We start from the raw sequence: 72,089 nt of genomic DNA on the forward strand, positions 1-72,089 counted from the left end.
TTAGCTAAGATGTCCTCAGACATTCATATTCTAACTTTTAGAAGAATAAGCATGTTAGCCAACAATGTCCTAAAATTAAAAATATATGACATATGGTCACAAAGTCATTTCACAAATATGAAATTAAGTTTCCTTAATTTTTCTGAAAGTCAAAAGGTGGTGACTGACAATTAAGGCGGCATTGTGCAGAATGACTCCAAAACTAATCAGACCATACCTCCTCCTTCCTGCCTCCTCCCTTCCCCCTCTCTCCCAGGAGACTGAACTCGGAGTGCCACACTTCTAGCCAAATTCCCCCCCCCCCAGTCTCTTTTACTCTCTTTTGAATTTTGAGACAGTCTCACTAAATTCCCCAGGCTGATCTTGAACTTGCTTCCACAGACTACACAAGACTTGAATTTGCAGTTCTCCTGACTCTCCTGTGATGACAAGCTTTGACCTCCAGGGATACCTGTGCCTTTATTTTTAACTGTTGAGGGTTCCATCAGAATTTAAACAGAGGTACAAGGGTCATAGTTGTCCAGGAAACAGGGATGGCAGAGAGAATATGACCAGTTTTTACAGTCTACACAATCATCCACTTGGTAGTTTTCAAGCAAAGGTTTTGTGATTGTTTTTCAGGGTTTCCTTTTCTACCTCCTTCCCAGTTGCAATAATTAATTCAAACACTAAGCCATCAAAAACACAGTTTTGTAATGGTGACATCACTACCACCCCGAGAAGAACAACCAGGGCTTCTGAAGATTCCAATCCATCATGGCAACGTGTGAAGAGAGACGCTCTCTGGAAGGGTGGGAGACGATGAAGGGAGGGGAAACTGGTCGGGGTAGAATCCATGAGAAGACGAAGACAAAAGAAAACAAAAATTAAACATGAATGACGACATCACCTGGAATTTGTCATAATTTCACAGCTGTTATTGTTTTCTTTCCGGATACTTGCATACAGATGAGAAACAAAAATAAAAAACATGAAAAACCCACCTTATCCAGAAAGGGCTTAGGGCCTCAAGTCAACCATGCAAACTGAGCTACTCACTAAGAATGTGGTGACGACAGTCATGACTCTGGAGTCTGTGAAAAGGAGCTACTGTCCCAGCTTCTGACAGACTTCAAGGGATTGATAAATGATACTTCATGCTTTATTTATGCAAGATGTGGCACCTACTTGGAATAAGTCTACAAGGATATTTTAATAGGTAACAAAGTTTGCATTGTAAATTTGGACTTTTAATTAATGAATGAATTAATTTGGGCTTCCTGGAAAAGAACAAAAGCAAACTTCACTTTCTAAAGCCCAGGGACCAGCTCCTCCCTCTGCAGCCATCTGCAAGATAAACCCAGCTTCATTTCTTTATCTGTCCCCTTCTCATCCAGTGGACAGCGTAGCGGAGAGCACACTTTCAGAACTCTTAAGACGCCCACACAAAGGTGAGGGATTATGCTGTTGTTATCATAATAGATTACAGACTCTTCCTGGCAAAGGCTGTCAGAAGCCAAAGAAGGTTCCGCCTGGGGGAAGGGAGGGAAGGCATACAGAGTGGTTATTAATTCATTTAGGCTGTGTGCCAATTGAATTCTAGCTGTAGACCATTTCCTGTAATTATGATTCAGCAGTGCCAGGAACAAATATAGCTATCAAGTTCAACACTCGCACAGAGAACAAATTAGTTCATAAAATGTAGTGGATTTTATCTCCAAATTGAAATTTTGGCCTAAGCCAGCGACGGACAGTAAGTCATTTAAGTTTTTCGCAGTGGAGTAATTTCGGTTAGCTGATATTTTTCAAGGTGGGGGGAATAGCCATTAAGAGTAAGGTAAAATGATTAGGAAAAACAACATATTTCTGTATTCCATCCTAACAAGAGTCTTATTTATGATCTTAAGATGGACATTTGCTTTTAACGACTATGAATCTGCTTAATCTTGGAGACCAGTAGTCCCAGTTTAATTGGCCTAAAGAATAAGTATGCTTTACAGCCATGAGTTTTATTTTTGTTTAAGATCAGGACCCAGGATATTTTATTGTTGTTGTTGTTGTTTGAGATAGAGTCTCACTAGGTAGCCCTAGCAGTCCTGTAACTCCCAATATAGCCTTGAACTCATAGAGACCTGCCTGCCTCTGCCTCCTGATGCTGAAACTAAAGTCATGTGCCACCACACCCAGCAAGCCCCGGAATTCTTGAATTTTAGTTTTAAAAAAGTATGTAATTTTATTTCAGAAAGACCAAAGAATCACTGTTGGAGAACAATTCTGTGAATTCAAACCAGGATCCTGTTCAGACTAGAATGAGAAAAGCAGATGACAGAGGCCAGCCCATGGATTTCTGTGATAGGCATGGTAAGCACTGAAGAGTGCAGCTGAGACTTAATAAGCACTGTGGGTCAAGTTTTATGCTAAAGAAATAAATATCCACTTTGTCAAGTGTTTTCATATACTAAGAGATGTCAAAGGCTGGATATTTTTATCAATAAAATGCCTTGATTTTTTTAAAAAAAATGTAACCACAACATTTAAACTATTACATAAATTGAGCAACACAAGTTTGTGAGTTTTGTTGTTTGTTTTTGTTTTTGCTTTGTTTTTTTTCGAGGCGGAGTCTCGTGTTTCCACGCTGGCCTTGAACTCACTCTGTAGCTGTGGATTACCACTTACTTCTGATCCTTCCACCTCTGCCTCCTGGGAGCTGGGACTAAAGACGTACAACGTCATGTTAGCTTTAGATGGTGCTCTGGATCAAAACCAGGGCCTCTGTGTGCTAGTTAATACTCTAGCAGCTAAGCTCCATGGCTAGCCCGAGAAGCCACTTTGATAGCTCTATTCTATGCTAGGATTCCTTGCCGTTTATGGCGCATGGCCCTCAGTCATCAGTGGATGGAGGAGAGATGGGTGGATGAGTAAATAAATGGATGCAGGAATGACATGCTACCTCCAGAGTTTCTGACCATATCAAACTCTTAGAGCAGAGATCTTCCTACCACTTGAAGTGATTGGTAATGATCATCCTTTGTTTTAAGGAGGAAGAACTGTCCGGCAAGACCACTTGTTCACTGTGGACACATCCTTCCCTCGATGGTGACATGTTATTTTGTTTCGGGTGACATCATCTACCTCTCTTTCATGGTGCAGCTCATTGCATTTTTAAAAGACTTTTTTTCCAGGAGCTAATTGAGCTTTATCTATGTGAGTGTGCTAGAATCTGTCACTGACAGCCTGCAGAAGGCCATTTCTTCAATTGCTCGAAAGAACTAAAGAGTCAGACATGACAAACTGCAGCTCGGAACACCTGGCAGCAAGCCCATTAGCGCTGCCGTGCCAAGACGCACTAATAAATTACTTAGAGAACACAGACTCACTTTATTTCTGTCATGAAACTTGCCACCCTAAAACCAAAGGAAAAAATAAAGTGGATTTTTTTTCTTCCTCCATCATGCTTTGTCAGGGACTGTGCAAACAGAATGCATTATTTATTTTATTTTTATTTATTAACATTTTGCAAAAAATGTAATTGCTGCCAAACCCACTCTGGTCTCTAAAAAACAGCTTCCTTTTGTTTTGTATACAATTTCGAGAAACAAACCTTAGGCTCTCTTTACAGCCCTTCCTCTCTGCCAAGAAGCAACTTTCAACTCTGAGGCAACTATTGCAAATGAGAAAAACAAACTGAGCGTTCTTTCTCAATCCCATTTTTATAAACCAGTGCCTATTGCCTTAGCTTGCTGTGTTAACTTAAGAGGTAATTGACTTTTTCTGAAGGGGTGGAGCAAGAGTATCTCATTTGATCAGGATGTCCTTATCAATCATTGATTTAAGGATTAAGGATAAGATGTGAAAAGTGTCTGCTAGTATTCTGGGGATTTGCTCTATTTAGCTTGGATCAAATTCTCCCATAGGCAGAACAACCCAGATAGAATCCAAGTCTTAAACTGCTAAGTTCCTCTCAAATTACCCTTAGGTAATTTTCTGAATTGATTTTTCTACCATCCTCATCCCATTTCTCATCCTCGTTTCTGATTATGTGGCCCAGCATTGCCTCAAAGATGTTGGTATTTATCTGCATGGTCCTTGGTGGTAATGTGGCCCCTTTTCATAGTGGAACCATAGTGACCGCAGGACAAAATCCTCTGCTGGTTGGTCTAGAGTTGAGTCTTTTAAGGGACAAGAATTATTGGAAAGAGATTGGATACACAACTTAAATTACATTGCTGGTTCCAGGTGATAAGGGATGGGAAACAAATAATTAAAAGGGATTAATGCGGTTTGACTAAGCTAGTCTTGGGGCTCAACTATGAATACAATCGTCAGATACTCTGAAGTCCAATATAAACAACTTTGTACAAATGGTTTTGAGAAATGGAAGACTCATAAGAATCAGTGTATGTCCTCCAAAGATGCCTTTCACACAAAGAAGATACTCACTTGGAGGAAAAAATTCTTATAGCAATTGCAAACACAGCCTCAGTATTAATTGCCCACATACTGAAAAAAGAAAGCTAATAGAGATGCTGGGCTATAGGAAGCCTCACATGTGAAACTCCAGACCCTAGTCATTTATCACTAGTCATTTAACTGATTCGGTCTCCCTGAATCATGGGGACAGGAGGTGAATGTGCTCAGGACTTTCTAAGCTGACACATCTCTATAGAATCATGGAACTGATGTTCTTAGTCCAGAACACGACAACACAGAAATCACTGTGAGCAAGTCTGGTTTGTGAATTCTCAGTTGCCTGGGTTTGAGGCTGAGATGCAAAGGAAATGAGTAAACTTCCTTCTGGAACTCTGTTTTCAGAGCCTCGAAGTTCAGAATGTGTTCCCCTTTTTACATATCTCTGTTATGAACAACCTTTTCTGATTACTTTACTGTTTCTGCAAGGGAGACATCAATCTCCTCCCTAGGCAAAGTTATCCCATGTATTTCCAATGAAATTAAGCCATTTACTCCTTGATACCTGATTCATCTTTTTCTCTACTTGGATGTGCCTTCCCTGGAGAGTGCCAACTTAACTGTGTGGAATGCCATGAGAACATCAGAGTCTCCACGCTCCCCCAGTCATGCCAGTGCCCACAGCTCCTCTCAGCGTCACACACTGTCAATATTTCTGAAATAGTTCCCTCTAGATACCGTTATTTATACTTTTCTGCTTAATTCAACAGCTTCTTTAGCAAACAAATAACATGTGCCTTAGACTCAGGCTGCTCATTGAGACTAAGCATTAATATAAGGTTCAGGTCATCTAGCATGTATGCATGAGCTGAGCACACTCTAATCACACTAAGAAAGATAAACAATACTAACATAAATAAACGAGACCTGTGAGAAAGGGAACTGATGTTACTCTGAGCCTGTGCACTACTTTGGAGGCACAGAATAGATTCCTTCATTTCAGAATCCTCTCACAAAGAGTTACATCTTCTGAAGAAATCTGGTAACCCAACCCAGCGTGTTGTCCTCTTCACATGCCCACAGGGCCTACATCTTCAAAAAATTTAGAGTCCATACCAAAGCTTGATCCTCAGTGCACCCCTTCTATGCCCAAGTTGATAACGTAAATGGGGTACAGGTCTCAAGAAAAACATTGAATAAAATCAGTTGAGCTATCTGGGTATGGTGGCTCATGCCTATAATCCCAGCAGTGGGAAGGTTGGAACAAGACGACGGCTGTGAGCTCAAGGACAGGCTGGGCTTAGGTGGATAGTTCCAGATAAGCCTGTCTCAAAAGAAAAGCAACAAAACTGAAAAAAAATGCAGTTGGATTGTATTCACAAAATAATTAAAATAAAATGTGAAGAATATCCAAACTTTTTTGTACCTCTTTGCTTAAAATTCATATTCTCTTCTGTGAGAAACACGACAGGAAAATTTTACCTCCCTTGCTTTGAAACTTATAGGCATACAATTCTAGACTGCTACAACTGTTAAATTAGAAGATGGTTCAGAGTTGATCTTCTGTGAATTTCCTCTGGTTTCCTTTCCCCTTACAGACTGAGGCATCACTACCTGGAGTTCACTATTGTTTATTTCCATTCAGATCTATACCACACAGAAGCCACAAAAAGCATTATGGAGCATGAGTGTGTGAAGTTAGTGAGCACATTCTGTTCGTTGAGGGTGACCATGAACACCATGTAGGTCATGTTTGTCATTGTGTTCAACCACACTGTGGATTCTGGTACAGCTGAAGTTGGAAATCTACCATTCGGTGAGTGAGCAAGAGGTGTCCTGATAGGCATATAGCAAGCCCTGCATTGTGACTATTTACTTATAACTGTGTATATTATTTGATGACTATAAATTTGGTAGAAGAAATTAAGTAAGAAAACATGAATAGCAAAGGAGAGGCTCAGAACTTCTCTAAATATTCTTTACCAACTATTACATGTCATCTACACTATCCTGTTTCTCTCTGTCACTGGGTGACCAGCACGGAGACGTACCATAATTGTACATTAGATATTACATGTAGCTTTAGCTGTAATTCCACTCCATAAAATACACTGCAAATAGAAAATGATCTAGACAAATGTGCAACATTTTCAGAAGTTATTTCTGCTATGATAGTCACTTTATTCTTCCATTTTCAAAGGCTTAAGAGTGTTCACCCAGATACCTGAAATTGAGAGTGCTGTATAATGGGATGCTTAACTCTTGTAGCTTTTCACATAAGGTGATATTTGGGGAGTTTTCCTCTTACGTAACCCTTCTAGGGCTTACATAATCCTTTAAAAATGTATTCTGTTACAGTGGACTTTTGTCCTCTGCTTTTAAATATGGTATTCTCTTCCAACCTGAAAATCTAGTGATAAACTCAATATTAAGCAAGACTGTGACAAATCTGGTAGAAAGAGCATAGACTCTGAAGAGAGACACTTTTTCTAGTGGTGGCCTGTCCTTTCGCTAATTGTGTCACCTTAGGCCTGTAAATGAACTCCTCTGAAATATAATTTTTACTCCTGTGGAGTATAAATTGTAGTGACTAGTATGATTGTCCTTAAAGGATATGGGCACTCACTAAACTCTGGTACCTGTGGATATTAGTTCATGTGTGAAGACAGCATGTATTATCTTATGTGGCCAAAGATGTGATTAGATTGAGGGACAGCTTCTCTTGGGTATTGAGTAACTTGTAGATATAATGTTGTGTATCCTCACAAAAGGAAAATGGAGGAGCTGAGGACATAGCTTAGTGGTGGAGTGCTTGCATAGCAGGCCCTGGATTTCTGAGGGAGAGGGAGTGGGGGGAGATTGGGAATACATGGAGGAGAAGTCACTGTGACCTCAGAGCACAGAGTAGTGTGATGGAGACACAAGTCAAAAAACTCTTGGATTGAAGCTAAATAAGAAGGTGAACCCAAAGACAAACATATAGGCATCCTCCTGAATATTAACCTTCATCAGGCGATGAAAAGAGACAGAGACAGAGACCCACATTGGAGCGCCGGACAGAAATCTCAAGGTCCAAATCAGGAGCAGAAGGACAGAGAGCACAAGCAAGGAACTCAGGACCGTGAGGGGGTGCACTCACACATTGAGACAATGGGGATGTTCTATCGGGAACTCACCAAGGCCAGCTGGCCTGGGTCTGAAAAAGCATGGGATAAAACCGGACTCACTGAACATAGTGGACAATGAGGACTAATGAGAACTCAAGAACAATGGCAATGGGTTTTTGATCCTACTGCACGTACTGGCTTTGTGGGAGTCTAGGCAGTTTGGATGCTCACCTTACTAGACCTGGATGGAGGTGGGTGATCCTTGGACTTCCCACAGGTCAGGGAACCCTGATTGCTCTTTGAGCTGATGAGGGAGGGGGACTTGATCGGGGGAGGGGGAGGGAAATGGGAGACGGTGGCGGGGAGGAGGCAGAAATCTTTAATAAATAAATAAATTATAAAAAAAACTCTTGGATCATTCAGATGCTGGAAAAGGTGGGAAAGACATTCTGCTCTGCAGCCTCCAGAGTGACGGTAGACTAGACACTGACTTCAGACTTGACGAGAACGACATGAAAACACATTTCTGTTGTTTCAAGCTATCAAGTTTGTTGTTTGTTATTAGTTTTGTTTTGTTTTTTCGGGGGGGGGCGGCTAAAGCATAGCAGAAAATGAGCGCATGAATCATTGAACCTCACACGGTTGAGATAATCATTAGTAAGAATGAGGCTAGACGTCTGGGAAAACTGAGCACTAAGGAATAGTTTCCCTATTATCATCCTACTATTATGATTCTCACTACTGTTTCTTAACCAAGAGATACACACATAATTGACAGAGTACCAATTTATTTTCATTCTTCCGAGAGATCATCAATAAGTTTACACAACTCTCCTTCCCAACAGCCTGGTTCCTATCTGATGTCCTGTTCTCCCTACTGTGGTTACAGCAGTTATAGGTTGTTTCTGGAAACTGATTAGAAGCCAGCCTCACCTCTACCCAATTTCATATGTCATCAGACTTAGAGCACAAAGTCTGGCCCTGGAAAGCAATTCGAAATGTTCCCTATTCACATTACAAGATAAAAGCTATATTTGTGTATGTGAATGTATATGCTTGTGTGTTCCAGTGGGTTCACATATTCACATGCCTAGGGATGTTAGATGTCAACTTTGCATGTCATTTCTCAATATCCATCTATCATATTGTTTGATATAATATCTCTTCCTGGGGCTTGGGATTCCCAAATTAGGACAGGCTAGCTGGCCGGCAAGTCTCAGACATCTGCCTAGCCCCACCTCCTCAGCACTGGGATTCCAAATTCGTATCAGCACACTAGCTTTTTCTGTGTGTGCTGGAAGTTCATCCCAACTCTCTAGGTTCACATGACAGGCACTCCCTCAAAGCAGCTGTTGTTCCTAACACAAGCTGGGTTTTAAACAATGCTGAGGTAGGTTTCGGAAACAGAAAATAAAAAGAATGGCAGAAGGTCCCAGAGCACAGTCAAGACACATAAAAAGAAGGGGGAAACAAAAGAGCCCTGAAAAGGGATCTTCAATAATTGTTGTTGCAAGAAAAAAGATCTTGCAGTCATAGTTTGTAGAACCTGGCAGAAGGTCCCAAGTGACAGTCATTCACAGAGGTTTGTTTTCTCTCGTGAGAAAAGTGATGGGTGTATAAAGAGTAAATGATGGTTTTTCATTTATTTGGAAAACAAGGTGGAAAGGTTGCAGAATTGGAGGAAGCTATGCTACGGTTGTTATCATGATGAGAAATGGTGGTTTATGTTAATGGTCAAAAAGGAGTGTGACCAGATTAAAGAGACATCTCTAAATGAGAAGCCTAGGCTTCAGTGAGGAGCCAATAACAGGGTGAATGTGAACGTCTGGTCCAGGGTATATAATGATGATAAGCTAGATGGGTAACTGACACACACCTCTTACCCCAACTATTCTGGAAGCTTACAAGAGTCAAGAGTTCAAAGCCAGCATGCATAGAAGAGCAAGAATCACATTCAAAATTGCAACGACAAAAAGAATGGATGATAATGATGAAGCATTTTACCATGTGTTAACTTAAATTAACAGGGCAACGGAAGTACAGTAACAGCAGCAAATGGTAAACAACGTGGACCAGGTGGATAAATATGTTTGTCTCTTAAGAAGCCTTTCAGAGCTAGGTAGCGCAGGACTAAGTCAACATTCCATGGTGCTGGGATAACACTTCTTTGGTCTTCTTTGTCTTCCCCTAAAGTATTCTCTCCCAAAGGTCACCTAGGACCAAATCTCCTCATCCCAGGAAGGAAGGAAGTGGGTGATGCAAAGAGTGCCTTCAATTAGAGAGGGTCCCTAAAAACTGTCCTGTATACACTTATTGAAAATGATGAAAACATAGATATTGTTAGGTGAGCATCTGCGCAACCAGCGGTTATAGATCCCAGCACTGTTTCTGGAACACATGGGGGTTCCAAAATGCAGGCAACTCCTGCCTTAGCCATGGAATGTAGTAAGGGAAACAAACCCATCTCAGGAGAAAACCAATGCTGAGAAGAAGGTAGCTAGGGGGACAGTCAATGATAAATACCCGGGAGGCAGGTGGAAATGTCTCTTAAGTTTATGCTTTTAGGGTAGCAAGGATAAAGATAAAAGTTTATAATCTTTTCTTTCTGCTTCCAGTTGTTCCAAAAGAAGCCTTAGAGACTCTGAAAGTCGCCTGTTTATTCACTCCAGAGGGAAATTTGTTGGCATGGCAATAAAACCAAACTGAAATTACAGTGTTATGATTGTCAAAAAACGAGTAATTCATACGGTTTACAGGTAAGAACCATCTAGGTTTGGGCAATAGCTCTGCCACTGATGCCCATAGGCAGGTCGTATTTTACCTCTGTCAAGCTTTGGAGCCATTTCCTCATTTTGCTTCACAGATTTTGAAGCTATGAACACTCAAAATCTCTTATAGTAACTTCTTTAAAGCATACTCATAGCTCAATGTTTATGCTTTGTCAAGAATATCCTTTATTTTCATGATTCTAAAGTTTGAAGATTGAATTTGAGAATTAGATCTCACCCAAGAATCCATGGTACATGGGAAGCTTGGACATCATATCCTCTGCCCCAGGATGTCATTCATTATGATCAAGACTGTCCTCAAATTGACTTCATATTCTCAAGAGACTATTCACTGTATATTCACTAAAAAATTACATATATTCTTTCTGGGAAGGAAAATAAGCAGATCTGTAGAGCTAGCCATCCATAAGTCTAAAAAGACATCAACACCTCAAGGAGGCCCTAGGAGGAACAGACTGTGATGAAGTGGCTGAAAGGCAAATGCACATAGGACCATTTGGGGAATCCGGAGAACAGATACACTCAGCAGGGTCTCAGATATAAAACCATGGGCCTGAAACATACTTACTTATCAAATAGAACCAAAAGTTGCAGGAAAATGTATTGTACCTAAAATGAGGTAGTTCTCCTCATCAAAATTCCAATGACATTTCCACATATGTAGGAAAAAGAATCCTAAAATGCATAAGAAACCACAAATGTCAAAAAATATTCAAGGCAATTCTGAGGTACAATAACAAAGCTGGAAGCATAATACTACCTGATTTCAAAGTATGAAACAGAGTCAAACACCAGAGGATCAGCATAAAAGAGACACTTAATGCCAGTGTAATAGGGAGACTAGAAACAGATTCACCCTTCTGCAGCCAACTCGTCTTTTATAACAGTAGCAAGAATACACATTAGGAAGAAACTGTGCCTTTAATAGATGGTGTAGGGAAAGATAAGTATCTGTATGTAAAAGGATTAACTTAGAACATTACTTCATGCTAAATGTATGCATAAACTCAAATTGCTTTAGCATTCAAAAGAATACGAACTACAAAACTACTAGATGAAAACATGGTAGAAAAATCTCTGCACATGGCCTATCAGCACAGGCAATAAAGGAAAAATTACACAAATAGGGCTTCATCAAACCATAACTTTCTTCACAGCAAAGTAAACAGCTAACAGAATGAAGAGAACCTACAAAACAAGATGAAATATTTGCAAATCATGCATTTGAAGCAGGTTAATATTGAAAATATAGAGAGAGTTCAAATGAATAATTCTATGCATGGGCTAGCAAGATCCTCTGTAGTTAAGAACATTTACTGTTGGGCTGGAGAGATGGCTCAGAGGTTAAGAGCATTGCCTGTTCTTCCAAAGGTCCTGAGTTCAATTCCCAGCAACCACATGGTGGCTCACAACCATCTGTAATGGGGGCTGGTGCCCTCTTCTGGCCTGCAGGTATACATACACATAGACAGAATATTGTATACATAATAAATAAATAAACATTTTTTTAAAAAAGAACGTTTACTGTTCCTGCACAGGACCCAGGCTCCTCTCGTAGTAGTAGAGCAGAAAGGTGGTGAACACAGCTAAGGTGGCAGAAATCTGGGAAAGGGAGATGGTGGCAACGTGTAGAAAATGACATGTAAGAATGGTTAAGACATCTGTTGAACAACACCATGGCTATAATCAATGATAACATATTGTATTACTAAAATTGCTAAGGAGTAGAGCTTAAGTGGTCTCATCACTGAAGTGGGAACCGCAGCAGATGTGACTGAACATATTGCTATACACAACAAATGTATATGCTTTCTTGTGTCAACTATTTTAAATAAAATTAAATGTTTAAAAATTTTAAAAAAGGCAACCAGTCATTCACTGAAATATAAGCTACTGAAAAAAATATTTTATAAAATGGGAAAAAGGAAGTCATCCCTGATATAGTAAAGACTAGGTATGTCAATCAATGTCCTAGTTAATAATAAAGCATTTCACTAAGATCAGAAATCTTTTTAAAAAGTACTTATTATTGTCACGGTTATATGTAAATCCTAAGGATTAAAATGTATCAATAGCTTAAAAAAGCAAGACTTATCATCACTGGAAATGTGACAAGGATATACACAGGTATCTTCTTTATATAAACATAGATGATATAATTTATTTATTGTATTTATATTTTTATTTATTATAATTTGTTTGTACCTAAAAATACCAAGCATATCAAATGAAAAGCTGCCAAACTTACAAGACTTCAGTAATATAGCAAGGCCAAGTTTGAGGGGTGAGAAGAACAATGGTGTGTCTAGAATAAGAGTAGCAATGATTCAAACACATGCAGGAAAGGACATTGGCAATGGAATGACAAGCCTCCATTCTAGTACAAGAGCAACCTGCTGTTCTTGAGAATGAAGCCTGGTGAGCAGAGTGAGCATAGTGTGTCCAATCCCTGCCTATTCACACCATTTAGCCAGGCTGGGCTACCCAGCACACTAGGAAAAGCCGAAGCTCGGATCACATGTTTAAGTTTATGCTGAGGAGAGGAGCAGTGTGGAGCACTGTGGAGCACCAGCCGCCTGTGTGGGGATGTGAACTGTGTTCTCAGGAACCGCCCTGCTGTGGAGGGAACAAGTTAAGGCATCCTGGGCTCAGCCAGAGATGCACTGTCCCCCTATTGAACCTTCGTAGACCTGACGATGGCTCGCAGCACAGCCACCACGCAGGGCGTGGCTACTGCCAGGAAGGTCACACAGAAACAGAGCTTTGACCCCTCTTCATCAATAAAGGAAGCAAAGTTGTTCTGAAAGGCATTCATAGTTTGTTAAATATATTCTTTCCACTTACTAATTTACTGAAAAATATTTTTGAAATCATAAACGTATTCATTTAAAAATAAATAAATAAATCTAAGATTACCAAGAGTTTGTAAGCTAGGCTAATCAAAGACAGGAGAGACAAAGTAACACCTAGAGCGAGCCCATCACCGAACAAGTCAGGACAAGAATAGTTAAAGCCACAACAAGTTGGGGGCCCTGAGATTAAAAAGCAATAGAAGCCTGCCCCCAAAAAGAGCCCAATTTCTTTAGAGATCACTGGGCAAGGAAACGAAATGGTACAACATATAATTAAAAGAAGAAATTAAAGTAGCCTTCTGGTCCCTGTTGAACACCTTGGAATTAGTTGGAATCCAATAATTACCTATTATATGAGCAAAAGAAAAGGTAATTATATTATCAAGTTTATGTTTTAAAAATTAATTGGTTGAACCACACTGAACCTCATAGAAGAGACAGGGACAGTACATTTGAATGCATTGGCACTTCCTAAATATAACCCTAGTAGCACAGACACTGAGAGAAACAATTAATAAATGGGACCTCCTGAAAATGAGAAGCTTCTGTAAAGCAAAGGACACAGTCAACAAGACAAAACAGCAGCCTACTGAATGGGAAAAGATCTTCACCAACCCCACATCAGACAGAGGTCTGATCTCCAAAATATGCAAAGAACTCCAGGAACTTGATATCAAAAGAACAAATAATCCAACAAAAAATGGGGTACAGACCTAAACAGAGAACTCTCAACAGTTCAAAGGGCTGAAAGACACTTAAGAAAATGCTCAACATCCTTAGCCATCAGAGAAATGCAAATCAAAACAACTCTGAGATTCCATCTTAAACCTGTCAGAATGGTCAAGATCAAAAACACTGATGACAGATTATGCTGGAGAGGATGTTGGGAGTGCAAACTGGTACAGCTGCTTTGGATATCAGTGTGGCGATTTCTCAGAAAATTAGAAAACAATCTACCCCAAGAGCCTACAATACTGCTTTTTAGTATATACTCAAAAAACGCTCAATTGTACCACAAGGGCATGTTCATAGCAGCATTGTCATAGTCAGAACCTGGAAATAACCTAAATGCCCCCAGATCAAAGAATGGATAAGGAAAATTTACACAATGGAGTACTACACAGCAGTAAAAAAAAAATAATAATGACGTCTTGAAATTTGCAGGCAAATGGATGAATCTATAAAAAAAAACTATAATGAGTGAGGCAACCTAGACCAAGAAAGATAAATATATGTATTCACTCTTAAGTGGCTTTTTGACATAAAGCATAGAAAAACCAGCCTACAGTCCACAACCCCAGAGAACCTAGAGAGCAAAGAGGCCCCTAAGCCAGACATACATGGATCTACATAGGAAGGTGAAAAAGACAAGATCTCCTAAGTAAATTGGGAGTGTGGGGGTCATGGGAGAGGGTAGAAGGGGAGAGTGGAGGGAGGAAGGGGAGTATAGAAGACTCAATAGCTCAATGAAAACAATAAAAAATAAAAAAAGTTGGTTGTTACATTTGTCTCTTTTTGTTAGTGTAACAAATTACCTATGGCAGTCTGCCTTCAAATAAAGAGAAGTTTATTTTAGCATACACTTGTGAAGAGAGAACATTTAGGACCCAACAGCTGCACCCATTTGGCCTCTGGTAAGGTGGGAAGCATTCTTCTGGTGGGTAGGAGGGGCATATGCAGGAGACAGATGCAATCAACAGGAAAACAGAAAGGAACTGAGATGCCATGCTTTTGCTAGCAATTCACTCTTGTGAACAACCCGGGTAGCTACTTCATGACCTAAGGATTTCCCATGAAGGTCTGTCGTGTAAATATCCCATCACCTTTTAGCAGAGCCATAGTTGGGTGTTGTCTCTTCAGCACTTGAAACCTTACCCAAACTCCCAAACCAAAGCAGATGCTAGGCAAATGGCAGACTGAAGAGTGGGGAGGAAGCTGAGCACTGACGAGTGTACCAAGTCAGGGCAGGAGGGACAGGCTCGTGGCTGAACCTAAAGTACTGCAGATGGAGACGGTGCAAAGACAGACTCGAGCAATATATTGGCTAACACAGACTCAAAGGGGACTCATAGGTCCTGTGGTCAACCTCCAGCACTGGAAGAAAAGGGGGCAATGGTCTTTTTAGGGAACACGGACACGCAGGAAGGAAGGTTCTGGACAGTGCAGTACAGGCATACCAAAGTGACTACGAGCAGACAAGCGGCTTTAAAGTAAGAGAGATGAAAAGTTCAGTTTTGAACCAAGTAAATTGAAAGAAACCGCGAGGCATCTGAGAGGAGCTGTCAAGCAGTCAGTCAGCTATAAAAGCCTAAACTCCAAGAGAGGTTTAAGCTGAAGATATAAATGGAGCTGTCAGTGTGTCAGAGCTTTAAGTCAAGGGAAGATGGACATCACACAAGAGAACGGTACCTAACCGAGGTGCGGCATCGGGTCTATCTGCGGGACGGCCACAAACAACTGTTTACTTTTTCCAGAATTCAACTAAAGTGTCCACTTAAATACCCACTTTACTATCTTCTAAAGCCGTAACACCTGTGAAGCCTCCTGTATGTGGTAACTACGTTAAGGTTTACCACGCAATAATGTGTTACTATTAAAAGAATGCTTGCCTATATACCACCGACAACCAGATTTGATTCTGCTTTGAGTGCCTGTCATATTTCAGTAAATGCTGATGGATAAGAAGACACCATGAGGCAAATGTGAAAGAGCCTAAGATTGGGCAGGTCTACATGAATCTTTGAAGGGAGCCTACAAAAAAAAATGAACATCTGGAGAAATGATATGCATGGGTGAAGAGTGGGTGTTGTATCGTATAAGCCCCTTTCTAAGTTGAATGGCACACACACACACACACAACTATTGTCCACAACTGAGGAGGACAAATGCACTCAAGGCTATGCATCCTCTTCCTACAGAACATCTTACACATAGTGATTGCTCAGGGTTTGACAAGTCCTGACCCCATGCCACAAGTCAGCCACCGCTAAAGAGTTCAACCACCGTGGCCACTGACCCCAGATGTTGAGCACATCCTTCACTTTCCTTAGGATTCATTTATTTTTATTTGATCTGTGTAAATGCTTTGCCTGCATTTATATCTGTGTGCCCTGGCTTCACCTGGTGCCCGTAGAGGTCAAAAGAAGATATTAGTTCCCTTGACTGAAGTTACAAATTGCTATGCACTTCCATGTGGGGACTGAGAACTTAACTTGAGTCCTCTGACGAGACTCAAGTACTCTTAACCCTGAGTCATCCCTCTAGCCTCTATCACTTCCCTTAAATATGGTGTTGAGTCCAGAGTGAGATAGGCTCCAAGTCTAAAATGGTCCATGCCAATCTTACACAGTTTTTACATGAAAATATATAAAAATAATTATTGCACTAGTAATTTTGTATTGACCTTGTTGGAAGTATAAAATGTAAGATTAAATATTTCCTAACATCTGTTCTTTGGAAATATGGCTACTCAAAAAAAATACAGAATTGTATATGTTACTTGCATTAATAGAACAATATATCTATATATATATTTTAATAGATTTGGCATGGTTAATTTTGGTTTACATTTTTTAGACTACCTTTCTAGCTGATATGCTTCCCTTGGTAATCTTTGCATGTACATGTTTTTTATGCCCTTAATTATCACTTCACTTTCTTTCTTCCCCCATCCTTCTCAGCATCCGCTCACCACATCTCCTTCTCCATCATCCTGTCCTTTCAAGACAAGTCCTTATTCCAATGTGTAGCCTGATATTCATGGAGAATCATGGAGAATGTTATTTGTAAAGTGTAGGATTTTAGACCAAAGAAGAAAGGCAGACACAAGAAAGCACAGGGAATAGGTGCCCAGGGCAGCATCTCCTATCACCTCAGGTTGAGTACCATCTCCGGGCCTAGAGTACCAGCTTGGCATGACCACTATCTACACAGGCAGTGCTGCCTAATTCCCAAAGCCATCCACAGATTGCCTGCAGCTGAACCTTCCCTGCCCTTATAAGCATCTTACTTTTATCAGCAGTGACTATGGCTCTCAGAGGTCTTTGCCACCCAGCCTTGCTAACAGAGTGCCTTAAGGTGGGAGTGTTATGGTATCTGTAGGGAAAGGCATCTTGCTGCATCCTCCTGGGTTAAATTCAGGAGGTGAAGATGATTTCGCTCAGGCAATCTGGTCGCAAATTTTTATTATAGGAATTAGCATGGATGGGGGATGGGGGGGACAGAAGCTGTCAGCAAGTTTAGAGTTAACATCAAGCCATAAGCACACCAGGTAAGATTTAGCATCTTTTAGAAGAGATGCAATGGCTGGCGCATAGAACACATTTGATAATGGCTGTTGAATCTGAATCCATACTGCCTTCAAGCACCCGTTGGTATCAAACAGCTCATTACCAATGGGCTGGGGGGCTGGAGGGAAAAAACTCACGGAGAGGGATCTTCAAAGTCAGGCAAGCAACTATGATCGCTACTTTTGAATTAGGGGTGGCAATTTTAAAAGCCTAGAGGAGCCAGGCAGGAAATGTCAATGAAAGAACTAGGCGCGCTCCGAGAATGTGGCAGCACATACCAAGTATTTGTCAATGGAAGCTGCTGAAATGCAATTTTATGAGCCTTCTCATTCTCCTTCATTTTTGTTTCGGCTGAAGGAGGCATGACTGACAAGAGCGGGAGAAGCGGCCTCCTCTTGATTCCTCCAGGGGATCGCTTCTGGGAATCCCGTCTGGATGATCAAGTTTCTCACACAAAATGGCAAGAGTTTTATAGGGCCCAATATACATCAAATCATCTCGAGACTGCTTATAATAGCTAAAATAATGGAAAAAGCTGGGGAGAGTTGCTCTGTTGGGCTGTTCAGGGAGAAATGGCCCAAACAGCCTCCATGTTCAGCATAGATGCAAGGTTTTTTTCCCCCCAATATGTTCTATCTATATTTTATGGAATCCACCAATACAGGGTTATCAGATATGGAAGGACAATTGTTCTTAAGGTATATAGTGATTTTATGTATATACATTGTGAAATAATTGCCATTCTCAAGCTTATCGGAAGATTCCCCCCCACACCTGGTTATCACTGTATGCATGCTGAGAACTTGTAAAATCTGTTCTATTTACTAACCTCAAATATACATTGTTGTCAACTTTAATCACCGTGTTGAATATTAGATGGTCAGAATTTATTCAGTCTGAAAGTGAAGTTGACTCTTTATCAGTTTCCCACGTTCCCTCTGCTCCCTAGTCCATTTTACTAATAATGTTTCCATGAAAAATAGACATATAGGTTTTAGATGGTTGACTTTTTAAAAATCATTAAATACATTAAATATGTTCACATATGCTCGCTACCAGCAAATCTCAACTGCTGACTCATGCATGCCCTGGTTGCCTGGGACATCTAGAAGAGTTTACTTTCTAGTGGCATGGCGGGTGTCCATGTAATCATGAAGGGAAAGGAGAGGCTGAGGGAGAGATGAGACATTCTTTTCCCACAGCATTCCTTCCCTCAATTTCAACATCTTTCTGATGAGAAAAGACCATGGCACTAGGCTGTAACGTGTCTGTACTTTCTGAACCCTGAAATCAGAATAACAATTTGCTATCTGACTCCCTGCCAGGCCCCAGGAGGTTCATATTCCACAAGCACACAAGAATCTATGTTTAAAATAAAAATCCTCTAAAGGGTTGCTTATGATCACCCTAGTTGGAGCCCCTCCCTTTATCCTCCACCCCAAAGCCCTTATTGAACTGCCCACCTCAGGCCTAACCCAAAGCTCTCTTCTCAAAGACTGTTCAAAGCCATGAAGTCCTCTGTCCCTTTCATAACTGTAGCAGATATCGAAATGAGGCAAATTCTCTTCTCTCCATGGGGAGAGATTCTTTTTCTTTTCTTCTCCTTTAATTCAAAGGCTTCTCGTGGTACTGTGATAGCATAATAATTTGCTTTTCAGTCCTATTTATTCATGCTTGTGGACACAAACTCCTCTGTTTTCATCCCATTTCAATAAAAGTTATTGACACAAGCTTTGCAATGAATGGCTTTGATATAACTGATTGTTCTCCTGTTGAGTAATAATACTCATAAAAAGAAATGGAAAACGCAAAGAGAGGCAGGGAGTGGGCAGATATTGGAATGGGAGAGGGAACCTGTTTAGCATTTATAACTTCCATAAACTTAACCTTGTATTTGTGTCAGCTACTTTATAGTTTTCCAATTTACTTTTTAATTGAGTCCTTTTTTTTCAGCCATGTTTGGAAGATATAACTCTAAGTCGTCTTTCAAAGCCCTACCACTTTAGTTCAGTTCAATTGATCTCTCTCTGTATTTATTATTCTTGTGCCCGACATATATCACTTTCCATTTGGCCAACTGCAAATGCAATTTACCGTGCATCAAGCCACTTACACAGCAGAGCTCCGTTAGTTAATATTTTATTTGGAGTGATCCTTTCCATGTCTGCTGTTAGCCCTGATCACTTCCACTTACCGTATAGTTTGAGATACAGAGAAAAAAGGGGGGGGGGCTCAAATGAACTGATCCACTTGTCTGACTGGAGAGCTTAACTATGTGAAGGGAAGACGTTGTTAGAGACACATGATGCTGGTTAATGTTTATGCCAGACCCTAGAAGCCCTTTAACAACGTACACTTTGCTCATCCGTGCTTACTTCTCATTGCATCTTTTAGTGTCTAGTTCCAGGTTCATCACTCTAGACCTCTTCCTCCTTTTCTATCTGTGGCCCGATGTTGCAAATCCTAGAGAACACTTCCTAAAGGAAATACTTGAGGCAGGAAAGCATGGAGAGAGGCCAGAGCACAGAGCAAGCACCTTCCTTTGGCCATCTTTTTATTATCAACTGTGAATTCCTTCTCAATTCTTTGATTAAATATCCAAGAACCCAGAACTCCAGCTGGTCTCAGGGACACTACACTCAGTAACAGTCTCATTCAGTTTCCAGGTACATAAGTAAAGAAAATTTTCCATTAATCCATGAGAAAGAGAATAAAATGAATAACAGAAAGACATATAGAGCATCTTAATGTACAGGAAAGGGCAAACTAAGAAACTAGATGTCAATCAGGGACCCTTACAGATATATAAAGTTCAACCACTGACTCTGATTACATCTGCCATTCCCAGTACACGGCTTAGGACTGACTCTAGGTTCTCCATATTTCCACTACCACATGGAAGAGTTCACTTCGCTATGCTCCTTAGCCTGGCTTCTAGATTCTCTTCTTTCATCTGCGTCAGTATCTTCTAGAACTGCATCATTTGCTGTACGTGAGAAACCCTGGCCTTAGTTTTAACAGAATAATTTCAAAATAATAAAGCCCAAATGCTTTTTTAAAAACCTCCAAATTTCCATGTGTAGAACACCATTATAGGCTGAACTGTATCCTCCCAAAAATGTCCAGGTAGAAGAAGTCTTAACTCCAAACACCTCAGAATATAAGTGGCTCTGGAGATGGAGTCATTAGGTTCATAACAAAACTAAAGCAAATAAACACATAAAGTCATTCAGGAGGACCTCAACACAATGAGGCCAGTATCCTAAGGAAAGAAGAATTCTGGAGACAGACATTTCTAGAGGAAAGAGTGTTTGAGGACAGAAAAAGAGAGAGAAGACACTGCTAACAAGCTAACGACTCCAAAGACCTTATACAAAACTGTGTCATCTTGATCCTCTAGTGCCAGTCTCCAGGATATGAAATACCAACTACTGATGATTAAGCCTACTATCTACTGTTAGTTTTATAGAAGCCCTAGCAAGCTAAGCCAGGCTTCAAATTAGAATTATGTAGAACTCTAGACAGGTTTTTTGTTTGTTTGTTTTGCTTTATTTTGTTTTTTATGCAGCGGGACTCCTTCAGTAGGTAGATAATAGATTTTTGAGAAAAAAATAGTTTCTCTTTTTTTGTTGGTGAATTCCAGTAAGGAAATGGAATTGTATGTATAAAAGGCACAAACAAAAACTGTTTATAGACACAAGGCATTCTAAATATAGAGTTTATACATAGAAAAAAAAATAATGTTTTAAATTTCTTTTGCTAACATCACAGAGATGACAACAGCCAGTGACATCTCTAAGATAGAATGCTGGCTCAATAAAAGTAGCTGTGTTCATATTTTCAGAATAATTACTAAGATTCACAGATCAGAAAGAATCCTTCAGTACAATCAAAGATGTACAAACATAGACAGCATGAGGAGTGAGTAGCACCTCCCTGTTTCAGTCAGACATTCACTGCTACAACAAAACACACCAGTGAGTCATTTTCAGGAAAAGGACATCTCTGAGGTCACAGTGTCTGATGCTTAAGTCCATGAGACAGGGAAGGATGAAGAATCCCAGAACAGCTTGTATTATGAAGCTGGAAAGCAGAGTGTTTGCTCAGCTTTCTCCTTCTTCCCTTCCTAGTCCATCGATGCCCCCTGAATGCTGTGAAACCCACATTCAGAGTCATTAATCACACTCAGATGTGTTTTAATAACGGTTCAGCTACTTCTAAATCCAGTCAGGTTGGAAACCAGGTTCGACTACAGAGAAATTCAAGTCTCCATCTCAACAAAGAGAAAGCTTGTTTGAAATGTCAGAGTGCTCACTTTTCAGCCATCTGTCTAAGACATCCCAGGGTGCAGTGGACCGTGGTACTCTACTTATGCTATGATCCACAATTTGTATACAGACCACTGATGGTGAAATAAATGGACTGAAAGGAAAAATGAGAGTCTGCATTGCCCTTCTTTGCTAAGAGAATGAAGGGCCACCTTATCTTAGACCATCTCCTCCACCAAAATCAGCTCGTCTGTCTCCTTCCACATCCATCCTTTATTCCCCTCTTCATCCGTCCTTGGTTTGCTTGACTTCCATTTACACAATCACCTGGGTCCTCGCCATTCTTCAGTAGTATTCCTCTCCCTTCACTTCCTCCGCTGCTGCCACGTGGGGGGCACATTCCTTTCTGAGCTGGCATGCTTTGTGTTATAAGTTCAATGTGACTAACAACCATTAATACCAACATCAGTGTGCTCAAGGTAAGATGGCTAGAAAAATGATAGCATAAAAGGTCATTTTAGGACATCAACAAATTTTTAAAAAATTGACTTCTATCAGTTAGTTCTTATTTAGATGTAAATTGATAGAAGGAAGCTGGTGTCTCAAATCCTTAAATCCTAACATAAACAGACACATAGAGGAAGAATGCTGAGACATAACAGGGTTCTCCATGTATCTTTGAAATCAGACCACATTCAATTTTATAGGACTGAGTGCCTTTATTGACATGCTCAGCCACTGAAATATTGTGAGTCTCCTTGTTATAAAGTATCAGAGCAGCACATAACTCTTTGGCAGCATTTATTCCAGTTATTATTTATTTTTCAACAAAAAAAGGACAGGACCAACAAGATGGATCAGTGTTTAAAGGCTCATGCTACCAAATCTGACCATATAAACTTGATACTGGAACTCTCATGATAGAAAGAGGAACCAGCTCCTGCAAGTTGTCTTCTGATACACACACACACACACACTATGCCACATACACAAAATAAGTAAAATGCAATAAAAAATTATTAAATAAAGTAAAAAGACTAAAGCTCATCACTACAAAACTGCCAGCCCAAAAGACAGAGACTGTGCAGGGTCCCTCATGTAGCAATCGTCAGCCATATGACCTTGGAGCATCTTGAAGATTTCCTCACTTGTGGCTAGCAGTGGATGTGGAGATCCCAAGTAGGAAAGAACTCCATGTCTCTGCAATTGGTGTAGCTGTGCAAGACCCCATAATTAGAAGAAACCTATGCTTGGCCAGTATTCTGCTGGCATCATTTTGTGATGCTTAATAATATGAGAGAAGTGACTTCATTATACGAATCATATAGTTGGCCTCCATTGCAAAGTCAACTTGCTTAGATTCTACAAATGAATGAGACTATCATTTTTTGCCTTGTTTATTTGACTTAACCTAGTCTCCTCCAAACTTACCATTGTCGTGCCAAACGACAGGACTTTTTTCCTTTGGGCTGAAGAGTAGTCCTTTGAGAGCACTGCTGTTTTTGCGTTCATTCGGTGCCTGACGGACAGTTGATTTCGTCTCAGGCTTCAGCAACTAAGATAACAAATGTGCGAGTGTGAATAGTTCTTTGACATATTGACTTCACGTCGAGGAGGGAGATTGCTGGGTCCTTGCTGAGCAGTGGTAAATTTTTATAGTTCTGCTTAAATTTTTCAGAAATTTCCATACTGCTTTCAGTCATTGTTGTATTAATTTGTATTTCCAACAGCAGTATGCAAGGTTTCTCTTCCTCTACCTCCTTACCAAGACTATCTGTTATCCTCCTCACCGTAGGCAATAGTGTCTCATTGTATCTCTAATTTATATTTTCCTAATGATTAGTGATCATGAACATTTTATCATATACCTGTTGGCCATGAAGGTTTTCCGTTGAGAAACAACGATACAGGTCATTTGCCCATTTTAATGGGATTGTTTGTTTACTTGCTACTTACTTGCTTGAATTTCCGATGAATTTTCAATATTAACCCCTTGTCAGATATTTGGTATATAATATTTTCAACCATTCTGTAGGTTTTATTCATTCTTGTTTCCTTTGCTGTGAGAAGTCTCAAATTTGATAAGATCCCATTTGTCTATTGTGTCCCCTCCATGCCTTTGGGTTAACATCCAAATAATGTATCCCCAGACCAAGGGCTGATAGTTTCACCATGTTTCTTCTAGTACCTTTTAGTTTGAAGTCTTCCATTTTTGCTAAGTGAAAACAGTCAAAATAAAAGAGCCACAAGCTATTTGTATTTATATAGAGAATACAAAAATTGGCTAGATCCATAAAGACAGAAAGAAAGTATGCTGGTGGCTAGCAGCTGTTTGGGGGAAAGACACAATAAAGTGATTGTTTGAATGATTATGTGATTTCCTTTAAGGATGATAAAAATGCTTAAGAATGAATGGGGTGATGGATACACATTGTGAGTGTACTGACATGGGGGTTTTGATTAAAAATTATGAAGTCAAATTGCATAAAATCTATCTCAGTTTTCAAAATCTATGGGTTTTCCTTTTAGAATGAATAATATTTGCCAAATAGATTCTTTATATCAAGTAATGGTTTTCATAATTTTGTGAAAAGTGATGATAAGACTTGGGATAATCTTCTAACCATTTCATTAGCCTAATGAGCAGTAAGCTGTAGTTCTTGACTCTATTTTCATTACCAATATCTACCAGTAGTCACATGTACATCAACTGACAGCCACTGAATGTTTGTACCTTCACTGTGAAATCACAGAACCCTTCACAAGCTGAGTACTCTCAGTCACTCTTATCCATGAAGCACAAATAGTGGGTTCCAAGGATGCACAAACATGAATGGTGAGCGGATTATAGAAGGACAAAGGCTGCACAGTTCCACTCACGGGGGCTCTAAAATGCTTAGACTCATAGGTGCAGAGTGCAGAAGGGAATCTCCAGGGGCAAGGAACATGGGGTTTGGGGAATCTGAAGCTTCATTCATGAAATGAGCAAACACTGGAGATTTTATGGATGTACATGAATGACAAGATTCATTGAATTAAGTGCATTAGGTATATATGTTTTGGTAAACCACTTATGCTTTAATAAAGTTTACCAAAAATGTAAGTTAAAACTACCCAAGCCATGTATCACTTCCTTCTCAAACAATAAACAAATAGTCGGGCTGGAGAGATGGCTCAGTGGCTAAGGGCATTGCCTGCTCTTCCAAAGGTCCTGAGTCCAATTCCCTGCAACCACATGGTGGCTCACAACCATCTGTAATGAGGTCTGGTGCCCTCTTCTGACATACAAGCATACACACAGACAGAATATTGTATACATAATAAATAAATAAATATTAAATAATAAACAAATAGTTCAAACTTATTGGTTCTATATTCCTTTATTTGGACCCACATGGAGATTTGCATGCAGAACTCTAGAGAAATATGATAGGTTAAGAACTCTAAGCTTTGAAAGTCATGTTTCTTACTGAAAATTTTATTTTAAAAGAGGATCATACATGATGGATTGAAAGAATTAATTTCAAATTAACAGCCAAACTACAAAAGTAATCTCCAGATTCAAAATCCCCATCAAAATTCCAATGCCATTTTTTACACAAAAAATCTTGAAATTCATGTGGAAGTTCAAAAAACTCCAGATAGCCAAAGCAATCCTGAGCAAAAAGACCAATAACAGAGTTATCATTATATCTTATTTCGAGTTGTACTACAGAGCTGTAGTAATAAAACAGCATGTTACTGGCAAAAAAGAAAAACAAAAAAAATAGATACATGGATCCATGGAACAGAAGACTCAGGAAAAAATGCACTTAGTTTTAGCCACCTGATTTTGACGATTCCAAAAATGTACACTGGAAAAAAAGAGAGTCTTCAATAAATGGTTCTGGGGAAACTGTGTCCCATGTAGAAGAATGAAACCAGATCCCTACTGCATAAAAATCAACTATAAATAAATAAAACGCCTTCATGTTAGACCTGAAACACTGAAACCGATAGAGAAAAGAGCAGGAAAAGAACCTCAAGATGTCCATGCACAATCCCTTTCTGAATGAGCTCCAGAAATGAAGGGATGGGTCATCATGAAGAGATGCTGCCTCCTGGCTTGCTCTTTATGGATTTCTTGCTTTATTGTGTGTAACTCAGGACCACCTGCCCAGGGCTGGCACTATGGAGCTACCCTGAGTGAGCTAGACCCTCCCACATCAATTCTTAATCAAGAAAATGTCCCATACATTTGCCTCCTTGCCAATTTGGGTCAATTTAGGGGGATCTTCTCAACTAAGTTTTCCTCTTTCCAGGTGCTCAATTTGACAAAAAAAAAAAAAGCACATGAGATATGGGGGAAGATGCTCAAAGTATGTTAAATAAGTACCTGAAAATAACTATGAGACTCTGCAGAATAATAATTTTCAAACATTAAAAACAATCCAATCCCAAAGCTGTTCCCGTTCTGCTTTCCCTTTAACACAGTTCTTCCAGAACTGGAGTTGCTATCATTTTCACAACAGCAAAACTATACCCATGAGCATCCACAGGCAGGCTCAGGACCAGATTACTTCCTGCATCTGCCTGTGACCTTCGAGACCTGTCTTAACAGCAGGCTTCACATTTAACAGAAGCGAAGTCTCTTGGTAACTTGCCATCTATCTTCTCAGTAGAAGGACCCGCTGAATGCTTGCAATGTGTCTTCAAGAGCATTGGTGTCTTGCCACAGGACACACAATGTTACTATGTGATACTTGATTCGCCTAATCAAACACTGTATCAAAGTTATACTTCTTTTTTTAATCTATTGCTTTTTCTTTCTTGATTTTATTGTTTGTCTAACAATAAAAGCAGTATAGTTTCATGTCATAAAATTTTGAGAATCCAAACAGTAAAAAAAGCCTACAATGCAAAATAAGTTATTATTAGTATTTGATCATCGATTTCTAATATGTCTCACGAGTCAGTAAATTATATGCACATTTTCCATTTTGATGTATCTCTTTGCAATTGATATCTTTATTTTCTTTTTTAAATGTATTCTTCTCTCATACAATACATCCTGACCTCAGCCTCTCCTCCCTCTACTCCCTCCAGTACCTCCTCCTACCTCCCCTCTTCCCCAGATTCCTTCAGGAAAGAGCAGGCCTCCCAGGGATATCAACCAAATTCAGCATAACAAGATGTAATAAGATACTCTATACAGCGCATAGTCAGAGGATCTAGACCATGCAGGCTCTGTGTTTGGTACTTAAGCTCTGAGAGCCCCTACGAGCTCTGTTTAGTTGATTCTGTGGGCCATGTTCAATTCACACACCACAGACTCAAGGAGGCTAAGTAACAGGGAAGGCTCTAGGGGGAATGCATGACTCTCAACTGGAAGGGGAAATTGAATAGATTTTGCAGGTAGACCGGGAGGGTGGAAACGGAAGAAGGAGGGGTTAGGTGGGAGAGGGTGGGACAGAGGGCAGGAGTGGGAGAAATGACTGGAGTTGGGGGTATTTGGGAGCCCATATGGAAACCTAGTACAGTTGAGATTCCCTGGAATCTATGAGGGGGACCCTAGCGAGAATTCCTAATAACGGGGGTTCCAGAGCCTGAACCGGCTATCTTCTGTAACCAGGCAAGGTTTTCCCAATGGTGGGACTGGAACACCCACCCAGCCACAAAACCTTCAACCTACAACCTAGCCTACCTTCGACCTACAACCTGTCCGGCCTGTAAGATGTGCTGGGACAACGGTGGCTCAGAGCTTGTGGCAATGGCCAACCAATCACTGGTCTAACTTGAAGCCCATGCCAGAAAAGGAGCCCATGATTGACACTGCCAGGAAGGCCAGAAACCAGAAACTGAATAGCCCTGGTAGAACCAAACACGACAGGCAAAGACACAAAACAAAACAAACAGACAAAGCACCTCGTTACAATTGAAATCTTAACAATAAATGGTCTTAGCAGGAAATTTTTATGATTAAAGTTTATGTTGAATGTGGAAAAGAGTTTCAGAACATTATAGCATTTTATCAAAAAGTAGCAATTATTCTTAGTAAGCCCCAATTTGCATGTCACATCCACAGAGAAATCTTTCTGATTGTTCGGTGAGGTAGAGCCCACCCTGCAACCTAGCATAGGCCTTCCTGGGCTTCTCCGTCACGGCACCCATCAGAAGCTTAATCCTACAGATCATTTGCTGTTTTCCACTGGAATTGAGGCTCCCAAGGTGAAACCCTCACATCCATCTTGTTCCTTACTCCAATAATCAAGTTTAATGAAAAGCATTGCGCGGGGGGGGGGGGGGGGGGGGGGGGGGGGGGGGGGGTTCTTAGTCAATAGTGAATAGATGCGTGAGTCCCTGGGTGAATGGTATAGTTATCCAGGTCGAGGCCATGTCAGAGTGAGGAGAGAAAACGGGGGAGGGGAGGGGTGCAGCACAATCGGGCCTGAGTTTATCACAGATGAGCTACCTCTTTGATGTTCCCTCTCAGATCCTGGGACACTGTGGCAAGGCTCCTGTTGGGCAGAGAGACTTTACTCAGAGGACTGACTCGAACGACCACATGAAACTGTGGGATTAAGAGAGTAGACACTTGAAACAACTTGAACACACATTTGAAACAACTGTTTCAAACAAGAAGAAGAGAGCTTTCATCAAGTAGCCGGTGGTCCCCAGACAAGGTCACACAGAGGGTGAACGGCACAGCACTAAACCTTATTGACTGCAGATTTCACTGGGTTGCAAGTTCAGGGAGTGGGGTGCCAGCCACCAGGCTGTCCCCATGTTCTGCCAAAGCTGAGGAAGCTGGGGCTTGTTATCAGGGAAATCCATGGCAGCTAATGTTCACAGGGCAGAGTGTTAAGGAAGCTGCATAGATTCAGAACCTTAGAGCCGCAAAGGAGCCCCCACTGAGTCTTCAGGGGAGACCCTCCAAGGAAAGAAATGTCGGAATTCTGGGGAAACACCAAATAAAGAAACAATCCATGCATTCACCTGGACTGGAAATCATTTTTTTCTCTGTTGATCTGTGTAGAAGAGCCTCAGAACTCCCATGCTTTGGGCGGCATGATGAAAAGGACAGAAACTCCAAGAGAGAAAGCCTTGCTCGGAAGGCTGCGCCATCTGACCATGCTCAAAAGAAGCAAACTGCTTCCAGGGTAGTGTGGATGTGTTGTAACAAAATACACAGGCAGTCAGGCATACCCATCACCCGGCAGTCAGGTCGTGGTAACTAGCATCCTATCAAAACTGATTCAATGTCTAAAGAAGAAAAAGGCATGGGAGAAAGAGTATCTGAGAGGGAAAACCACACAAAACGCAAACCAAATTCCCAATGCTAACACCAAGCAAGAAGCGTGGAATGTAAGAGAGCAAGCGTTCCAAACCTCAGACCTCCTAGGTTCACTAGATGAACACACTGCCTCAGCTGTTTGCACCGCTCTTTCTGCTGCTCATCCCCTCCTGGGAGGGCTGAAAGGACAGGGATGCCATGAGCAGGGAGCTGCTTAAGTCAAGGGAGCCCTGGGGTTTCATTGTGGATGGCCAAGTTATCTGTACCAATGCAGCTGCTTCCTAACCGGAATGCAGGAACTTACACCTCCCCCGACTCTGGGGGAGGACAATGACATTTTGAAAGTATTGCAGCAGCTTCTTACTGTTTCTGAAGCTTCCGCCCTTCTGTTCTGAACTCTGGACTCTTTTTTTTTCTTTGCTGGCAGTTTTCATAACATCATTCAAACAGGATGGATTTTTTCATCAATTAAGTGACATATCACATTGCCCTCATGTGTCATAAATTTCATGGATTTCTCAATATCTTGTCACGATGAACCCAAATTTAGCAACATTATCAGACTGTGGTTCTGCATATCAAGACACTTAATGTCTGTGCCAATAACGAAGATCTATCATTTCTTGAATTTAATGGCCAGTGCCAGGGGTTCTTTCAGACTGTTTCAGTGTGAGTTAAGCTTTCTAAAATCAATAAATTATTTTGTCTTTAAAGCAAACTTGAGCTGTTCTCTCTCAGGTTCCTTTCATGGCCAGAATATTGTATCTTACATCCAGTGACTTGTTATTTTAAAAAAATATATTCTCAGACTCTACTCTGAGTCACACTGAAATCTCTACAAGAGTCCTTAGTGAGATTTAAAAAAAAAATTAGCAAAGACATGGACCCAAAATCAAGTGATCAAATAACAGGAAACATTACTATTACCAGTAAAGGATAGAATGCAAAGATCTAGTCCCTATGAAGGGACAGGTCGTTCCCTGGAGACACACCATGATTACACTGGCTGCCATGGTAGCCACTGAACGGTCATTACAATCACAAGCAACACCTGCAGAACAAAGGCGCTGCAGCATAGTAAAGGGGAGGGGGAGGCTTAAGATTAAAAGGCCGTGTATGAAAGAAACAGGAATCACCGAGGAATGAAGAATTGTAGGAAAGTTACAGGCTCTGGGAAAGAGAAGGAGGGAGCCAATCAATGGGTTAGGCAGAGCTATCTTTTGTGCCTCTGGAGACCACGTGCCCAATAGAGTCAATTACAAGGACATCTTCCATAGCGTCTCCTGCCGACCGGACTCTGAGTGAGAGAGTGATCTTGGCCTATCATTCTGACAACTGGTGAGTTAGAGAATACTTAATTAAGAATGCCATAAAATGGTTGTGACTCATAAAAAAAAAAGAAGCAATTAAGGAACAAATATGGATTTTTAGCAGAGACCTGGTAAGGACAAAAGCAATCCTAACCCGCGGTAAATCACAAAAGGAGCACACAATTAGTATTCAGCCCAGTGTCTGCATACAAGCACACGTGTGCGCATTTGCAGGCGCACACACTCACACACATTACACACGCATGCGCACAGACCCCTCACGGGGCCACAGGCACCTCGGTGGACGGAAGAATAGAGTCCCAAATTAAAGACAGTGGGCTGGCTGCTGGCACTAGCATTCACTTGCCTGGGGTTTTACGGTGGAAAGAAGTCAGAGGTGCAGACTCCTTATTTGGAAAGTCACAACTGTCAATGACTTTTGAAAGTCATCCCAGGAAACAATAAAGTTATACGGCCTCTTACTCTGACCTGAAGGCATGAATTAAAGAATATATGGAGGTCACAATTCAGGGAGGTCAGGAGAGAGGGAAAAGCAGTCAAAATAGAAAACAGAGATTATTTCTTGTACTTTCATTACACAGTATGCTTCCGACGGTAGAGACTGTCTGGCTGAACAGTGGCTGTGTGCCTGCTGTGCAGTGGGAACTCTGTGAGTATGAAATAGATTTAAAAACAATGTAATGATGTAGAGAAACAGAAAGTCATCAGAAGATTCATCTCAGAGGTAAAAGTGAAATTGGTTTGGTTCCACATAACTAAGAAATAAAAACTAAAGCTGGTTTGAACAACGTGGAATTTTATTTCCTATTCACAATCAAAATTCCGAAGAGAAAGAGCTAGGAGGCTGTCTTTGTGGCAGCTCCAGAGGAACCAGGGATGGTCCCCAAACTGGCTCTGCTCCTCCTGTACCTAGCCACGATCCTCAAGATCCAATACAGTTATTGGAGCTCACGTTGCCATTTTATTACAATAGAAGTAAAGACCCAGAAGGGCATATCAACCTTTGAGGTGCCCCACACACGTTTCAACTATACTAATTCATTCAAATTGGTGGTACTGTCAGACTCAGCTAGAAAAAGAGAAGAGAAAATTTAGCCTAGTAGCTGGAAAACATTTTCAAATTAAAATCAGTGTAATAAATTTATCAATAATGGATATTAGACCAGTTTTCCTTACCTTGGCCATCAGTTAAAATCTTCACCAAGTCATATGCCTGCAATCCCAGCATTTGAGACCCTTGAGCAGGGGGAAATCTCAGGAACTCTGAGGCCAGTTTAGCTATATAGGATAGCCTAGGTTCGTCTGAACTACTCAGTAAAACTGCATCAAAAACAAAGTAATATTTATAATGTAGATAAGAAAATTGAATTCACTTTTTTGTTCAGTATTTTTCATAAGGATAAATTAATTTTCTTGAAGTATTTATCTTTTTTCTCTGTTTATTTATTTATTAAAGATTTCTGTCTCTTCCCCACCGCCTCCCATTTCCCTCTCCGTCCCCCAATCAAGTCCCCCTCCCTCATCAGCCCAAAGAGCTATCAGGGTTCCCTGCCCTGTGGGAAGTCCAAGGACCACCCACCTCCATCCAGGTCTAGTAAGGTGAGCATCCAAACTGCCTAGGCTCCTACAAAGCCAGTACGTGCAGTAGGATCAAAGACCCATTGCCATTGTTCTTGAGTTCTCAGTAGTCCTCATTGTCCACTATGTTCCGAGTCTGGTTTTATCCCATTCTTTTTCAGACCCAGGCCAGCTGGCCTTGGTGAGTTCCCGATAGAACATCCCCATTCTCTCAGTGTGTGGGTGCACCCCTTGCGGTCCTGAGTTCCATGTTCGTGCTCTCTGTCCTTCTGCTCCTGATTTGGACCTTGAGATTTCTGTCCAGTGCTCCAATGTGGGTCTCTGTCTCTGTCTCCTTTCATCGCCTGATGAAGGTTAATATTCAGGAGGATGCCTATATGTTTTTCTTTGGGTTCTCCTTATTTAGCTTCTCTAGGATCACTAATTATAGGCTCAGTGTCCTTTGTTTATGACTAAAAACCAAATATGAGTGAGTACATCCCATGTTCCTCTTTTTGGGTCTGGCTTACCTCACTCAGGATAGTGTTTTCTATTTCCATCCATTTGTATGCAAAATTCAAGAAGTCCTTGTTTTTTACTGCTGAGTAGTACTCTAATATGTATACATTCCATACTTTCTTCATCCATTCTTCCATTGAAGGGCATCTAGGTTGTTTCCAGGTTCTGGCTATTACAAACAATGCTGCTATGAACATAGTAGAGCATATTTAATAATGTAAAACAAGCAATGGAGTAACATCAGCTACGAAAGGATAGAAGAAAAGGAAAAGGTGGTATTTAGCTTTGTTTGTGTCCTCTTTATTCTATTGAAAACAGAATTGTAAGCAACGATTGCTTGAAATCAGGAAATTGGTACCTCCACAGTCTTACTCCCTTAAATCTAGAGGTCTGAAGGATAGATAGATCCTGAAGCCAAACTATTCCATTATCCAACAAACATAAGCACATCCTCCTTCTTTAAATGTTTCAACTTCTTCCCACAATTGCCCATCCTTCCCACTGCCTCGGGTGTGGCCATGGGAAAGAAGACTTCTACATGCCTCTCAAGAAGGCAGCCTTTCAAGTCATGTTTATCTTTGGCCAGTAATGCACCAATCAAATTATCATGACCAGTAAATAACTTAACAAGAAAAGAGATTATGAAAATGAATTCCAAATATTGTTCGCTTAATTATCATTTTCTCAGCTCAGGATCTTAGCTGATGGTATCAAATTAAACATTTCTTAGAAAATGAAACAATTACAAAGAAAAAACCATTGAGATCATCTGTCGAGTCTGAAATTTTAATTAATATCTAAGGGCTACTTTGAATGTGAAGTCATGAGTCAAAAAGAAGTAAAAGGATGTTTCTTTGTAAAGCTGATGAGACACATTGTCTTTGAATCTTTGCCTTGTGACAGGGAGGTTAAAGATTTTTAAAGTCCCTAAAATTTCTTTCCTTCCTCAATTTTATCATAAGGGGAAAACGGAAAGTCCGCTTGACTCAGCATGAAATAATCAAATTTCAATACAGTTATTTTTATTGTAAAGGTTGTTAAATGATAGAGGATTTACCAAACTCTCTGGTCAGATTAAATATCAAATCTTGAGACCCTAAATGCCATGTGTCTGGGGTAGAACATAAGAAAAAAGATGCTTCCCTATTTGGGAATTGAAGTATCTATGGTCTTATCTATTCACTACTGTAGAGCAATTTGGGGATGACATGCAGTAGCCACCACACTGCATAAACCCAGGGTCAACACAGTAGAAGCCACCAGAAGAAGCACTAGCCAGGAGCCAACTCAGAGAACAAAGGTCCCCTACAGCCATGCACCAGCCTTTTAGTTCCAATGCTGTGAATCAGGTGGCAAAAGAAAGAGGAGACGAGCTGTTAGACATCATGGACCAGTGTTCTCACATGGTTATGGTGGTTTGGGGCACTCCAATAGTGGGCCAAATTCAGGCTCACCTCTGGGCACTAAAAAGACCGGCCCTGGGCCCACTGCTTCCCCACCCTTGTTTTCCAGCATCATGCATTTTAAGAGGGGCTCTTATCACCTGCTTTTCTACTTTGAGAAAAGACACAGTGTTAGAGGTAGTTTCAGGAAAACCCAAACCTACTACCTTTCAGCCCATGCACAGCAGCTATGTTAAGTAAAAATCACGAGACAAGCATCCATGACACTAACCACAAGAGCTGGAAGAGTCTCGAAAAAAATGGGGAAGAAAGGAAGTGGGGGCAGTTGAATCACTCAGTAAGTAAAGGTGATTGCCACAGAAGTGTGGTGACCTATGCTGGGACCCCAGAACCATATGAAGATGAAAGCAGAAAACCAGCTCGACAAAGTCATTATCCTCTGACCTCTGTTCTGTGGCACCAACACAGACATAATCATCAGTATCATCATTATATTGTAATAAAATGGATTGTTTTGGCCTAGTGAGATGGTCAGAAGGTAAAAGGACTGATGACCTGAGTTCAATGCCAGGACCTGGACAGGGAAAGCCAACCCTTGAAAGCTGTCCTCTGACATGCGTGCCCACACAAAAATAAGACAATAAAATAAAGAAAGAAAATTTAAGATTTCTTTTTTTAAGTAAACAATTTTTGAATCAAACCTTCTCAGCAAACCCAAGGGAGCATACTTTAAACCCACAAATCCGGAGGTAGAGAAAAAATGACATACCAATAGTAGCCAGGTTCACTGTGGGCCCTTCCTCCCATAGACAAGTTTCTGATGTCTATGATAATGTCTCTAACTTGCACGCTGCACCTCTTTCAAATCTTATTAAATTCACCTCAACAAGGGCCCAAGAACTAGGAGATTCCTTTAATAATCACACTGGAAATATCAGATAGGGAACATCTGTTTGCATTTAGCAGTTCCTATTCTAATAGTCACTCTGGATAAAACAGAAATATAGAGCGATAAAATGAGAGGGACCTCAGAAAGCTAAAATGTTTGCCATCACTTTAAGCCTGTCCTCTGGGGCTGCTTCCTGGTCTCCTCTGGACAGGTAAATAGATTGGGATGTGTCCCCTCCTCCAAGTAAACACTTAAATCATTGTCACTTTAATTCTCACTCGTGAATGTGTGTGAGGAAGATTATAAAATTATTCAGAAGAGAAAAATACTGAACAAAAAAGAAAGGCTTATTAGTGACACCAATCACAATGCTCAGTATATAATAGAATGTTTAATTGTTTTCAGAAAAAAAAAAAACAGATCACCTCAAATAGCCTTCTATGTTTGATGTTTTCCAGTACATAACGTATCCTTCCTCCAACCAAAGGTTCTCAATTTTAACAAATTTTCTTATTTAAAGACCCAATGAAGTTAGGATGGATAAAGAAATTTATTTTCGCTGCTTATTCTGTAATTAATAGGTCTGTTATTGAGTCCCTGGCTTTCTCATCCATTTCTCATGTTCCTGTCTTCTTTGTCTTAAATGGCTCTTCATCTGAATGAGTTCCCTTTCAGGATATTCTTTTTTATTGAGGGAAGGTTCCCCAGTTCAACATACACAATTCATGAAACCTAAAAGAAATAACCAAATGTGTAGAAATGGAGAATAAAATGGTGAGGGGGTAAGGAGCTGTAGACCAGCTGACACAAAGCAGACAACCTGCAAACAGACCTGGTTGGAGATGCACATAAACACAACGATAGTTGCTAGTGTCTTATTGTGCTCTGAGTTTTTGCTAAATGAATGATTTTAGTTACTCTTGCCACAAAAAGGCAACATGAGGAGCTTCCAGGTGACATATAAGTTCATTGTTGTTTGTCACAGTCATGTTTTATTGTCTCTGTATAAATGGTAACATTGTATTCTTTAACCACAATATATACAATAGAGTAAATTTAAGGTAGACAATTCCATGGCATTTAATAAATGCAATATGTAGCCCACCATAATAATCTCATTCTCAGTCATTTTATCACCCCAGAAGGGAGTCTAGTACTAATTCAACAGCCACTCCCCATCCCCCTTCTTCCTACTCCACAGAACTACTAATGTGCCTTCTATGGATTCAGCTTTTTGAGACATCGTTGGTGAATGAAATTGAGTAAGATAATAGTTGTTTGCATCTGGCTGTTGTGGAGACATATGATATACTATGTGTCTCCAAGGTACATCAGCATAGCCAGTACTTCATTATGTCTGAGCAATACTCTACTGTGTGGGTATGCCATATTGTGTTCATTCGTTCTTTGACTGATGAACCGTTTGGTTGGTTTGGGATATTGTGGAAAATGTTAGTCTGAGCGTTTGTTCATGGAAGTAGTATATGAGAAAACACCAAACTGTTTCATAAAGCTGCCATTTCATTTCACATTGTCACCATTAGTCTACAGATGTTTCCATGTCTTCATATCCGCACCAGAAATATGTTGTCTTTTGTGTTTTCACTATGAATGCCCCCATATGCTCACAGATCTGAATACTTGGTCATTAGGGATTAGGGATACTTGGCAGGGGTTAAGAAGTCTTGGAATAGGTCTGTCACTGGGGATGGGTTTCCAGCTTTCAAATGCTCAGGTCAGGCCCAGCTTTCTCTCTTCCTGCTGCTTGCCAGTCTGGATGTAGAACTCTCAGCTCCTCCAGCACCATGTCTGCCTGCATGCCACCATGTTTCCCACCATGCTAATAACAGACTAAACTTCTGCACCTGTAAGCCAGCCCCAATTAAATGCTTTCTTTTATAAGCATTGCTGTGGTCATGAAATTCCTTCACAGCAATAGAAGGCTGAGTAAGATACTGTTCCTACCTCCTCAGGGCAGGGATTTCAAGAACACACCATCATGTTCAGCCTTTTGTACATTGATTCTGGCTATGAAACTCATATCCCCAAGCATTTTACCAGCTGAGCTCTTTCCCCCAGCCCTTCTTTGTTCTTAAATTTGGATATTTGCATTATTGTTCTTGAGTTATACATAGTAATCATTTTAAACCAAGATATTTGCTTTTGTTTGTTCAAATTGTTATTGTTTGTATGTGTCCATCCCAAAAGCCCACATGGTAAAAGGCTTGGTCCTCGGCACTTGAAGAAGTAGTTCAAATGGAATGAAGAAAAGTTATTTTGTGCATTCCTTGGAGAGAATCATAGAACCCTGGTCTCTCTTTTTTTTTTTTTCTTTCTCTATTTCATAGTCATGGTGAAGTGTACTGTGGCCCTATCATGATATGCTACCTTTTCCTTAGTGCAGAAGCAATGGGATCAATAGGTCATGGACTGAAACCTACAAAACTAAATCCAAATAAACCTTCCCTCAACTTAAGTTGAACATCTCGGGTATCTGACCACAGTTGCAGAACCCGGACTAGCATGAAGAAGAGATAAATCTATAAACTACATTACACGAGGTAGATGAGGCAAGCCCAAACCAACTGTTAGTGCTCCAAAAAAAAAAAAAACAAGAACAGAGAGATGAGGTACTTCTAAGGAAAATAAAGACTTTTATTCTCAAATTGACAGATGGAAAAACAACCTATTCATGTTTATATTTACCCACCCAAAATATGTATGGACCACTCTACTAAGCATTTGGATAGCTGGAAATGTTGGTGAATGATCTCAAAGTATTGCTTTGAGTCTTCATATGGTCTGTTCACAAGATCATTACATAGGAGATTTAAATAGAGGAGGCAGGTTAACTACAGGGGAAGTAACAGTTGGAAAAACTTATTCCACGTTGTTCTGAGTACATAAGAAAATGAAATTATGAAACTGGCTAGTGATGGATTATTTAACTTTCTTATAATCTTCCTTTGCAAAAAAATACTGTGTTTAAAAGCTCAATCACTCCCAAACCACGCCCAGGGATGTAGCATCCAGACTTACCCACAAAGCACTCATGAGTCTGCAGATATTAGCAAAGGCCACTCAGATGTATGTTTCTTTTAGATTCTCAAGGATGGCTCAAGGAGAAATTTGCAGAAACTTGGAATGGCAAGCAAATTTGGATGCAGATAAATATACATGAAAAAATTGGCATTTTTCAGATGAATTGCCAAGAAAAAAAAACAATAAAATGCAAGATGAACTCAAAACGGTCAAAAGGCTGTGTATTTTATTTCTTAGTGTCCAAGTCTGAAAAAATATTTCAGCTGCTACTGAACTGTGCCAATGTGAAAGACTTGCTATGAGGAAGAGTATAAACATGTCAGCAAATGAGCAAATGATTTTGAGCACAGACTTTGACATCAGACAAATCCAGAAAGAGAGCTATTTCTGAGTTTTACAGAATATGTTACTCTATGAAAATTATACTCTGTGGAAATCAGTTTCCTAAACTATAAACTGGGAATTAAAATAGGTATCTTACATATTTATTTGTGATTTGCATCACACATAGAATACAGTGATAATTCTAATAATTGTTTTGGAATATGATGTAAATAGGATGTCGATAAGGACAAGTAGATTTAGGGACCCAAGGAATAGCCAAGGAAAGTCTGGAGTTACCTGAGCTGGAAACCACAGGTAGATTTACCTGTATGCTTGTCAAGAAAGCATGTCCTTGACAACACCTTCATTTTCACTCTCAGACCCTAGAGGTGAAAGTTCTGCTATTTTTAGTAATTTGTTACAGCAAACCTAAGAAGCCAGTACAGCTCTTGCCTTTGTATGTTGTGAATTTTCAGAATTTGTTTATATCAGAGAAATTCGAATCATATACTTCCACATAGGCCAGAAAGGTAGTCACTAACACAAGTATATAGTCTAGGGGGTAACAAGATGAAATAAAGTCTCCATTTAATTAAACTTGTCAAGCCCTATATAGAATAATCTTTTTATTCCTTCTTCATATGAGAACTCTAAAAAGTATAAATACAGACTGACTGCTGACTTCTTAAGAGTTTTATAGAAAGATGAGCTTCATGAGAACAATAGTATATGTCCACTTCCTTGTCTCCAGAGCCATCATGAATACAGAAACCAACTATGAAGTATTTCATTAATGAATTCATGAACATGTTGATTATTGAACATGTGTTGTGTATTCTCCATTTCATCAGAGATTTCAATTGGATGGTACAAGAGAAAGTGATAAATACACCTGCAGATACATATAGTATAAATGGAGCTATATCAGACGTTGTAAGAGTGTAATAGTAGGCATCAAGAGATGAAGTCATTGGGGTGAGGAGATTTCTCAATTAGTAAGAGTTTGACAAACAAGCATGAGATCTGGTGGCATGTGCCTGTTTACCCAGCACTGGAGAGACAGAGACGGGAGGACCCTTGGGACTCACTGGCCATTCAGCCGTCCTCAATCACCAAGTCCCAGATCAGTGAGACCACATCTCAGAAAACAAGAAGCCTATTCCATAAGTCCACAATCAGTCAAAATTCAGCAAACAACTGATTGTGGGGTAGTTAACCCCAACTGCTACATCTCTAACCCCTATCCCTAAGGTCCAGCAAGTATCAAAGAAGAGGGTGGAAAGAGTATAGGAGGCACAGCATGAAAACAGCTGCCATGCGATAATGTCTCCCTGATAGGGTGGGGAAGTTGTACCCAAGAAATCTGAACATTGTGGAAACCTAAACAAACGTGAACAATGAAAACACCATCTGAGCTGCCAACACAGCTGGGGAAATCTCACATGGCCTCACCCTTAGATGAAGAGCTGCAGGCAGTGAATGGCTGCTGAGAGGAATAATCTGCCTTTTCCAGAGAAAAGTCCTCTGAGAGATTATCCAATTCCTAGACACATTTGTAGATGGCTTACTCATATATATGTAATAATAAGTAATAGGAAAACCCCACAAATTTGAGAGGGAGTAGCAGGAAACATGGGAGGAGTTGGAGTGGAAAGAGGAAGCGGTGGAAATGTATGAAACCTTTTTAATGAAATTGGTAGTGTCTACTTATATAAAAATAAAATTAGAAAAAATTAAGGTGAGTGCTGCTTAAGGAACAACATGAGATATTGACCTCTGACCTTCAGGTGCACATGCACACACGTGCACAGACATACGTGTGTGTGTATATATACATACACATATATAAACACATGTGTGGGCACATACATGCATCAGAAGGAAAAGATTAAATAACAGCAAAGAGTCTTTTATGTAATGAACTCAGCAGAGAAGTCTTGCTTTATAGACTATAGAAATCAGAAATAGAACAAATGAGGTATTATCGATCCTGCTTTTGTTTAGGTTTCATTTGGGGGGTATGCGTGTGCGTGTGCGTGTGTGTGTTTACGTATGCTTTTTGTGGATGTGATTTAAGAACACATGTAGGTGTGTGTGTGTGTGCGTGCGTGTGTGCATTTATGTATGCTTTTTGTGTATGTGATTTAAGAACACATGCAGGTGTGCATGTGTGTGTGCGTGCGTGTGTGAACACACACAGAGATGTCCTGATCTTTCATTCTCTGCCTCTTTCTTTTGACACAAGGTATCTCACTGAGACTTCTCTCCAGCCTCTGTATTGGCTAGCTTGAATTTAATTTATCTATAAGATTAATTAAAAGAGGATTCCCTGCTGTGCTGCATTAAAATCTCCTATTCCTTAGGAAAACTGGCCCTTTACATGTACTTGGATACTAAGCGCTTAGCAAAAGTGACTCCAGATGTCTCCTGACCTAAAAGACCTTGTGCAGGAGACTAGTCTAAAACAATAGCCTACCACTAACATTACCTGGCACAGGAAACTGATTATGTTTTAAAGTTTTAACAAGAGGAGAAAGACAATGTCAGCATATGAGATGGTGATGGAAAATACAATTAAAGAGGGGATTAGACATACTCCGGTAGAATCTAAGTGAGGACCTGTGCTTCTGTATTCTAAAGATCTCTTAATAAATAACTTCTTCTAACAGAGTCTATACCAAGGATAGATGGGATTAGCCTTGGAGGCAGCGTCTTAGTTGCAAAATCTGTTGCAAAAATAAATTTTCCAAAACCTAGCAGTGTTCTGTGCACTAAATATAAATTAAATAAATGTTAATAAAGAACTACGGGTATGATTTTGACACCACTTGCTTGCCACATACTCATAAGGACCTGAGTTTGAATACCCAGAACCCATGTAGAAAGCCAGGTATGGTGACCAGCACCTGAAATTCAACCTCTGAGAAAGTAGGAGAGACAAGAGGACCCCTGAGACTCACTGGCTAGCAGTCTAAGTCAGTGAGCTCCAGGTATGAAGTGGGAAGTTATTGAGGAAGTTACACAGTGACAACTCCTGGCCCCCACATGCTTGCACACACACACACACACAAAACACAAAAGTCCTTTGTATGAAGCAATAATCTGATGGAGGAAGGTCATTGGCTAATAAAGGAACTGCTTTGGCCCATTCCTATCTAGCCTCTTCTAGGCTAATTCTGACATATTAATTTAGCCCATTTCTAATCATCTGTGTAGCGCCCCTAGGTGCGCTTACCGGGAAGATTCTAGCCTATGTCCATCCTGGGTCGGAGCTTCATTGCTTGCGTCTGCCAGGGAGCTGGGAGCATGGCATCTCTCTGAGGCGTCTGCTCCGGAGAGGAGAGCTGTCGAGTCTGAGCTCACTTCCTCTTCCTCCCAGCATTTTGTTCTGTCTACTCCTCCCACCTATCTTCTAACCAATGAAATGGGCCAAGGCAGTTCCTTTATTAGCCAATGACCTTCCTCCATCAATAATCTTTTAGTTATAATAAACTTAAAGGTACGTTTACCATATTTCATCATGTTTTGTCTTTCATACATTTTTCATAATTCACTCACACCTTCTGGGTTTCCCCACTTCTTTTGTTTCCATTTTGCAGTGGTCTTTACAGTAACAGGATGAGTGCTTTCTGAAAACTGTTCTCTCCTTATTTTTACCACATGAATGCTAAGACTTGAACTTAGCACTTGAACGCATTGTCACAGGAGACCGCTTCCTAAATATAGCCCCAGTTAGCACAGACCCTGAGAGAAACAATTAATAAATTCAGGGACCTCCTGAAACTGAAAAGCTTCTGTAAAGCAAAGGACATGGTCAACAAGACAAAATGACAGCCTACAGAATGGTAAAAGATCTTCACCACCCCCACATCAGACAGAGGTCTGATCTCCAAAATATGCAAAGAACTCAAGAAATTAGTCATCAAAAGAACAAATAATCCAATAAAATTAGTGGGGTACAGACCTAAACAGAGAACTCTCAACATAGGAATCTAAAATGGCTGAAAGACACTTAAGGAAATGCTCAATATCCTTAGTCATCAAAGAAATGCAAATCAAAACAACTCTGAGATTCCATATTATACCTGTAAGAATGGCCAAGATCAAAAACACTGATGACAATTTATTCTGGAGAGGTTGTGGGGCAAAGGGAACACTTCTACATTGCTGGTGGGAGTGCAATCTGGTACAGCACCTTTGGATATCAGTATAGCAATTTCTCAGAAAATTAGGAAACAACCTTCCTCAAGACCCAGTAATACCACTTTTGGGTATATATCCAAAGGATGCTCAATCATGCCACAAGGACATGTGCTCAACTATGTTAATAGCAGGATTGTTTGTCATAGCCAGAACCTGGAAACAACCTAAATACCCCTCGACCAAAGAATGGATAAGGAAAATGTGGTATATTTACAAAATGGAGTACTACACAGCAGAAAAAAATGATGACAACTTGAAATTTGCAGGCAAATAGAGCTAGGAAATATCATATTGAGTGAGGTAACCCACACCCAGAAAGACATCATATGTACTCACTCATAAGTGTTTTTTAAACATAAAGCAAAGAAAATCAGCCTACAAACCACAATCCCAGAGAACCTAGACAACAATGAGGACCCTAAAAGAAACATACCTGGATCTAATCTACATGGGAAGTAATAAAAACAAGATCTCATGAGTAAATTGGAAGCATGAGGACCATGGGAGATGGTTGAAGAGAGGCAGGGAGGGGAGCAGAGAATAATGTATATTTCAATAAAATAAATTTTTAAAAAAAAGAATTGAACTTAGCAGCAAGTGCCTAGTTATGCTGGGCCATCTCACCAGCCCAAGAGCATTTTAATCTTTTTTTCTTTTTTTTGTAATTTTATTAGTTCTCTGAGAGTTTCATAGACTATCTTTTGATCATATCTACTCCCCCAACTCACACCCTTTACCTACCCACCCAACTTCGTGTTTTATTTTGTTTGTTGGTCGGTTTGTTTGTATTTGAAGGGGCAGTTATTCTTCAAGACCGATGTATACTGATGAAATATTCTCGGCTCTGTGGCTTTCCTCTGGACACTGTGATTTGACCTATTCCTCTTTTTCCTTAATCATCAACATGTCTTCTTTTGTAACATACAAATCTTGTGTGTATGTGTGTGGTGTATGATGTATATGTGTCTTTGAGCATGTGTGCTCATCCTTACATATGAATTCGGGTGCATGTATGCCATGACACATATGTAGAAGCAGGGAATAACTTCAAGCTATAACACTTTAAAGCCAACTCCCAGTGACCACTTCCACCAGCAAGGTTTCACCTCCTAACAGTTCCACCATCTTCCCAAACAGAACAACCCAATGGAAACCAAGACTCCAAACAGATGACACTCTGGTGAAATTTCACATTCATACTATAACAGAGCTTAGCTTTCTACCCACTCAGGATCAGTTGCCCAGGGGATCAGTGTGAGTTCACAGTAGGAGAGGTTTGGAGAAGCCCAAATCTTACTCAATTCCAATACCTATTCCTAACAAGGAAGAACAGACGAAGAAAACATGGGGGAGATGGTGTGAAATACTGGGGACACACCTTCACAGAAACTAGAAGATCGGAAGAAAGTGTCTCTTGCAGGAGTTATAGGTCTTAAATGAACTGTCTGGGATCTTCACACTACCATTCCTTGCTCTCTCTCCACCTTCGTTCCTCACCAACTAAAAGACCCATGTTCCAGATTTTACTCCCAATATTCCAATCAAACCTGCTTTGTATTCTTAAGAGGAAGTCCATTGAACTTGTGTATAGTTTCCTCTTCCTGTAGTGTTGCTTAGAAGTGGTAGCTCATGTATGACTCAGTTTCCATCTGGAGTCATTTCTGACTTAAAGAAGTCATTTGAGTTCAAGATTGCCTGCTCTGCTTGCTCCAAATAGCCTTGAGGGCTGTAAGAAAGTTCTAATTAAGCCCCTGGGATAGAGAATTTTAGCCAATAAGAAAGAACACACTATCTATTAAGATTTGGGGTAGTGTACGCCAGCCGGAGGCACTACTCCTTAGTGATTGGTAGCTGCTTGCTACTAGCTGAATTCTTCAATTGAGATAACGCGCCTGCTTGAGCTTCCTCCCAAGGACAGCGCAGGGCAGTAGCTAGTTGACTGTCTTGCCCTTTGTTCTGCCTTTTGCCTGTAATTAGTATATATGCTGGCTGAGATATAAATTTGGGGCTGCTGGGTATTTGCTTTCAGTCTTCCCGGTCTATCCTACGTTTCTGTCTTTGTTTCTCTTAATTTACCATTTCCCCACATCCCCTCCCAGGCACCCCTTGCTGATTCTTGCCGGAGTGGGCTCTGACACAGAGAAATCCCACTCACTCCTGTAATCTCCACTGCCATTCATGAACTATGGATGCAATTACTTGGTTAATTACCTGCCAGTAGGCATTTCACCTCCATGAGTCCCATGTACATCTGGAATGCAAAATTTCTAGGCAGATTTGCTGTGTTTTCCACAAAGCCTGCATTTTCACCCACAGACTCTAACCTAATGTCTAGTTCCTCTTTTCCACACTCTGCCCTCACTATCACATTCCTAAATCTGACAAAATTTACCATCTAGGTATCTTTCAACACAGTCTATACTTCATCTTCACCACTCCTATCTTGGTATACACCATCCTTATCTCCTCAAGTGTAGCTCTTTGCAATAGTCTTTCAACTACTATACTCAATTCAACGTAGACATGTTTTGTTCTGTGTTGTTGCAGAAGCTTTGTGAGGGATGGGGCTCAGAGAGCTACTGCTTTGCCCAACATCAATTTTCTCTTTTGTTAGCAGCACTTGGGTTTTTCTGAATGAATGTAACACCAGTGTGTACTTTCATTTCAAAAGGTTCTTTTTAATTGGCATTCTATGTACAATATACATGGCAGGTCCCCATTGACTAGAACATTTGATTAATCAAAACTGTTTATTGCTTAATAAAGGCAGTGAAGAGAGAAATTGAAAGATATATTGAGGATCAGGAGCTCAGAGACCAGTAACGAATATCATTACAAAATAAAATCTCATCCAACTAGAGGATCAATGATTCTTTGGTTTTGTCTTCCTGGTGACTAGTAATGTTCTAATATCCTCAGGGTTCAATTGTGCAGCTTCTGTAGGTTTTGTTTTAAGTGAGCATGGTTCCTTTCAGTGGCATTGCTTCTGGGGCAATATCTAAGTCAGAAAATGTTCCATAATCTTATACCATACAAATTTGTGCTTTCATCTTTGTAACTCGCCCAAAAGACATTCTTTATCAAAGTCAGAGTTGCCTTAGATGTGTTCAAACCCACCTAAACACAAAGTATTCACTCCAGTCTGTCACATGCTGTCCCTGCCACCTTATATACTGGTGTGAAGCCCTTTGGTTTGAAAGCTTTGCTAGTGTTTAAGAAAGTAAATCACTTTCAAGTTCAGGGTAAATGATTTCAAAGGGATGTTACAAAGAATCTTAATAACAACAACTTCTCTTCCTCTGCTCGGCTCAAATCTGATTTGAACTCTTTAAATTTGATACCAAGCTTTAGATTCTCAGACCACAGAGACCTGAAAAGAACTTTGGGGTCTACCACGATCCCACCTACTCATTTTATAGACCAGGGGAGAAGAAGCTGAAGAATGAAAAACATTTGTTAAAAGTCTTCTTGAGGTTGATATAATTGAGATTTCTTCCCCCAATGGCCTGGGATGTCGAACAGGAAGGAATTTATTACCCCTTATGCAGTTGCACCTGTCTTGTTGACCCCCGGGTCCTGATTCCAATTCCATGTCCCTCCCTAGGTTCCATAAAAGGTCAACCATTGCCCTGCCCCTTTCCTCAAACTCGAGGAATCCTCCTCAAGACTTTCCCGTGGGGAGTCATGGTGATGGGGAAGGTGTGATCTAAACTGAGGCTGTGTGATGGGGCCTGCCCTTGGAGACAGGTGCCTTTCCGCTCAGTATCCAAACCAGAGACATTTGATCTGGCTGCTCAATGTTCTCAGGGTGTGAGGATAAGTTCAGCTTAGTAGAAATGGCATGATTTTCTCTTCACAGATGAGAAAGAATGGAATGATTATGCTTTCTCTCCTTTCTGCAATTTCCCTGTACACACATATGCACACCCACACACAGACACAGCAACAGCCACTACCTGCCATTTGTCATCTTGCTATATGGACAGAGGAAGGTGCTGGGAGGAAAGTATACTGCATATAGGTTCTATACTTCAAGTTCCCTGAAGCTCAGATTTGAAATTTCATCTCCCCAGAGTTCCTGTCTTTATAACCTAAGGAATAAGGAATAAGGAACATGCATGGGATAACAATTAAATGACAACGCTCTTTGACTTCAAGAAAACAAAAAGTTCATTTCCTGCCATTTTTTTTTGTACCCAAGAAAGAAAAGAAGAATCTGTGAGAACTAGAGGATACTATTATACCATTAAATGATTAAATGGAATACCTAAAAGCAATAAAGTGAGACATCTAATATAAAAATACCCACGCCACTGAACATAGTCAAGAAGGAACTAGAGAAATAAAATTTCATTAAAAAAGGTTGACGTAGCTAGTAAAGGGTTGAAAAAACATAATTTCTGGCCTTCTAAAGCTCTTACTTTTTATTTATAGTAATTCTTAGGATGTTTAGAAAAATGACGTCTGGGATGCAAAATACAGTTGAAAAGCACATAGTTTATGTGAAATCTCAATCGCTCACTCTCCTCTCATGTGTGTGTCTTACTCTTTCTCTGTCTCTCTCTGTACCTCTGTCTCTCTCTGTCTGACTCTGTCTGTCTACCTCTATCTCTGTCGGTATCTGTCTTTCTCTTTTCTCTCCCTTTTTCTCTCTCCCTCTCTTCTTCCCTCCTGTTTCTTCCTCCTGATATCTCAGTCTCACCTGATCTCTCGTGGTGGAGAAGCCTCCTACATTTTAGTCTCAGCTTTTCAGTCCCTATAGAGTAAACTGTGGGTGTGCAAAGAACAGCTACAACATCAACTGAAAAAAAACTGGATTATAAATGAAAATGACATAAGTTCTCCGTAGCGTAAATTCAAATTGGTCTTAATAATAAAAACTCAGAGTCAGATATTTGTGAGTGAAAGCTGAAAGGTCAGAGAAGCAGAGCAGCCAGCCACTAGTTCTTGCCTCTACAAAATCCTCAGAACCAAGGAGGCAAAATCCTGTCTCTACAAATCCTCAGACTAAATCCTGTCTCTAGAAACCTCAGACTGAATCCTGAGCTTCTGTCTTCTCTTGCCTTATATTCCTCTCTCCACCCAGCCATATCACTTCCTATCTCCCCCTCCCTATTGCTAGGATTAAAGGTGTGAGCCAACACCACTTGGCTCTGTGTTTCTTTTAGACTGATCAATCTTGTGTCGCCCAGGGTGGCCTTGAACTCACAAAGATCCGTCTGCCTCTGTCGCCCAAGTGCTGGAATTAAAGGTGTATACCACCACTGCCTGGCCTCTATGGCTATCTAGTGTGGCTAGCTCTGCACTCTGTTTTTCAGGCAAGCTTTATGTGTTATAGTACAAACAAAATATAACCACAGTTCACGGCAAACTCTCACTGAAACTAGCATTGCAAGGTGATCCCTATTCTAGAGAATAAATCCTTATTATCAAGACAGTAAGTCCTTGATGCAGTCAATATTTATCTTTCAAGGTCTAGAAGTTGAAATAGAGAATTGAGTGCTCAGCTATATTCTCTGTATACATAATCACTTAAACAGTTTGTCAGGCTGGTGTCTGGGTGCATAAAAATTGATCATGGAGATGTTCTTTTTGCAAAGAAACATTCCAAAGGCAAAAATGGCCTCAAACGCTTGTCGAGAGCAATTATTCTATTTCTAAGAATTGAGTGCAATTATAGCTAAAGCAAACAATTGCCATGGAGCTCGGCAGCAGCCAATGGAGAGAATGCATTTGCTTATGTGAAATGCCATAGTGTGAATGACAGCGAGGCTCTCTTCTGTGTCGCTCCCTATCACAAACCAATAGTTTTCCATTGTCATTGTTGTCATCATTGTAGTCACTGTCAGAGAAAAGACTACATACTGTTTGAAAAGTGTCCCTTCCAGGCGTCCTCATTCAGAGGGGAAACCAAGCAGACAAAACCGATTCAGAATGAAGTGGCAGAAATCCCAGAACCCAAGAGGATAGGTAACAATGCAACAAGAACAAATAAAAAGCAAAAATCAATATAGGACCAGGACCAGAACTGTGATTTGTAAGTCCTGGTACACCAAAGCTAAGAATGCTTTCTTTACTCGACATTAGAATGGCAGGTTCATGGCTTCAGGGCAGAGCAGATCAACGGTTCCTACGTTTTGATGTTTGTCAGCTCACAGAATCAATCCATTCCTTCATCGTTGCGTTAGGACAGAACTTTGGCAATGCCCACCCCAGATGGCTTTGAGTTGCCCCTTAGTCTACCTACATCATGTCTGTTAGCGTAGGAAGCTAAGTAGACGTGAGTAGGAGGGAAGAAGTATCTCTGTGTGCCAGAGGGGAGAAGAATGCACCCAGCCCTCACACAAACTCTACCTGGGTCTGCCTCTTCTGTAGTTAGATCTAACAGGCTAGGCAAGGATTTAGGCAGGAGGTAACATAGGAAAGCCCAGTTATATTTGGTAGCTCGGCTACCAGATGGCTAAAAAGGCCCTTTGTGGATAGGTATCTGGAAGCCACAGTTAGACTCCCTCGACTGTATCAGAAACCAAGGCAATGGCAGCAGGGCACTTTCGCAGTTGCCGCGTGTGCATGAATGAGCATTCTGATGGTGGGGTGGGGAAAGGAGAGAGAGAGAGAGAGAGAGAGAGAGAGAGAGAGAGAGAGAGAGAGAGAGAGAACTGAAAACTGCAGGGACTCTTCTGTCCCGAATTATGTTCAGTGAGGAGGAAACCTGCCTTGCTCATTAAACCATTATTGTCGTTTCTTAGCAGAGCGGATTTTGCACCCCCCTCCAGCCCAGTTTCACTTAAGTCCTCATGAGAAGAAGTAACAGACTTGGCAGGCAGACATATGAGCAAAAGTGTGGTACAAAACCAAGGCAGGAGTGCAAGGTGAGAAACCTAAAGATGATGTCATAAGACGGCAGGGACCATAGGAAACTCCTTAAATCCAAAATATAGAGTTTGGTATGGAGGCAATGCCTATAACCATGATGACAAGAGGCAAAAACCAAAGGATCAGTGTTCAAGTCAATTCTGGTCTACAAGGCAAGTTCCCAGCCGTACAGAGCTGTATAATGAGACTTCGTCTCAAAATCAAATCCATGATGCATACATAATCCAATAATGCAGCCCTGGTCCGGGGTTGATCCACCACTACCTGCCCGGAGCTGACCTGCTCCTACCTGCCCCTGCCCAGGGCTGACCCACTTCTACCTGCCCGGGGTTGACTTACCCTTATCTGCCTGGGGCTGACCCACCCCTACCTACCCGGGGCTGACCCTCTCCTGCCTTCCCCGGGGCTGACCCACTCCTGGTCTCTGGCGTTTTACCTCCCTTTCCTAAGTAAATCCTTGTTTCAACTGTCTGTTGACTGAATTCTTCCCTCTGAGAAGACAAGGATGTAAGAAAACTCCATCCCAGTTACTGTCATCTCTCTTCAGCACACCTCCTCCTAGAGAAATGGGGCCTGTCTGTTGTTTGTCCTTACAGCCTCTTTTTACTGAAGGTTATTAATAAAAGGATTTGGAAATAGAAAAGTCCAGGATAAGCTTTTTAATTGAAAAGAGATTTATGTCGTGTTAAGATTCCAACACAAACAGCATAGTGGATTTGAGGACACACGGAGGGCTGAGGACTTGGGAGTCAAGGACTCCTCTCTTGAAGGCACTGGAGGGAGAAAGATTTGGAAGAAATGCCTCAGAGGCCGCTGAACTGTTTTTGAAACGAGCATGGCTCATATTACTTCTGTGACTATGCCTGAGTCGGTGAAGCATCCTCTCTTGTTATCCAGGCCAGGGAGAATGCAAAGGAAGAGATCAGCTACAAATAAGCAAGGGACTCGTGAGTGATCAATGAAATTGAAGATGGACTAAATCTCTTAAATCAGCTGTCTCCCCTGGTTTTATAGAGTGCTTCTTGTAGTAAAGAACTTTATATAAGCAACACGCCCTGGGGAGTTGACTATATATGTACTGTGTTGTGTTCCACGCAAATGTCTTAATTCGGTATCTGTGGAGCCTCTTAAGCTACAATTAATGCTGGTGATGCCTGTGGCTTTTTTGGTGGCCTAGATTGCCAGGGTCTGTAATTGTACTGCCAGCTGGGGTGAAGCTCTATTTGGCAAGGCAAATTCACAGGAGCCCTAGGTGTGGTATGTTCAGCTACAGGCATGATACACCCAAAAGTTTCCATAGATTGTACACTAGTAGAACAACTTAGAGGGTTCACATGGTTGGTTCATCACTGTCTGCCCAGAAGCGGGATGGGGTGCCTGACTGCTGGAAGGCGACACCAACAGGAAGAGAAAGCTTTTGGTCTCCTAGCTTTTTTCCCTGCCACTGCGATGACAGGAGCTCAAGAAAGGTGCTATTGCAGCCCATGGTCCAAGGTACCCCCACCCCACTGGAGAAGTCAAGGAGCCGGGAGCTTGAAGTACCTGCTCCCATCACCTCTACCTTCAGAAGACAGCAAAGAATGCATGCTGCCTCTCTGCTTCCTTTCTCCACTCATACAGTTCTGAATCCCAACCAAGGGATGCTAACACCCACGGTAGGTGGGAACCAACTCAATTAAGACAGGTAAGATAATACACCACAGGTATCCCCAAAGGACTATGTTTCAGTCGATTCTAAATCATGCCAAGTTCACAACTAACACTATCACAGTTGTCTACCCAGCTGCTTCCTGGGGCCAAGTGTCTCCATCTGCCAATCTCCTGACATCAAACAACTTAACTGCTTCTTCTGGGAGGATGGGCAGGGCTCAGGCTCTGCTCATTCCCTTGCAGGTTGGGAGGTAGACCAGCAAGCGACTTATCAAGGCCTCTGGGTGCCAAACCACTCAGGCCTACTTACCTGGCTACTTTTGGGGTGTCAGGTAAATGTACAGGTGCACTTAACTGCTTCTAGAACATGAGTAGGATAGACAGAACTGCATTCTACCTTCTGAGCAGAGGTCTTGCTATCTTTTGGGCCAAGCAGTAGGAGAGTTGACCGCCTGGACCTTTCTAGGACTGTGAGAGTGGAAGGGCTGGACAGGCCTCCTGGCTGACTCCTGGTTGACTCCTGGGAGTGTGTCAGCCAATATGCTGAGTTCATTGAGCTGATTCTCCTGAGGTCACATGTAGGTGGTGTACCTAGACGGCTCCGTGCAATGACAGCCTAGGTAGAGCAGAGCAAAACGTGGGATGATGCCTTAGTTAGAGTTTCTGTTGCTGCAACAAAACACTGTGACCGAAAAGCAAGTTGGAGAGGAAAGGGCTTGTCCGGCTTTTATTTCCACATTGCTGTTCAACACCAAAGGAAATGAGGACAGGAACTCAGGGCAGGATCCTGGAGGCAGGAGCTGATACGGAGGCATGGAGGGGTGCTGCTGACTGGCTTGCTTTCCATGGCTTGCTCAGCCTCTTTGTTATAGAACATCCCAGTCCAGGGATGGCAACACCCATTCTGGACTGGGCCCTCCCCCATTGATCGCTAATTGAGAAAATGACTTACAGCTGGATCTCATGAGGGCCAATTCCTCAGCCGAGGCTCCTTCTTCTCTGATGACTCTAGCTTGTGTCAAGTTGACATACAAAACCAACCAATACAGATGAGTTCTCTCTCCAGGGCAATTGCAAGTGTGGTAACCTGGCAACTCCTAAAACTGGGATTCGGGCCTGTGCAGACCTTGGTGTTTTCACGTAGTCAATGCCTAAGGAGTCTTTAGTGTGACTATACCAGTAGCCTCATGATTATCCTTTCCCTGCTGAACAACACCCCATTTGGTTCAGAGATGGTCTTCAGGGATGGAGCAATAGGTGCTGTGTGCCTAGCTACCATGTATCTCCCTGTTCTGTAATGTCTCAGTGACTTCCCCTTGCACTGTGACACTTTGTTTCAACCACTCCCCTGAAAGAGCTCTCTTTTTTTCAATGTTTCTATACTTTGGTGGGAAGAACGTTTGTCATCCTTCTTTCTAATGCCCTCCTTCCTTTCCTCACAGGTTTGCCAAGTATTCATGGTTGGTAGCATTTCTTCCAGCACATTAAAAATATCAGGATAGCTAAAACAACCCTAGATAATAAAAGAACTACTGGAGATATCACCCACCCTGATTTCAAGTTGTACTACAGAGATATAATAGTAAAAATAAGCATAGTGTTGATATTAAAACAGATACATATTGATCAGGGAAATGGAATTGAAGACCCTGACATAAGTCCACATACTTATGGACACATGATTTTTATAAAGAGGCTAGAAATTGACACTGGACAAATACAGCATCTTTAACAAATGATGCTGCTCAAAATATGGAAAAACGCAAATAGATCCATATTTATAACCCTGTGCAAAAGTCAAGTCCAAGTGAATCAGAGACCTCAACACAAAACCAGACACACTGAACCTGATAGAAGAGAAAGTGCAGAAAGTGCGGAAAGTGCGGAATAGCCTTGAATATAGTGGCACAGGAGACAGTTTTCTGAACAGAACATCAATAGCGCAGGCACATCAACAATTAATAATTAAATTAATAAACTGAAACTTTCCATAAGAGAAAAGACACTGTCAAGAAGACAAACTGACAGCTTACAGAATGGAAAAAGATTTTTACCAGCTCCAATCCAATAGAGGACTAATACCCAAAATATATAAAAAATTCAAGAAACTAGATATTAAAAAAACAAATAATCCAATTAAAAATTAGGTACAGATCTAAACAAAGAATTCTCAATAAAGGAATCTCAAATGGCTAAGAAATAGTTAATATTCAAGATCTTTAGCCAAAAGGGAAATTCAAAACAAAACTACTTTGAAACTCCATTTTACACCTGTCAGAATGGCTAAGATCAATAATATAAGTGCCAGCTCATGCTGGTGAGGATGTGGAGCAAGGGAAACACTCCTCCACTTCTGGTGGGGGTGCAAACTAGTAGAGTCACTATGGAAATCAATATGGCAGAACCTCAGAAAATTGAGAATCACCTGGCTATACCACTCTTGGGCATATACCCAAAGAATACTCCATCCTACGAGAAGGTGACTTGCTCAACTATGTTCATTGTGATTTTATTCATATAGCCAGAAAATGGAAACAGGCTAGTTGTCCCTCAGCCAAAGAATGAATAAAAAAATGTGGTACATTTATACAATGGAATACGATAAAGTTGGGTTTTTTAATTGCATCATAAAATTTTTTAGGTAAATAGAAAAAATAAGTCATCCTGAGTGAGGTAACCCAAACCCAGAAAGACAAATATTGTATGTATTCACTTAAAAGTCAATATTACTCATTAAGTAAATGATAACCAAGCTACAATACATAGACCTAGAGAGGTTAGATAGAGTGGAAGTTTCTAGAGGGGATGCATGGATCTCACAGAGAAGTGGTAACTGATTTTGCAGGTGGACGAGGATAGGGGAAGGGAATGGGAATGAGAGGGATCAGGTAGAATGATGGAGGTAGGAAAGAGAGTAGAGGGAGAAGTGGCTGGAACAGCGAGCATTTGGGGATAGTGTGGAAACCTAGTGAGGGGAAAACTTCCTGGATTCTATAAAGGTGACCCTAGTAAGAACTCCTAGTAATGGAAGACACAAAGTCTGAGTTGGCCTCGCATCTCTTGTAAGCCAGGTAAAACTTCCAGTGTGGACTGGCTTGTATTCCATTGAATTGTTAGACTATGGCATCCTGGGAAGTCCCTGAACAACCCAGGCTGATGCTAGAACAGAGGGTTGTTCTCTGCAAACTGAGAGTGAGGGCCCACTGCTGAAAACAATATTCACATAGTAGGTCATTGAACATGAAGAGGTAGAACTGGTGCCTGTATGGAGCCTTCATCCCTATGTTCTAGTTTCTTTGGTGCAGGAAGGTACCCTCCAGGCTACAGAAAGAGAAACCTAGACAACAACCCAGCCACAAAACCTTTGATCTACAATCTTTCCTGCCTGCAAGATGTGCTGAAGCCATGGTGACACAGAAATGGGAGTGGCCAATCAATGTCTGATTTAACCAGAAGCCAGTTCATGACTAGGAGCCCATGATTAACCAGAGACTGGATAGCCCAGAAACTCTAAGGTAGAAACAAACATGACTGGTTTTTAAAAAATTAATGAAATGATTCCTAATGATATTCTTTATACTCATACATTGGTTCCTGGTCTAGTCCTCATCAGAGAGGCTTCTCCTTGCAGCAGATGAGAGCTGATGCAGGGACCAACAGACAGACATTACACAGAGAGAGAGTCTACTTTGTAGGTCTCCATCCAAACTATTCCCTTGGAGTTACAGGAACCCTGTGGAAGAGGTAGTAGAGCCCCAACACTGAGCAGAAGAAACAAGCAAATTCCTAAGGCTCACTGGGCAGCCTGTCTAGCTAGAACAGTAGGCTTTGGTTCAGTGAGAGATCCTGTCTCAAAATACAAGATGGAAAACAACAGAGGAAGATGCCTGATGCTGACCTCTGAATACTCATGGGTGTAGGCAGATGCCATTTGTTCATTCCTGACTGCCTAGACACAGAAACTGTATTCACTACAACACTGCTTGGCCCATTATCTTAGGCTTCTTAGTAACTAACTCTTATATCACAAATTAACCTATTTACACTATTCTATATTTTACCGCAAGGCTTGAAGCAAGGTTATGGCTGGTGGCTGATGTCTTTTTTCCTCCAACACATGGCATCTCCCTGACTCTGTGTATTCTTTCTCTGCATCTCTGTTTAGATTTCCTGCCTGGCTTTACTCTGTTAAGTCAACTGGCTGAAAGCAGCTTCTTTATTAACAGGTGGCCATAAAACATTTATAGCATACATTATCTCCCACATCACATGGGCAAGTACACCAGCACACACGGGCACACAACATACACATATACTACCACAGGTGTACACACACGCAGGCACACACACTTGTGCACACACACAGGCACACACATATCACTGTAAATTTTTGCTCTAATAGTGTACTGGACCTTCTCTATGGGACTGCCAAACTTTCTCAAGGGTCATCATCAAGGTCGATATGTTGTGGGAAGGAATGGTAAAAATAATTTAATAATAATATGAACTTCTCTTCTGTCATCTTGCTAATGACAGCATCTCTAGCCTTATGTTCAAACCATTATGATCTCCTTCTCTCAAGTATTCACTGACTTACCTCCCCTTATTCGAGTACCCAGTAGTACCATTGCTTGGAGAAGTTGCTAGTTGTAGTAACAGCTGCAAAGTCTCTGTCTTTATTTGCATAAAGGAATTTTTTCTTTTCTCTTTCTCTTCTTTCTTTCTAGTCCATTTCATCACATATTCCTGTGTTTACCTTGCCAAGGAATTATTAGACATTATTTTGATAAAGCAGAGAGATGATTCTGAGTTCAAAGGGACTATGTCATCTACAGAATCAAGCCCACATTCCTGCACATGGCACACATCTAGCTCCCGCTTGCTTCTCTAGCCTTATCCAGTGATAATCCCCAAGAAGAAAGTCAGACCATATAATCCTCAGGAAGCATGCTGCTATTTCTCATACCTAAATCTCCTTTACATGTTCATTCTCTATTTTAAATGCTCTTTCCCATCTAATCTGGTTGAGAATATCCTCCTCATTGCCCAGATCCCAGCTAGACGCTTTCTCTGTGAAAGGCTCTAGACATCACTAGGAATGCCTAGGCACTGCTCCCGGGTCTGCTTCTATCACTACAGCCATACTTTTTCTTACTCTGCCTTGCATTCTGTATTGCTTCTTGTCCTTTCATATCCATAAGCCATCACAGCACATATTTATGTAACGGACTTTCATAAATGAATGAGTGTGTGAGTGAAAAAAATGAATGAGTGAACAAATGAATGAACAAATATCTCTATTTTTTGGAGCTGAGTAAAATTCAAAGTAATTTAGGCCCTTATTCCTAAGAGCTAGAGAGCTGGCAACTTTGCATCATCATTATTAAAGTCACGTAGGTTATCTGATTCCATGCAGAGAAAATTAAAATAACAGAAGCAAAGATCTTATCCATTAGGAAATGTGTGTAGTGCTGACACTCTGATATTTATCTTGCTCACTCCTAATTTCTTCAGATCCCTCACATCAGAGTAGTTAAGATCTTCCCTTTTCTTATCTCCGAATAAATTAAAGTTTTGATTAGTGCCAAAGGAAACTTTTGCACAAAAAGAAGTCTTTCTAAATGAGAAAATTCCTACGGAGCTGATTTCAGAGGTGGGTCCTCAGCTGCAACAGGACACTTGTACTGCTGACCTTTAAATTCAGTAAAGCTCACCCTCTCACTGAGCGATGACCCGGGCTAGTGGGCATCCTGTCAAAAGCCTCCTCTCTCCAGCCCCGGTCTCCAAAGATAAATAAGAGAGCAATTGGTTTTAAACATTCAAATTATCATTACACACGCATAACTGATCCTGCTGGCTCTCACAAACTTAAACGGTTCTAGACTTCTGTGATCAGATCACTTGTAGGGAAACAAGGTATAGTTAAAATATTGAGAAGAAATAAAAGTTGTCTTATTGCGGGGATAGTGGTTGGTTAGTGTGACCATATTAAATATAATGTTTCTCTAGGGTTTTAGAACAAAGGGGAAATTCACAACTATGATCATCAAGAAAAAGGTATCTTTAGTAAAATAGACTTTCAAAGTTCAGGTGGTTTGAATGAGAACGGCCCCCAAAGATTCGCACTTTTGAGTGATTGGTTTCCAATTAATGGATGGTTTAGGAAAGATTAGGATGGGTGGCCTTATTGGAAGAAGTGTGTCACTGGGCCTGGGCTCTGAGGTTTCTCAACCCCACACCAAGTCCAGGCTCACTATCTCTGCCTCCTGCCTACAGACCAGCTCTCAGCTTCTGCTCCAGTGCCATGCTTGCCTGCCTACCACCATGTTCCCTGCTGTGATTATGGAATAACCCCTGAAACTGTAAGAAAGCCCCCAGTTGGTGCTTTCTTCCATAAATTGTATTCGTCATGGTCTCTCTTCACAGCAGAACAGTAACTAAGGCACAAGTAACATTTTGGTAGATAATTTCTTTCTGTCTTAGTCATCAGGCACTTAATAAATAATATCTCCCTAGGCTAAGAAACTTAGAGGTTATCAAGCATCAAATATAAAAGATCTTAGCAGTGATACTTACATCTTAGTGGTAAACAATAGCTGTCTAATTGGACTTGAAACCTGCTCAATAGGAGGAAATTCTTGCCTGGTACTATGAGCTGAACCCACTACAATTAGGTGGGGAGATCATAGATAGACCCAAGAGGAGAACTGACAACTGCCATTTTATACTTTCTAACTGTATTCTAAATATATATTCTTATACCCATAGATAGGTGTATCTCTCACCCCTAGCAGCAGATGGAGCCTAAAACAGAGGTTCACAACTCATCAAAATGTACATAAGTGAACATGAGCTGCCTAGTCCCAGTGGATGCATCTACAATACAACCCTTACACCTAAGACTCAGGGAACACAGTAGAAGAGGAGGCAGAAAGATTCTAAGGGCCAGAGGACCAGGAGATGCCTGGTGCATGATGGTGTCTTCTGGACATGATATAGAAGTTGCACCCATGAAATATCATCTGTATAGTTACCTATAAAAGACCTGCATAATGTCAATACCAGTAGACATGGGCCTTATGCTACAACCAGAAGCATTGTCATCTACATAAATCTGATTGTTAGAGACATAATGAGGGAACAGTCCCTATGAACCAAGTTCCTAAGAGATCACAATAAGGGAAAGCAGTAGTCTAAAGCAGTCACACTTACATAGACACTTATAGGCTAAGCAAACTGTTTAGAAAATCTATTTATAGCCCATCCTTCCTGTGTGTCTAGTAATGGTAAAATAATTCAACCTGTGTCTATGACTCCCAGGTTAAAGAAGTCTATTCATATGTAAAGGGGGAAACATTAAAAAAAATGAACTAACTAGATAAAAATGGACCTGACTTTAATGTCTTGGTGGCATTGGACAAGATAAGGTCCTCCCCAAGAGTTGTACTAAGCAAACCTCATGTGTTTAAACCAAAAACCAAGATCCCTCAGTCTCAGCCTTGTGGGCACTTTGGACTGACTAATATTTGTTCTCAGAGCTACCCTATGCAACAAGGATATTAGTACCATCTCAGGCAAGGCCAATTTCAAACACATACGTATGCATCCAAAAGTATCTCAGAAAGAAAGGTTAAGCAATGTCCTTCATTGAGAACAAAACAAAAGCTAACTCTAATTTAAACATTGCCAGAAAACAGTGAGAATCAGTACTCCACACACTATCCAAGGAACACTTAAGATTCAAACTTGGGACTTGCCCCCCGCCCTGCCCTCTTTTGGCGCGTGGCATTGGGAGCTGGATCCCAGTCCTCGGGGAGCCCGGGCGGGCTGCACTTCCTTTGTTTCGGTGGCCTGCCTGCACCAAGGAGGGTAGGCGCTTTGTTTGCGAGCTGCCCAACCAGCACGGAGGCCTGATCTCTCGGCCCCAGGAGAACCAGCGTTGGGGTGAGTTTCTGGCCCGCGGCGCCAGCCAGGGACAGGGATCTCGGGGGTCCCTTGGCCTCCTGTCTTTCTTGGGCTCTCTGCAGGACCTCTATTCCCTGGTTAGTGCCTCTTTCTTCCTGGCCCACCCAGCTTCCATCCAGAGCCCTCCCCACTTGCCCTCCCCCTGCCCTCTTTTGGCGCGTGGCATTGGGAGCTGGATCCCAGTCCTCGGGGCACCCGGGCGGGCTGCACTTCCTTTGTTTCGGTGGCCTGCCTGCACCAAGGAGGGTAGGCGCTTTGTTTGCGAGCTGCCCAACCAGCACGGAGGCCTGATCTCTCGGCCCCAGGAGAACCAGCATTGGGGTGAGTTTCTGGCCGCGGCGCCAGCCAGGGACAGGGATCTCGGGGGTCCCTTGGCCTCCTGTCTTTCTTGGGCTCTCTGCAGGACCTCTATTCCCTGGCTACTGCCTCTTTCTTCCTGGCCCACCCAGCTTCCATCCAGAGCCCTCCCCACTTGCCCCCCCTGCCCTCTTTTGGCGCGTGGCATTGGGAGCTGGATCCCAGTCCTCGGGGCGCCCGGGCGGGCTGCACTTCCTTTGTTTCGGTGGCCTGCCTGCACCAAGGAGGGTAGGCGCTTTGTTTGCGAGCTGCCCAACCAGCACGGAGGCCTGATCTCTCGGCCCCAGGAGAACCAGCATTGGGGTGAGTTTCTGGCCGCGGCGCCAGCCAGGGACAGGGATCTCGGGGGTCCCTTGGCCTCCTGTCTTTCTTGGGCTCTCTGCAGGACCTCTATTCCCTGGCTACTGCCTCTTTCTTCCTGGCCCACCCAGCTTCCATCCAGAGCCCTCCCCACTTGCCCCCCCCCCTGCCCTCTTTTGGCGCGTGGCATAGGGAGCTGGATCCCAGTCCTCGGGGCACCCGGGCGGGCTGCACTTCCTTTGTTTCGGTGGCCTGCCTGCACCAAGGAGGGTAGGCGCTTTGTTTGCGAGCTGCCCAACCAGCACGGAGGCCTGATCTCTCGGCCCCAGGAGAACCAGCATTGGGGTGAGTTTCTGGCCGCGGCGCCAGCCAGGGACAGGGATCTCGGGGGTCCCTTGGCCTCCTGTCTTTCTTGGGCTCTCTGCAGGACCTCTATTCCCTGGCTACTGCCTCTTTCTTCCTGGCCCACCCAGCTTCCATCCAGAGCCCTCCCCACTTGCCCCCCCCTGCCCTCTTTTGGCGCGTGGCATTGGGAGCTGGATCCCAGTCCTCGGGGCGCCCGGGCGGGCTGCACTTCCTTTGTTTCGGTGGCCTGCCTGCACCAAGGAGGGTAGGCGCTTTGTTTGCGAGCTGCCCAACCAGCACGGAGGCCTGATCTCTCGGCCCCAGGAGAACCAGCATTGGGGTGAGTTTCTGGCCGCGGCGCCAGCCAGGGACAGGGATCTCGGGGGTCCCTTGGCCTCCTGTCTTTCTTGGGCTCTCTGCAGGACCTCTATTCCCTGGCTACTGCCTCTTTCTTCCTGGCCCACCCAGCTTCCATCCAGAGCCCTCCCCACTTGCCCCCCCCCCTGCCCTCTTTTGGCGCGTGGCATAGGGAGCTGGATCCCAGTCCTCGGGGCACCCGGGCGGGCTGCACTTCCTTTGTTTCGGTGGCCTGCCTGCACCAAGGAGGGTAGGCGCTTTGTTTGCGAGCTGCCCAACCAGCACGGAGGCCTGATCTCTCGGCCCCAGGAGAACCAGCATTGGGGTGAGTTTCTGGCCGCGGCGCCAGCCAGGGACAGGGATCTCGGGGGTCCCTTGGCCTCCTGTCTTTCTTGGGCTCTCTGCAGGACCTCTATTCCCTGGCTACTGCCTCTTTCTTCCTGGCCCACCCAGCTTCCATCCAGAGCCCTCCCCACTTGCCCCCCCCTGCCCTCTTTTGGCGCGTGGCATTGGGAGCTGGATCCCAGTCCTCGGGGCGCCCGGGCGGGCTGCACTTCCTTTGTTTCGGTGGCCTGCCTGCACCAAGGAGGGTAGGCGCTTTGTTTGCGAGCTGCCCAACCAGCACGGAGGCCTGATCTCTCGGCCCCAGGAGAACCAGCATTGGGGTGAGTTTCTGGCCGCGGCGCCAGCCAGGGACAGGGATCTCGGGGGTCCCTTGGCCTCCTGTCTTTCTTGGGCTCTCTGCAGGACCTCTATTCCCTGGCTACTGCCTCTTTCTTCCTGGCCCACCCAGCTTCCATCCAGAGCCCTCTCCACTTGGCCCCCTCCTGCCCTCTTTTGGCGCATGGCATTGGGAGCTGGGTCCCAGTCCTCGGGGCGCCCGGGTGGGCTGCACTTCCTTTGTTTCTGTGGCCTGCCTGCACCAAGGAGGGTAGGCGCTTTGTTTGCGAGCTGCCCAACCAGCACGGAGGCCTGATCTCTCGGCCCCAGGAGAACCAGCGTTGGGGTGAGTTTCTGGCCCGCGGCGCCAGCCAGGGACAGGGATCTCGGGGGTCCCTTGGCCTCCTGTCTTTCTTGGGCTCTCTGCAGGACCTCTATTCCCTGGCTACTGCCTCTTTCTTCCTGGCCCACCCAGCTTCCATCCAGAGCCCTCCCCACTTGCCCCCCCTGCCCTCTTTTGGCGCGTGGCTTTGGGAGCTAGGTCCCAGTCCTCGGGGCGCCCGGGTGGGCTGCACTTCCTTTGTTTCTGTGGCCTGCCTGCACCAAGGAGGGTAGGCGCTTTGTTTGCGAGCTGCCCAACCAGCACGGAGGCCTGATCTCTCGGCCCCAGGAGAACCAGCATTGGGGTGAGTTTCTGGCCCGCGGCGCCAGCCAGGGACAGGGATCTCGGGGGTCCCTTGGCCTCCTGTCTTTCTTGGGCTCTCTACAGGACCTCTATTCCCTGGTTACTGCCTCTTTCTTCCTGGCCCACCCAGCTTCCGTCCAGAGCCCCCCCCACTTCGCCCCGCGCCCCCCCCCTCCCCCCGCCCGCCCTCTTTTGCGTCCAGGCGGGCTGCAGTTCCTTCATTTCTGTGGCCTGCCTGCACCCAGCAGGGTAGGCGCATTGTTTGGGAGCTGCCCAACCAGCACGGAGGCCTGATCTCTCGGTCCCAGGAGAACCAGCATTGGGGAGAATCAGCATTGGGACGAGCCAGGGTTGGGCACGGAGACCTGATCCCTTGGTGCCAGGAGAGCCAACATTGGGGAGGCCGCGTTGGGTAGGCAAGGAGACCTGATCTGGTAAAAGAAGATCCATAAGGGAGTATTTGGAAGAAGAGATGGGCAGACGCCAAGGCAAGAATTCGCCCAACAAACTGAAAAGCAACATGAAGCCACCAGAAACCAGCGACCTCACAACGGAAGGACATGAACACCTTAATCAAGAAGGAGAAAAGATCGACTTCATGAAAGTTATTGACGCCCTTAAACATCATGTAAAAAATGCCCTTATAGAAATGGATGAGAAATATAACAGAAAGTTTGAAGAATTGAATAAATCAGTGAATGATACCCTAGAAAACCAAGGAAAAACAATCAAACAGATAATGGAAACAGTTCAAGACTTGAAAACTGAAATAGAGGCAAAGAAGAAAACACAAACAGAGGGCCGGCTGGACATGGAAAATCTAGGTAAACGAATAGAGACTACAGAAACAAGCATAACCAGCAGAATACAAGAGATAGAAGAAAGACTCTCAGATTCTGAAGATACCATAGAGAAAATAAACACACTGATCAAAGAAAACAGCAAGTCCAACAAACTCTCATCACAAAACATTCAGGAAATATGGGACACAATAAAAAGACCAAACCTAAGAATAATAGGAGTAGAAGAAGGAGAAGAAGTGCAGCTCAATGGTCCAGAAAATATATTTAATAAAATTATAGAAGAAAACTTTCCCAACCTAAAGAAAGATATACCTATGAAGGTGCAAGAAGCATACAGAACACCAAATAGGCTGGATCAAAAAAAAACATCCCCTCGCCATATAATTATCAAAACACAAAGCATTCAGAATAAGGAAAAAATATTAAGAGCGGCAAAGGAAAAAGGCCAAATTACTTACAAAGGTAAACCTATCAGACTTACACCTGACTTTTCCATGGAAACCATGAAAGCCAGAAGGTCCTGGATAGATGTACTGCAGAAACTGAGAGACCATGGATGCAAGCCCAGATTACTATACCCAGCCAAGCTTTCGTTCACTATAAATGGAGAAAATAAAATTTTCCAGGATAAAAACAAATTCAAACAATATGCAGCCACAAATCCAGCCTTACAGAAAGTAATAGAAGGAAAATCACTAACCAAGGAGTCCAATAATGACCACAATAACTCAGGCATCTAGAGACCCTTCATCAACACAAACCAAAGAAGGGATACACACAAACTCTACGACTAAAAAAAATGACCGGAGTTAACAACCACTGGTCATTAATATCACTTAATGTCAATGGTCTCAACTCACCTATAAAAAGGCACAGGCTAAGAGATTGGATAAGAAAACAGGATCCAACATTCTGCTGTTTACAAGAAACACACCTCAACCACAAAGACAGGCACCTACTCAGAGTAAAGGGTTGGGAAAAGGCCTATCAAGCAAATGGACCTAAGAAACAAGCAGGTGTGGCCATACTAATCTCTAACAAAGTTGACTTCAAACTTAAATCAATCAGAAGAGATGGAGAGGGGCAATTTATATTCATAACAGGAACAGTTCATCAGGATGAAGTCTCACTCCTGAACATCTATGCCCCTAATATAAAAGCACCCACGTACATAAAAGAAACATTGCTAAAATTCAAGGCAGCCATCAAACTGCACACACTAATAGTAGGAGACTTCAACACTCCTCTCTCACCAATGGACAGGTCAATCAGACAGAAACCTAGCAGAGAAATAAGACAATTAAGGGAGGTAATGAAACAAATGGACTTAACAGACATCTATAGAACATTCCACCCAAATAGGAAAGAATACACCTTCTTCTCTGCAGCTCATGGAACCTTCTCGAAAATCGACCACATAGTCGGTAACAAAGCAAACATCCACAGTTACAAAAAAGTATTACTAACCACCTGTGTCTTATCAGATCACCATGGATTAAAGTTAGAATTCAACAACAAGGCTACCCCCGGAAAGCCCACAAAGTCATGGAAACTGAACAGCCAACTACTGAACCATACCTGGATTAAGGAAGAAATAAAGAAAGAAATTAAAGTCTTCCTGGAATTCAATGAAAATAAAGAAACAACATACTCAAATTTATGGGACACTATGATAGCAGTCCTAAGAGGAAAGTTCATAGCACTTAGTGCCCACTTAAAGAAAACAGAGAAAGCTCACATTGGAGACTTAACAGCCCACCTGAAAGCTCTAGAAAAAAAAGAAGCAGACTCACCTAGGAGGAGTAGGAGACTGGAAATAATCAAACTGAGGGCTGAAATCAATAAAATAGAAACACAGAGAACAATCCAAAGAATCAATGAAACAAAAAGCTGGTTCCTGGAGAAAATCAATAAGATTGACAAACCCCTATCCAAACTAATCAAACGGCAGAGAGAGAATATGCAAATTAATAAGATCAGAAATGAAAAGGGGGACATAACCACAGACACAGAGGAAATTCAGAGAATCATTAGATCTTACTACAAAAGCCTATATGCCACAAAACTGGAAAATGTAAAGGAAATGGATACTTTCTTAGATAAATATCATTTACCAAAGTTAAATCAGGACCAGGTGAACAATCTAAATAGACCTGTTAGTCGCGAAGAATTAGAAGAGGTTATCAAAAACCTCCCTACCAAAAAAAGCCCAGGACCAGATGGTTTCAACGCGGAATTCTACCAGAACTTCCAAGAAGACCTAATACCTATACTCCTTAATGTATTTCACAATATAGAAACAGAAGGGTCATTACCAAATTCCTTTTATGAAGCTACAGTTACTCTGATACCAAAACCACACAAAGACTCAACCAGGAAAGAGAATTACAGGCCGATCTCACTCATGAATATCGATGCAAAAATCCTCAACAAAATACTGGCAAACCGAATCCAAGAACACATCCGAAAAATTATCCACTATGATCAAGTAGGCTTCATTCCTGAGATGCAGGGCTGGTTCAACATACGAAAATCTATCAATGTAATCCAGCATATAAATAAACTGAAAGAAAAAAACCATATGATCATTTCATTAGATGCTGAAAAAGCATTCGACAAAATTCAACATCCATTTATGTTAAAAGTCTTGGAGAGATTAGGGATACAAGGGTCATACCTAAATATAATAAAAGCTATATACAGCAAGCCGACAGCTAACATCAAATTAAACGGAGAGAAACTCAAAGCCATCCCGCTTAACTCAGGAACACGACAAGGCTGTCCACTTTCGCCATACCTCTTCAATATAGTGCTGGAAGTTCTAGCAATAGCAATAAGACAACATAATGGGATCAAGGGGATTCGAATTGGAAAGGAAGAAGTTAAACTTTCGTTATTCGCAGATGATATGATAGTGTACATAAACGACCCCCAAAACTCCACCAAAGAACTTTTACAGCTGATAAACAGCTTTAGTAATGTGGCGGGATACAAGATCAACTCCAAAAAATCAGTCGCCCTCTTATACACAAAGGATATGGAAGCAGAGAGGGAAATCAGAGAAGCTTCTCCATTCACGATAGCCACAAACAGCATAAAATATCTTGGGGTAAACCTAACCAAGGAAGTGAAAGATCTATTTGACAAGAACTTTAAGGCATTGAAGAAAGAAATTGATGAGGATACCAAAAAATGGATGGACATCCCTTGCTCTTGGATTGGGAGGATCAACATAGTAAAAATGGCAATTCTACCTAAGGCAATTTATAGATTCAATGCAATCCCCATCAAGATCCCATCAAAATTCTTTACAGATCGTGAGAGGACAATAATCAACTTTATATGGAAAAACAAAAAACCCAGGATAGCCAAAACAATCCTATACAATAAAGGATCTTCTGGAGGCATTACCATCCCTGACTTCAAACTCTATTACAGAGCTACAGTAATGAAAACAGGGTGGTACTGGCATAAAAACAGAGAAGTCGACCAATGGAATCGTATAGAAGACCCGGATTTTAACCCACAAACCTATGAACACCTCATTTTCGATAAAGGAGCTAAAAGTATACAATGGAAGAAAGAAAGCATCTTCAACAAATGGTGCTGGCACAACTGGATGTCAACCTGTAGAAGAATGAAAATAGACCCATATCTATCACCGTGCACAAAACTCAAGTCCAAATGGATTAAAGACCTCATTATCAGCCCGAAAACACTGAACCTGATAGAAGAGAAAGTGGGAAATACCCTACAACAGATGGGCACAGGTGATCGCTTCTTAGGTATAACCCCAGAAGCACAGGCATTAAGGGCAACATTGAATAAATGGGACCTACTAAAACTGAGAAGCTTCTGTAAAGCAAAGGACACTGTCACTAAGACACAAAGGGAACCTACTGACTGGGAGAAGATCTTCACCAACCCCGCAACAGACAAAGGTCTGATCTCCAAAATATATAGAGAACTCAAGAAACTAGACTTTAAAATGCTAATTAACCCAATTAAAAAATGGGGCACTGAACTGAACAGAGAATTCTCAACAGAAGAACTTCAAATGGCCAAAAGATACTTAAGGTCATGCTCAATTTCCTTAGCAATCAGGGAAATGCAAATCAAAACAACTTTGAGATACCATCTTACACCTGTCAGAATGGCTAAAGTCAACAACAACAAGGATAGCCTTTGCTGGAGAGGCTGTGGAGGAAGGGGTACCCTCATCCATTGCTGGTGGGAATGCAATCTTGTGCAACCACTGTGGAAGTCAGTGTTTCGGTTTCTCAGGAAATTCGGGATCAACCTACCCCTGGACCCAGCAATACCACTCTTGGGAATTTACCCAAGAGATGCTCTATCACATGTCAAAAGCATTTGTTCAACTATGTTCATAGCAGCATTGTTTGTAATAGCCAGAACCTGGAAACAACCTAGATGCCCTTCAATGGAAGAATGGATGAAGAAAGTATGGAATATATACACACTAGAGTACTACGCTGCGGTAAAAAACAATGACTTCTCGAATTTTGCATGCAAATGGATGGAAATAGAAAACACTATCCTGAGTGAGGTATCCCAGACCCAAAAAGAAGATCATGGGATGTACTCACTCATAATTGGTTTCTAGCCATAAATAGGGGTCACAGAATCTACAATTGGCGAACCTAAAGAAGCTAAGTAAGAAGGTGAACACAAGGAAAAACATATCGTTATCCTCTTGGATAAGGGAAGTAGACAAAATTGCCGGGGAGAAAAGTGGGATCTTGGGGGTGGGGTGGGAAGGGGGTAAGGGGAGATGGGGAGAGAAAAGGTAGAAGGGAAGGAGGGGGGACTTGGGGAAATAGGAGGATCGGGATAAAGGAAGGTTGGATAGGGGAGCACGGAACCACAATCCTTAGTTAAGGGACCCACTTTAGGGTGGGCAGGAGAATTGACCCTAGAGGGGCTCCCAGGTGCCCAAGCTGAGGTCCCCAGTTAGCTCCTTGGGCAGCTGAGGATAGGGAACCTGAAATGACCCTATCCTAGAGCAATACTGACGAATATCTTGCATATCATCTTAGAACTTTCATCTGGCGAGGGATGGAGATAGAGACAGAGACCCACACTGGAGCACTGGACTGAGCTCCCAAGGTCCCAATGAGGAGCAGAAGGAGGGAGAACATGAGCAAAGAAGTCGGGACCACGAGGGGTGCACCCACCCACTGAGACAGTGGAGCTGATCTACTGGGAGCTCACCAAGGCCAGCTGGACTATTACCAAAAAAAGCATGGGATAAAACTGAACTCTCTGATCATGACGAACAATGAGGGCTGATGAGACGCCAAGGACAATGGCACGCAGTTTTGATCCTACGCAATCTGCTGGCTTGGTGGGAGCCTAGCCAGTTTGGATGTTCACCTTCCTAGATATGGACGGAGGGGGGAGGACCTAGGACTTACCACAGGGCAGGGAACCCTGACTGCTCTTTGGACTGGAGAGAGAGGGGGAGAGGAGTGGGGGGAAGGGGAGAGGGGTGGGAGGAGGGGGAGAAGAGTGGGAGGAGAGGGAGAAGAGTGGGAGGAGGGGGAGGGAAAGGGGAGGCTGGGAGGAGGTGGAAATTTGTTTTTTTTTCTTTATTCTTCTTTTATCAATAAAAAAATGTTAAAAAAAAAGATTTTTATTAAGGGAGATAAATCTAGTCCAAGCTTTTAACCTTATTTGTAATAGATGCATTTCAGTGTGCAAGTCTGTGACAAAATTAAATTAAAGATACAGCACCAAAAAAAAAAAAAAGATTCAAACTTGGGCATATTAAGTCAATTTCCAGGGGCATCTGTGGTATGTCAGCACTTGATAAAGCTTTTCTCTTCTTTGTGGGACATTATAATTCATTCTTGCTATTCTGAAAAAAAATCTTTCCATGATTGCTAAATCTAACTCAAACTAACCAGGAAAAGATGGGCCTATGTTCTTAAAAACCTTTTGAATCCATGTGAAGTTGGGCTTCAATGTTTATTGGTAGTTTTGCCCAATTGCTTTCTAGAGCCATTTCAACACAAAGAGAAAGAAGTTCTGTAGAAAATTCATGTGGTGAATTCAACAGCATGAGACCCCACCAGGCTTTGTACAAGACATGGGGAAGGACATGGGACAATTTCCTGTTACTAGTCCTATCACCTAAACATGAACCTCATGCCCTCTCTTCGGCTGCATAATCAAACACCTATCATAGAAGTGGCAAGTCCATGCCTCTTGGGTAAAGGCACACATCACTCTTGTGCTGTCCTTTGTCCTCTTGCTCTCTCTTCTTATACTGCAAGGGACTTCCTATTGGAGTTATCTACGACATAACACTTAGTTTTTCTATTGCCATGTGGGCTGAAACTTAAACAGAATCATCTGATCTGGTCCAACGTTAGAGATTCCAGAAAACTAGATCTATAGAATTGTCCTGATGACATGTTTGAGCTTATGACTCATTTGCTGGGTTTCAGCTGGGGACGCTCAGTCTGTGCTCCCCTATGGCAAAGTCAATTAAGGGAGTTATTAATGCTATACAAGAATAATATGGTGGGGGTTCTCAAGAGAGTTCAGTCCCATGAGGCAGAGTGTGTGTTGAGGTCCCATCTGATAGGTTTCAGAGTAGGGGTGAGGATGTCCCATACAATATAGTCAGTGAATAAGAGCCTATAGAACATGCATGGAGTGAGGTTGTCTCTGATTCCAGGGCAGTAATGGCAATTAACTTCTTAACCCAAAAGGAAAATCTATCTTGGTGTCCCGCTTAAACCTAAGACCTTACACACTGCTAAGGTTTACCAAGAAGTGAATGGGAAGTTTTGAGACTTAGACAAAATGAATTACCTGGGTGGTTATCATAGTAAGAGTTCAGGGTCAGTCAAATTTAAAGAGGCAAAGTAGGCTGGGTGGTGGTGGTGGTGCACGCCTTTAATCCCAGCACTCGGGAGGCAGAGGCAGGTGGTTCTCTGTGAGTTCATGGCCAGCCTGGTCTATAGAGTAAGTTTGAGGACAGAGAAATCCTGTCTCAAAAAAAGAAAAAAGGCAACATAAAGGGAAAGGCCAGAGAATACTTGAACTTGATTACCAAGTACTGGACAGAAAATAAAAACTTCACACAGGCTTAGAAGGGAGCAGGGGTGAGTTACTTACTAGGCATAAATAAGTACTAAATAACTGAATTTTACATTTTGTTCATTAACTTTCTTTCAACCTGTCCTGGTCATGGGGTGCTAGAATATTTGGCCTGACATTATTCTCAGAGTATTTGTGAAGGTGCTTCTAAAGAATATTGACATCTACCCAGACTGAGAGAAAACTGTCCTCTCTAGTGCACAGCCTGGTCCAATCATATGAAGACCTGACTAGAGAAAAAAAAAACTTAGGGAAAGGAATGTTTCTGCTGGAACAATGGTCTTTTCTGGCTCACACTGCTGGCTCTCCAAAACATAGGTATTCTCATTTGCACTGGAACTTACACCCATGGCTGTCCTGGTATCCCGCTTGCTCATTCTAGACTTTGGGATCTCTCTCTCTCTCTCTCTCTCTCTCTCTCTCTCTCTCTCTCTCTCTCTCTCTCTCTCTCTGTCTGTCTCTCTCTCTCTCTGTCTCTCTCTCTCTCTCTTTCTCTCTCTCTGTCTGTCTCTCTCTCTCTGTCTCTCTCTCTCTCTCTGTCTCTCTCTCTCTCTTTCTCTCTCTCTGTCTGTCTCTCTCTCTCTGTCTCTCTCTCTCTCTCTCCCTCTCTCTCTCTCTCTCTCTCTCTCTCTCTCTCTCTCTCTCTCTCTCTCTCTTATTGTTTTGGCTTTCTTTTGGTGTTGGTGGTATGAAGTGAATTTGGAGACTCCTGCATATAAGCATGCACTCTGCCAGTGAGCTACATCTCCAGATACATCACTCAGCCTCAACAATTGTTTATCAAACAATTGCATGAGCTAATCTTCGCTCTCTCTCTCTCTCTCTCTCTCTCTCTCTCTCTCTCTCTCTCTCTCTCTCTCTCTCTCTCACACACACACACACACACACCACACACACACGTATGACTAGGACACCTTCCCCGTCTAGCCATCTGTACACAGTAGGTGTGCAAATCATGACTCATTTTTCTCCCTAACACCTTATTTCCCGCTGAATATGCACTGTAGCCTACAAGCTCTTGTGCAAGGTCACATCTTTCTACTTGATTCACATTTTGATCAGCAAAAATCCTGCCAGAATGGAGGAAATATTCTCAGTCAGGACTGAGATGTCCAGATTCCAAGATTTTTTAGTGCCCAGAAAATGGGATAAATCTCTAGTCAAAAGTGACATTCACATAAGTCAATTATCTATCCCTACCCCGAGACAGCAGCTTTCTTGCTAAGCATCGTTCTCCAGAACCTGAGTAGAGGCCAGACGTTCTGGTACCTAGGCATCAATCTTCGAGGTGTCCCCAACACCCAATACCATATAGCATCATAATCATAAAGCTTCTTCATCTGCAGCTACTCCAGTGGAGACCCATGCATAGAAAAATACTCTTTGTATCTATGTATCAACTGTCTTGGGAAAAGGGGACATTTAAAGGAGGGAAATAGCATTATTTCTATGACTACCTTGAGCTTTTAGTAAACCTAATTCTGAAAGCCACCTCCAAGCACAAGTTTGAGGTAGAAATAAACTGAATTCACTTTTTTCATTTTTTAATATTTTTTAAAAAAAATTAAAGCCGGGCAGTGGTGGTACATGCCTTTAATCCAAACACTCGGGAGGCAGAGGCAGGCAAATCTCTGTGAGTTTGAGGCCAGCCTGGTTTCCAACAGCTAGTTCCAGGACAGTCTCCAAAGCTACAGAGAAACCCGGTCTCAAAACCCTCTCCCCCACAAAAAAAAATAAAATATAATATAATAACATCATTTAACCCTCTTCTTTCCTCCCGTCAATTCTTCCCATGCAATATTATAGCCCTATTACAAATTCACTTCTATTTCTCTAATAATACATATGTAAATACAAACTTCTCAGCTTGTCTTAATGCAACTTTTATGTACATTATTTTAGTCCTGGTCATTTGGGATTGGAGAACAAGGATCATAGAGGGGAGGGCAGAAAGATTGTAAGAGCCAGAGGAACAGGAAGTTTGCTGTGAGGTTTTACCTTCTGGAAATGTTAGGGAAGCTCTGCTCACAAAGTCTCATGAGCACAGCTCCCTAGACAAGACCTGAACAAGGATGACAGCGACAGACATGCTATCTTGGAGGGGTGCAAACTCTCAAGGCCTACACCCTAAAGAAAGAACCACAGGCAACTAAGGAGTGCTGAGAGTGGGGGAAATAGTTTCCCCCGGTAAAAGCCCCCAAATCTGTATTCACGTTTGAAGATTTAAAGAAAACTGCCTTATAAGTCAATACAAATGGAAATGTATGCAGGTTTGAACTGTATAGTATGTGTGCCCTGAAAACACAGAGCTGTGTTCAGTAGATGGTAGCACTCATAGCTACGCTGAAGAATTAAGAGAAAACTGCAAAAACTACTTGTTTAACATATTAGCGAGAAACAAGTAAAATATGTAAGATCAGGGAGCATGAATGATGTTCCTTTGTTTCAAAGAAAACCTATGAGGCATGCCAGATTGAAACAGCCTCTGAATTATATCGTTCACAGCATTCTGGAAAAGCCCAGATCCATCTGACAACTACAATTGACAAACCAGGTAAAATTCCAGATGACATAAAGCTGACAGAACCAAATTTCCAATTATCTTGTCAGTATGAAATATGTTTTTAAGGTGGGGGGTGCACATACATGCACATGCGTGTATACTTTTTCAGTGTTCTAGTCCTGCTTTGTGATTTTAAAAACCGGCAACTCCAACATACCTGATGCATCT

The sequence above is a fragment of the Microtus pennsylvanicus genome, chromosome 13, assembly GCF_037038515.1.
Source record: "Microtus pennsylvanicus isolate mMicPen1 chromosome 13, mMicPen1.hap1, whole genome shotgun sequence".
NCBI lineage: Eukaryota > Metazoa > Chordata > Mammalia > Rodentia > Cricetidae > Microtus > Microtus pennsylvanicus.